The following is a 69,941-nucleotide window of genomic DNA, read 5'->3' as shown; positions in this document are numbered from 1 at the left end:
CCTCTCTTTGGGTTGCTGTAGGTGTAAAGCCAAGCTCAGCTGTTCTGTGTTATTTGGCTGGTGTCAGCCCAAAAGAACAATTATTCTGAAGCGTGGGCTGTCTGGGAGCATGTGAAAGGGAAAAAAAACCAACACAAAATGCATCACTGCAGGTTCTTCTACACACTCCCTCCAGCAGATGTGATTTCAGGACCTATCTACCTTTTTTTTCTTTAAAACCAGACAACTTTTATTTTAAAAAAACCCAACATTAAAAAGAAGTCAGAGCATTTCCCTTAACAATGTTCCAAAGGGAGATGAGTGTCCTGAAGTGAAATATCTTCTTGTGAAAGCATCAGAATTAAACATTTCGGCTCCTTCCAGACACATGTATGGGTGTCCTCAGCCAGACCTGCTTGCCCAGGCTGAACCCCCCTGGTTGTTCCTTCCCTCGGTATCCACCAGTTAATGCTGTTTATTACTGGGATAAGTGACTCTCCCTCATTGACACAAGCGCTTGCACTGATTTAACTGTCACTGGTTAACTTCAAATCATTGCTGCCGATACCTCCTGAATGAGCTGTGCAGGAATAAAAACAAAGCCCATACGACAATGCCTGGCTGTTGGCGAAGGCCAAGATCCAAGGTGTGTGCTCAAAACCCTGCCAATGTGTCCATAGTCAGAGCAAAAATTAACTCCAGATGCTGAGAGACATAAAGGAGCTCCTTACAGCATCCATCAAGCCTTGTGCTCAGTCAGACATTTCCAAGAAAGCAGGGGCATTTTGCTGAAATTTCTCATCTCCTCTCATTTATTTGATAACTGACCTTTACAAAATTTGCCAAATCTCGTACAGCCCGAGTAGCACTCAGCAGTGTTTATTCTCCCTGCTCCTAATGATCAGTCTCTTCACAGCCGTGCTAACCTTTGACAAGGGCACTCACTGCACGAGCCTCACGAGCTGCTGGGAAGTTGTACCACAGCCTGTGAGTAAGTGGAGGGATCGGAATGAGACACCTTGCTGTGAAATAGGGAGTTTGGCACAAGAGCTCTCTGTGGTGGTGGCTCGGATGTGAAGAGTTGGGCTGGAAGAAGCAGGGGAGCGGGGAAGGCGCTGCTGGCCGGTGGCTTTTTGGTGACTCACACAAAAGGGGATAAATGAACCTTAAGCCAGATGCGATCACATCCCCAGCCCCAGTGATGGAGCGCTCAGAGAACCAAGGTTGGTTATGCCACGGGGAACGGAATTCCTCCTTTGCTTGGGTGAGGGGTGAGGACAGCGATGCCCAAGAGGATGGACAGGGATGGTTTTTTCCCCAGGACTATCAGGGTGGTACCTGGGAAACTGTGTGGGGTCATTTTGGGGAGCGATGGTTGTGTGCCTCGCAGCTCACGGGGAGGTTTGCACACCCCATCCATCCTGAATTGCTGCAAGACTGTGCCTCATCCTCAGCTCTGAGCGTGCCTGGGGACCAACCCTCCTTCACCCAGGCTGAGATCCCGGTGAGAGCTGAAAAGCCCACAGAGGCTGGGGGGTGGCCCCAGGTCTGCCAGGGGCTGCAACACCCAGGAGCAGTGGGGTGAAGTCCACAGGCCATGGGGAGACCGCGGGGCTGTCGGGCAAGGGGGGGATCAACCAAACAAGGTGCTGGTCCTGCGTTCAGCAATAATCCCCTGCTGAAAAAGGGGAAAAGGCTGGGATATATAAACACTGCCAGCAGGAGAGCAGAAGGGAAGCCAGACAGCTCCCCACTTTAAAAGAGAGAGAGAGAGAAAATGAGCCTTTGCGATATCCTCACCCATTTACACACATAAAACTTTCTAAATGCTAAGCCAAATAAAGTCGTCTTATCGGTGTATTACCACTTAAGGCTCTTTCAGGCAGATTTAGAATGAATTAGTGCTTTTTTTAACTACAAATAGGAGCAAAGTGAAATTTCTTACTCCATCAGCCCGCATGGCTCGTGCCTTAACCCTTGGAGGGGAGCGTGGCTCCCCAGGGGGCTGAGGGCTCTGCGGGGTCCAGGCTGGGCCAAGGCACCTCCTGGTACCAGCGTCTGCAGCGAAAGCAGATTCAGGGGCGATTCGGGGCCAGGTTTTGCTAAGGTGAATCAGCTCCATACCATCCTGATATCCCCCTTGTCGTGCTGAGTTATGCAGCTTTTTGGAGCACGGGCTTAGGGGTTCCCTGTCCCGCCTTGCCAGCACCAGGAGGCTCACTTCAGTGGTGGGAAAATGCCACTGTGACTCGTTATAGTGGCCAATTAGCCACTTGGTCAGAACAGTGCCAGGTGCTGTGCCCATCCTGCGAGCCCCAGTCCATGCCCAGGGCCAGTGTGGTCTCTCCAGCAGTGTCTCAGGGGGTGACTTGGGGACCCAGAGCAGATCCAGGTCCTGTTGTTCCCCTGCCCCATCCGGGCAGGGGCTGGGACACAGCACGGAGGAGCTGTTAGCATGCAGTTGTTCTGAGCTGCGCATGGAGAGAAGAGCCGTGAGTCACTCAGACGTGGTGCCTCTCTTCTGGTCGCAGCCTGGGCAGGAGGAATGACAGAGCTGGGCAAAGGCAGCAGGGAAGCGATGGGGTGATGCATCCCCTCTCCCCATCCCCTCGCCACAGGAGGTAGTTTGCAGCTCCGTGCACAGGGGCATGCGTGGCTGGGCCGGTGCGTGTTACGGTGCTTTGTGTCCTCTCTGGTCTGGGAGCTCAAGGGCCCAAGTTTGTGTCTGAGCTCCAGAAAGCCAGAGCACATCCGTCGTGCCCGCACAGAACTGATGTGCTCGGGGCTCCTGGGGATTGTTCCCACCCTGCTGAATTCTCAGCTGATCCCTGGGGCAGAGCCAGGGGCTCTCCCAGCCCCGGTTGGGCCAGACCTGCCCCCATACAGGGCAAAAAAACCCTGGGGCTGAATCAGGCCCCCCCAGAGGAGCCACCCAGCCCCATCAGCCAGCAACTTGCCCACCAAACAGCTCTTCCTGCACACAGAGCCCCCATCACCCATCTGAGAAACACTGCTTCTTAGCAATTAGTTGCCTGACTTAATTGCTCTCCAGTCCTCTGGTCTCGGTCAGGCTGTTCTGCTGTTCTAGAGATGCTAATGTTTTACAAAGCTTTTTTTATTTTATTTTTTTTCCCAGGGAGTGGGGGAAACAGCCGTTGGAGGCTTCATGGCTAAAATTATTTATAGAGATTAATGGCTGTGGCTTTTGGTGCCTCCAGGAACAGAGTCACCATATGCTAGCGCTTCTCGGCGAGACACGTGTTCGCCACTCACACACACACCTACGTGCAGCTCTGCTCCTCACTGCTGCTCTGCAGCAAGGCTGCTCGTGGAGGAGGGTTGGAGCAGCCAGCGAGAGCTCAGTGTGGCTGAGCAAGGGGAGGGGGACACACAGTGGCTTCAGAGGGGACCTCACCCCCGGGGAAGCTGCCAGGAGGAGAGGAGTTCCCACTGGGATGCTCCAACATGGTCCAGGCTGGTGGTACCTGCTCTGGGGATGCTCTAGTATCTCACCCTGCCTGCCAGGGCTGGCTTGTAGGATGGATGACTGAGTCCCTGGTGTTGGTCCAGCCGCTCTTCCTGCTCCCCCTGCCACACCAGGCAGTCCTGTGAGCCTTGGGAATGTCCTCCTAAGTGTACTTCAAAAAAACCCATGAATCCCCAAAATCCCGGGCTTGCAGAACTGCCAGTGCTGGAGATACTGTACACATCATCCCTCGGGGTAAGGTTGGGCTTTGTCAGGGCTTTGCTGTCTGTGTGTCCCTCTCCCCAGCTGCCTGAGGGCTGAACCAGCAATATGGGAGCAGGTCACTATGGGGTGGCTTCCCACAACTCCTTCCCTGAATACCTGGGGCTGCAACGAGCTGAGAGCCAAAACTTTGTGAACAGTCTTTTTCACCGCTCCGGGGTGGTTTCTCTTTCCAGTCCTGGACTTGCCAGTGCTGCTTCCACCGAGACCCATCACCCGTGCAGCTCCTGGACAGGTAAATGATTCCCCATCCCAGCTCCTGCCTGTACCGCTTTGCAAGCAAAGGAGCTGCCCAGGGAGAGGAAGGTTCTGTGTGAGCTGGGACATAAACCAAGAGCTCGGGGAAGCGAACAGCCCAGCAGGTTTGCATCCCATGCTCTCTCACAGCAATTGATGTGGAATGGTGGTGGTGAAGGAAAAGACATCAAGGTGTTACTCCTCTTGGAGGTCAGCCTTCTTCAGGCTAGCTCCAGCTTCTGTGGGTTGTTGGCACCCAGTTATACGAGGTCTGGAAAGGCCGGGAAGTGTCACAACCAGTGGCCATTAACTGCTCGCCATTCGGCACACCGTGAATAATGCCACCCAAAACCTCACCACTGGTGGCGGAGGTGGGCTGGGCTGGTTGTGGGGGTGAAAGTCCAAAGCTAAACCCATCCCTGGAAGGTTCACCTTCAAGAAGGGCATCACCGGTGCCCTTCCAGAGTCCTGCTATTAATAAGGAGTCATTAGCAGAGCAGCTGTTGGAAAGGGCCTCCTGGGACCCAGTGTGCAAAAGCCATATGGTGCAGGAGGGATGGGTGGAAGAGCGATGTCAGAAGCCTGTCAGCATCTGCCAAGCTGGGGCGATCTGGGAGGCATCTTCTGCCACATGCCATGTGATAAATGGTGCCAGGAGCAGGGCTGACATCTCTGTTTGCTTCTCTTCATTGTGTAGCTATTGAAATCTTCATGCATTGGGTTGGGGCCGTGAGTCTCTCCCACCTGCATGTGCTCTGGTGTCTCACGGAGCTGGTGGGAAATTTGGGATCTTCAGGTTGGTCTTTTGCACCACGTTCGTCTTTTACACTCCTGAGCAGACTCCAGTTCCCACTTCTGACTGAAAGAAGTTTCCCCTTGGTGAGGAATCGGCTTCTTCCCGATTCCTTTTCTGTACCTGCCAGGATGAGAGTTAAAATCAAAATACGCTAAATCTCCGGCTGGGTATGAAAGACCCTCATTGACCCTTCACAACCCACATTGCAGTCTGTTAACACCAACGCCACTATCTTATTCTCATTGATTTTTGAGAGCTCCTGGGCCATGCTACAAAATTCAGAAGCTGTCCAGGTCTCTTTTTTTAAAAAAATAATTATTTATTTCTTTTACATAGCACTTTCTTCCCAAGGCAAAAGCCAACTCTTCAAGCATGTCCTTTTCATGTAAGGCAAATGGAGCTCACTTTGAAAAAAAACCACAAAGGCAGGAGTGAATCCCACAGCCCCTGGCCCAGCCTTCCTCAACTGCACTGAAGCAAATTAAAAAGCAAGTTGCAAGTCCTTGTTCACAACAGTCCAGTCAGGGGAAAGTACAAGGGCTGAGTTTAGATTCTCTCTCTCCTTGACAGGCGAAGGAAGTGGCACGTGGCTTTGGTTCATCTTCAGCCTCTGCTGAAATGAACAGAGCACTGGACACGAGCTACTGCTGGCTGGCCGAATTCCGTGGAAAAAGGGAAGAATGGATGGAGACCCATCAGGCGCCTTTTTGTGCCCGTTACATGTAGACTGCTGCAGAAACAGCAGGTACCCACCATTGGGATGTCTTAGCATCACTGTCCCTTCCCAGGGCTCCTCCCGGCATCGTGCCCATCTCCCCCACCGGAGAGCAGGAGGCACCCCCCTCCCCGAGCCTTACTGCTGAGCTGGGACACGGCTGTTGTAATCTGCCCCAAAGCACTCAGCCACACAGGAGCTCCGTTTTCTCACAGGGAAAACAAACTCCCAATGCAATTTCATGCAAAACAAGAATCTTTTCCCCCTTCTAATTGCAGCCACAAATTTGGCTTTTATTGGTGAGTTTGAAGAGGCTTTCTGTGGAAAAGGTGTGACTGGAGACCTTTATTTGCCTCCCACTTCCATCCCTATTTTTCTGACTTTAAAAAAAACTTCTGGTCTCCATGAAAACCTCATCCTACCTAGCGACATCACATTGCTGCTAACAAGAGAACTCAGCTATTGTCATTTAGCCCTGGGATGGCTTCCCTGGGCTCAGCAGGACATCGCAGGCGAGGAACAGAGAGGCTCACGGGAAAGAAAAGATGTGTGGAGGATGGAGAGGAGACTAAATAAAGCAAATGTCCAACTCCACTTAGTTGCTCCACAGCAGCTTGGACCATCTGAGGGGTGGCAGTGCCCTCCCGCTGAGACTTCAAGGTGGGGCTGGACATGCCTTCCCAAGAGCTGGTGCTCCAAGGGGCATGCAGTCTCTGAGATATGTCATTAGCCCCATCCCTCAAATGTGCAAACAAAGGGCGTAATTAGGTGCCTCTGTCATTAGGGCAACCTGAAGAGACTCAGGCCCCGGCTGGCTGGCTCCCTCCATAGACATGGGACATGGCTTTGTTCACGTTCCCGAAGAGCCCAAACTCTTGAGGTCACTTAGTGTGTGGGGAATGGAGCTGAATCCCAGATTCTCTGGGTGACCTTGTGCCTTGCCCTAATGCTCCAGACTGTCTGCACCTGGGGTCTACAGTGTCCCGGCTCCCAGTTGCCCTTGAGCTTGCCCAACCATGGCTACCAGCAAAGGTCTCAGCTGCTCTCTGCTCTCCCACCCCAGGCCAGCTCCAGCCCCACCACAGGGAGAGCGTGCTCCAGGGGACTCTCGCCACCCTGCAGTGACCCTTTCTCCATTGATCACCATCACGTTTCCTGCTCCCCTTTTCACCCCTCCCCGGATCTGAGCCATCAGAACAATTTCTCTGCATTTTCTTTGCAGCCCTGCAAGGCAAAATGTGTTAAAAAACATGACTGTACATCTGAACTGTTGTGCTTCTCACTGTTGTTTGAGGGAAAAGGGCTGGAGCTCCTAACTGTGATGAGTAAGTAGCAGTGAAAGAACCGAGTTAATAAATATGACCAAAAAGGGGAACTAAGGGAGGTGATTGATCAAGACTTCTCCATGTCTGACTGCTCACACAAGCTCTCCAACAAGTACTGCGTGCCATGGTATTGCAGGAGATGTGACTTTATCGCCCAAACCTCTGGCAGAGCCAGCCTTTCTTGCAAAAAAAAAAAAAAAAAAAAAAGCCTTTTTGCACAGCTCAGATACAAACGAGTAGATTCACATCAGTCTAACCTACTGCTTTTTTCCCCCATCTCCAGTATATTATTTCTTCTGAAAAGTCATCATTTTTCCACTTGATCCACCGAGCTCTTTGAACAGTATTACGAGGTGATAGTACATCCAAGGCCCATTTACAACGTCACTTCTGACAGTGCAGACACCGGGGCTCCGTGGTGCGGAAGCTTTCCTTAGCTGAAAGCCTGTTCCAGTTGGATGGCTTCTGTTGACAGAGACCAGTTGTCTTGGTCTGTCACAGTCATATCGTCCAAGTCACTTCCAGCAAGTGAATGCCCAAGACCTTTTCCTGGGATGAGGTGATGCACCTCTTTCCTTGGACAAAACCCAAGCCAGGAACTGGCTGACCCTCTGTTTTGCCTGCTCAGGTGGTGTGGCTGAAACAGCAAAGACCTTCCCCACAGCCCAGTGCATGGAGCAGGCTGAATTCTCACTGTGTCTGTCAAGACCAGTCGAGAAGGTTGGACAGGCAGAATTTTGATTTCTGAATCCATATCTCATTGAGTTTTCTCCGTAAAGCACCACTGAAGCTACGAGCAGTAGCCACGCTCCCAGGAGCCAGCCCTCTTTATGGTCAACTGCCCAAACTTAAGTAGAAAGCACCTGTGGCTCCTTTGAATGTTAACCCTAGCGCTAGCATCTCCATGACGTGCTGAGGCAGGACTCTCCCCTTGACATATGAAGACTTTTCCAGGCCAACCTTAATATTATGTCCTCTGCCAAGTCACTCACAACGCCAACATTTTACTTGCTGGGTCCCTTAAATTTGGCTTTTTAGCCAGTTTCTCCGGTTTGACTTGAGCGTGTAATTTTTAGCTCATGGAGCAATGGCATTTGGTACCAGACGCCAATCTGTGCGTGCATGGCTCATGGCCAGCAGCTCTCTTCCTCACCGAGGGTTGCATCTGCATCCAAGGAACCGCACCTCCAGATGACGGCTCAGGATCCTCTTTGCTTCTGGTAGTCTGGCGCCATGTAGGGACTGGTGTAGTGAGAAGAGTCACCCCAGCAGTTGTTCTGGGAGATGTGACCTTCTTTTTGTCTTTGCATTGAGCTTGTAGCTGCAGATGGGCCCAGCTCTGACAGGTGATGGACTCACAGCTCCATACCAGCGCTAACATAAGCCAAATACCCAGCCTTCCTGGACACACCAGAAAGTTTCCCCCTCAATTTTTTTGCCTTCCTAGAGCTGATACAACCCAAGCTGTCTTTCCTGGGTCATCGTATCTTCCCATGGCCCTAATTCTGCATCCTCATGTGACACAGAGGTGACCTCTTCGTCAGTACAGATGACTGAATGCCTGGGAGGCAGATCTGGTGGAAGATCAATGGTTTTCTGGCCAAAAAACTCACCTACCTCATAGTACTTCACAGGAATGAGCCTCAGCGCACCTCCCTGCTGGACTTTCTGGCCGGTGCAATAGCAGAAGACCCCCCTGACCACCAGCAGCCTGGGACCTCAGCTGGGAAGTTGGGGACCAGCTCAGCTGGGGAGGGTTGGCCCTGGACTCCCGTGGCTGCAGTCAGAGCCCTCCTCTGCTTCTGCCCTGTGCGCATCCTTGAGGGGTGCTTTGCTTTTCCCACCCATATCAGGACCAGCAGGAACTGGGTGCCTCAGGCTCGGAGCCGTCACTTGCAGGAGCCCCAGGCAAGGCAGCGAGCCCACCACAGCAGGAGAGGGTGGGAGAAGCGCTCAGGATGCACCTGGCAGAATTCTTCCCTTTTCTTTGCCCTAAACCCCATCACAAGATTTATGAAAGATCCCAGTGATCTCCTCTGGCTTTTCTGGGCCGCAGCTGGGGCTGAGCGGGTGGGTGGTAACTGCAACAGATGCTCTGGAGTCGGGGGTATTTCTGTCTCATCCCGATTGCTTGGAAAGCCCTGCAGAAACCCTTCCTTGATTTATTGCCCTGCTGTCACTGCTTGTCCCCACTCCTCTGGGAAAAGAGCAGAGGCTGAAGCCAGAGACCGTCGGTTCCTCCGTGAGCGGGGCTTCAATTTCCCAGAACCAAGGAGGGCTTCTCCTCTCCCCAAGCCCAGCACAAAGCCAGGACATGCCATAATTTAAAAGGAAAAACAGAAGTCAGTGGTTTAAATCACGGCACTCATAAGGAAAACCGGTCCTTTAAGTGTGAGGCTGGGCTGAGCACCACCTGCAGCCTCCCAGGTGAGGGGCTGGGGCAGGATCAGACCCTTCTGGGCTGGCCTGGAGCTCTCTATAAAAGGGGTCCCTGAGCTCATAGCTGGGCTTTGACTTCTGGGTGGTGGTGAGTATGTTTGGCACTGCAGTAAGAGAAACCTATTTTTGTCAGCCTTCTGGCGCTGTGAAGGGGACAGGCTTGTTTGGGGGATGCTGGTGATACTTTGCTCTCATTTCATACGAAGGGGGGGCTGCCATTTCCATGACTCAGGGTGGTTTAAGGAAAAGTGCAGTGAAAATATGAGGGTGTTGGCTCCCACCTCCTGTCTCTCCTGCTGCCAGAGTTCATACAGTTGTTTCCTTTAGCTCAGAACTTGATGCTAAAAATATTTGTGAAAACCTGGGGGTGCTGGCATCCCAATTTGCCTTATTCCAAGCTTTTTCTGTGCTTTCCCCCCACTTCCCCTTAGTTGCTTTCTCCCTGTGCAGAGTCTGCCAGGTGTTTGCCTGCTCTGTAACGGGGTTTTCCAGCAGCAGGGTTTGGGACCTGCTGTTTGCTCCCCATGGGAGGTATGGAGAGACCGGCCAGAGGAGGAGGAGGATGGGGCTGGTGGGGAGAGCAGCGATGAGCAGAGCCCAGCTGAGTCACAGCCGTGGAAGCGACCCCTGGGAGCAGCCAGATTTACACCAGCCCCAGGCTGTTCTGGGTCCGGCAGAGAAATACTCCTCTTCTCCCACTCACCACCTCCTCTCCGCTGGCTGTGACACTGGAGCCATCCTGCTCTCCAGCCTGGAGCTGCCAAGGAGAGGACGTTTGTCCTGGGCAACTGGAGCATCCCCCATTCTCGTCCTAAAATGTGGATCCTGGGAGGTGGGGAGAGGAGCTAGGAGAGCAGCACAATGCTACTGAGCATGGTCAAAGGCTGAGTTTGTGGAAAGGCTGGATTTTGGGCTGACCTGTTAGGGTGTTTCCCTAGCCTATACGAAGCAATAGGAAGGAGAAGTAGGAATGTGGTGGCTACTCCTCCATGCCAGCCCTGGGGGGAACTGAGGCAGCAGACAGATGCCCTGTTTGGTCATGCACATCAGATATCTCAGTCTCCCAGATCACCACGTGCTGCTCCCTGTTGCTTCCCACCCTGAAAAGAGGGTCCAGGTGGCTGTAATGCAGAGAAAAACTGTGAGGCAATCCCACCCTGCCTGGTGATTTGTTCCTTCTCCCCCCTTCATTCCCCTCCATCCTTGGGGCCATTCCCTGCGGCACAGGGGGGCTCTGAGCCACCCTCGGGCAGCATGCAGCCCCTGTTTCTGCTTTCCAGAGCAGCCCCCATAACTGTGATTGAAATGCTTTCTGGATGCCAAGAGATCCAGGTGCTATCGGACTTCATCTGCAATCACCCTCCGGGATGCCAATCCCCAGCTGAGCAGAGAATTACTCCAAGCAACATTTCCTTTCAGATATTCAATTTTAACTTCCTCTTTCTTAATTTAATTCCATCATTCCTTCATTTCACCCCCCGGGAAGCGATATCACATCCTGATATCCAGAGAGAATTTGCTTTGCTGTCTTTAATTTGGCTCCACTATTAAAAGGCGAGGAAGAGGCAACACTCCAATTTGTCTGATGGGATCTTCATTAGCCTCTCTTGTTTCACCCCTCTTCCGTGCTTCCCAAGGCCCCAGGTCCGTGCTGGTGGCAGGTTCAGGAGCTCTGAATCTCCTCCGTGCTGTGCCAGGAGGGAGCCGGATGCAGCCCCATGCCCTGGTCCCCATCCATCCCACTTGGTCCCTGGTGCAGGGTCAGCCCCTGCATCAGTTAATTCCTTAATGTGCTCTGAAACGCTGCTGCTGCCGCACTCCCATTTCCCAAGTGTTTCTCTTCCCCCCCGAGCTATTTTTATGAGGCCTTTGTTACTTCCTAATTGTCCAAACCACTTTTCCACATTTCTCTTGATAAAGGCAGATTTTTAAAAGCCGTTCAGCATCTCAGCCATTTTAGAGTCATCATCTGCTTCATCCCTTTTATTGTTTAGCAAATGGCCTACTTTCACTCGAACATTTTTATTTCTCCCCCAGAGAGGGTTGATTCCCCCCCTTCCCCCCAACTTCTTTCTTCTACCTCTTAAATAATTCCTCTTACATTGACTCTTTCTGCCTTTATTTTATTATTTTATTCCCACCCATTCCTCTGCTGGGCCAGCCTCTACAGGCTCTGCCTCTCCCAGCACTGGGACTTGGAATTATTTATTTTATTTCATTTTCCTTGCAAACCTCTTGGGTTTGGGGATTTGTTGCATTTATCAAAGAAGGGAAAGCGCCGGTGCTGGGTTTGATCCATGCATGGTGATGTGCCAGGGAGCGTGGGGGTGTGGCATTGCAGCAGCCATACAGGGTTGGGGTTTTTACTTTTCCAGCTTTTTTTGGCCAAAAAAGTGTCACATATATCCAGTGTCCAGGCACAGCTTCAACCCTTCTCTGGTGTTTCCAGAAGAAACCAGTTAGTGGAGGAACATCCCAACAACCCCTTGGTCCCTCACCCCGGTAAAGGGGGAATTTGGCCCCAAACTGGAGCCTTTGTTGCTGCCGGGGGACTGCTGCCAGCTCCAGCAAATTATTTCCTGTTGGAGGCAAGGCAATGGAAAGGCGACAAAATGCGTTGCTGCAAAACAGTGTTGTTTCCAAATATTGAAATAAGGGGCATGAAAGGAATGGGAACTTTTAATCTTGGAGGCAAACAAAACCTTTCCCTCCAGCTGATGCAGGTGAGATTGCAGGAGGGAGGCAGCAGATAGCACAATTTGTTACTGATTTTTTTTAATGCTTTTTAACTCCTTCCGAGCCTGCTGTGCCCTGGGGCAGCATCCTTTAGCTTGTAAGTATACAGAAAGCCAAAAAAGAATCCCTCTGGGGGTTGATGCTGAATCCCTCTGGGGGTTGATGCTGAATCCCTCTGGGGGTTGATGCTGAATCCCTCTGGGGGTTGATGCTGAATCCCACCCTGGTACAACTAAGCCCTGGATCGATGGTTTGTGGGGGACCCACTTCACTATAAACTCAAGAGAAAAAGGAGCTTTTGCATTTGCTGTTTAAGACAATTTTTATGTAAGGGGGGGGGGGAATGTCAGGAAGATTAAAGTTTAGGTTTGAAACAAGTCTTTCTATTAAACCTCCCGAGGATTCAAATTGGTGTTTCCTCAGCTGCAATAGCAGTGTTCAGTTGGATTCTGGGTGTAACAAGTGACATTTTAAGATTAAAGATATGTACAGCGCATCCCTGTGCCTGCGCAGAGCTAAGTGGAGATGGCAGGACGAGCACGTCGGCCCTGCAAGCACGCAGAGACAGCCTCCGTGCTGGGGGAACGTAGGGGAACACATACCGTCATGCCCTGGTGGAGGGTGAGGATGGAGGGAAGGATCCAGCCAGTGAGGTCTGTGCATGCCCGTGGGCTCCTTGTGTCTATACGAAGCTCCTTCTTCCTCCCAGCACCATGAGCATGGGGCAGAAGGTGATGGGTGGGTGGGTGAGAAGGCTGCCAAGCGGCACAACCACGTAGCAGGCACCAGAGAATCCACACAGGAGAGCAATGGTGCGATGTCTCAAATGGGGAAAAGCTTTCCATGCCAGGCTTGCCCCAGCAGACCCCAGAGCACCCGCTGCCAGCTGCGGTTTCCTTACTGGTGTCTTCCCTGCTGGTTAATGCAAACGCTGGCCAAGGCTTTTCCCCAGGGACTGCTCCCCAGGTGCCTGTAGAGTCTCTGATGTCTAGTAAGGAAAACTCTCACAACACTGCCTTTTTCCCCCAGCAGGGCCATTAATTATGTCTCTCACTCCTTTGCCAGTCTACAGATCCTTACTAAGCCTGTCAGAACATAATTCTCTTCAGATTCCTATTATTACTGTCAAATTTAGTTCAAATTGCCTCATAAGGTATAAAATGATGAGGGAAGACACACTGGCTGTCTCTGGCACAGGGAGTGCGATTGCATAAACTTCTTTTCCGTGGGAAACCAGGCTTACAGAAACCAAAATATCATTTTTGTTTGGGTGGGTGGTTTTTTTTTTTCCTCTGGAGCTCAGCACGTTCATCCTGGCATGGCTGAGAGATGGCAGTGTCACAGCTGATGCAGCAGTATCCAGGACTGCTGCCTCGGGGGATGCTGGCCCTTGGTCTGGGAGCGTTGCTGAAAACTCCTCCCAGCAGAAGCCCCATCAAATGAGACCCGTCCTTGAGTCACAGGAAAAAGCTGCTGACCAGACCCAGCCCGGAGTTTTTCACTGAGCTGGAACCACACGGTAAGCATCACAGTGGGAGATGCCCTCTGCTTCGGGAATTCACACTGGGGTGTTAGATAGGTTTTAGTTACAGAGTAATTTCTTCTGGTTTTTTTCCCCAAATAATCTCTGTGGAGGAGTGCAGAGCTCAGTGTTTTGAGGGACTGGGAGCATCTCTATTTGGAGGGCTCACAAACCAGTTAATGGGGCATCTCCATTCCTTCCCTGGGGTGCTCCAGTGTCCCTGCTCATATGCAGTTTGGCACTTGCCGTTTGCAGAAAAAACGGAAGAAAAATTGCTTTATAATATATATATTTATATATATATTGCATTAACTGCAGAGGAATGGTGTCCATCCTTTGTCACCCTCCTGTCTCCATGAGTGAGTGCCAGGGAGGACGGGAGTGGCTGGCCGGGGCTGGAGGAGGGATCCTGAGTAGCCGGATCCATTTCAACTCTGCAACAAACTAGAATAATAGATTGGATGTTTTCTGTCCCTTTTTAAGTGTGCTTTATGCCTTATTTATGACTCTCATTGAAGGCAGGGAGCAAGCGCAGGGACGTGGGCAGAATAATGCTCTGGCTGAAGGTGGGGGAGAGGAATTACAGGTGAGAGGAGCTTCTTGCAGTGAAGCCAGGGCTGCGCTGGGGAGAGCGACGTGGGGACAGGGACCTGTCCTATGGGCGAGCGTCCGGGTTCAGGGCAAAGGCTCAAGAGTTATAATATAAAAGGCTTGAAGAGAAACCAGGGATCTGGTGGTGGGTGAGGGCTGGCAGCTGGGTGTAAACCAGGGATCTGGTGGTGGGTGAGGGCTGGCAGCTGGGTGTAAACCAGGGATCTGGTGGTGGGTGAGGGCTGGCAGCTGGGTGTAAACCAGGGATCTGGTGGTGGGTGAGGGCTGGCAGCTGGGTGTAAACCAGGGATCTGGTGGTGGGTGAGGGCTGGCAGCTGGGTGTAAACCAAGGATCTGGTGGTGGGTGAGGGCTGGCAGCTGGGTGTAAACCAGAGATCTGGTGGTGGATGAGGGCTGGGAGCTGGGTGTAAACCAGGGATCTGGTGGTGGATGAGGGCTGGGAGCAAACCAGGGAATCTGGTGGTGGGTGAGGGCTGGGAGCTGGGTGTGGACTGAGAGCAGGACCCTGGGGGCAGCTGAGCCACCACGACCTTGGTCAGGCTGTGGCTGGGGACAAGAGCATGAGCTGCAGCATTCTGCAGGGTACCAGGGCACCCAGTGGGAAGGTGAAGGAAGAGGACTGATGCGTGCTTACCTGTCTGGGAGGAGTCCTCATGTGGGCTGCTCAGCCCCTGCAGAGGGACTGACAAAGCAACTACAAGGAAAACTCTCTTGAGCACATGGAGGCTTCACTTTCCTCAGCCCATCCTCACTGTCTGGGTTGCAAGGCTGAAGTTCAGTGCATGGAGAAGGGAGACGGTTGGGATGAAGGTGCTGAGCTCCCCTTTGCTGCCTGAGGATCCAGCCCCGAACACGGTGTGCAGCTAATCTACACCCTAGAAGCCATTTCAGGGGAAAAAAAAACAGAAGTATCTCTTCTTTTTGGAGCACTTCACAGCTTGCAGAAGTTCTTTGTGCTCCTTGCCCCCAACACTGGAGACACAAGCCCTCACTTCCTCTGGTGTAAAGCTTTCCTTCCCTGGGAGAAGGAGGTTACAATGACATTAAATCATCCTCCGCAACACCAGAATTCCAAAACCAGTCAGATCCAGCTCAAAAAGAGATCATCAGGGCATTAGGTGGTTTGATATTGCAGCGTGTGTGTGGCTGCACGCGGGGGAAGGCACAGCACGGTAGCTTTGTGTGCGTGAGTATTTGGATTTGCCTGTGCACCCTTGGTAACTGAGGGTGAGTGTTACCATAAACCCATGGTAAGGGACCACTCTTCACTTTAAATGCCAAGAGGTTGGAAATCCAGAAATGCTGGAAATTGGCCTACCAAGGTGCAGTTCATGCTGTTGCTCTGTGCAGAAGCCTTGCGGACCGAGCTCAGCGCCACTGAGCAGATGCTGCTCATCCCATTACACCACCGCTCATCTGCTTCACAGATGCCCCTGCTGACTGAGAAGCTACTTCATACTTTTTCCTCTTGTGCTGTGGGTGATCCCAGGTCTGAGTAATTAAAAAATATTCATGGACTGTGTAGCCCAGCACCAGCCGAAGTGTTTTGCTGTGCCATGCGGCATTGGGCAGCCCCGGTCTAGCGATTGACCAGGAGGTGGGTTTGGGGAGCCCTTTAAAGTTCTTTTTAAACCTGGGATGGAGCAGCAGGGTTGATGCACGTATCTCCCTTACTTTTCCTCCAGCCATCTCCACCTCAGGGCTTTGGATGCTGCAGCCACAAGGTTCATGCACTGTGGTGGAGGATACATGCAGGAGGGGTGGTCTGAGAGTCCCCAGATTCATTGCACACAGGATGCTTTGGTGCCAACAGCTAGTTGTCGTCAGGTGAGGGGCTTGGGAATGGAATGAGCATCCTACCTCTGACATCTCCACTGAGCCACATTATTAGTTTTGGCGATTAAATAGAAACCTGTTTGCAGGTGACAATGCTGTAAAAATAAGTAGGTACCAGAGCCGACATCGTGAAAATAAGGTAGGGGAACAGAGCTCAGGCAGCATACATAATCCGTGGGGAAATAAGTGTGTGAATAATGAATGTGCACTGGAAAAATAAAATACGTTATTGTGGTAAAGATAAGTCTATTAAAGTCTTGCTGCAGAGCCTGTGCTGGGATGCCTGATAGCTTACTGAGTTCTCTGCCTCCGGGTGCAGCTCTCTCCTCTGCTCAGCTGTGTGTCCCCCCTCCCCTGAGCATCCACCCAGCGTGGCCTTGCCAGGTACCCCCAACTCACCTGGGATGGATGCTTTGGACCTTCTTAGCCTCTTTTCCTGCTCCCTATCAAGTGCCCTGTAGCAGCTTGTAGCTGAGTTCAAGGGAATCACCCACCAGGATGGGACTTGGGTGCAGCTGGGAGTGCTGGACCCCAGGCCCCCTCCCCCCAGGGCTGCAGGGCTCAGCCCCTGAGTGTTGGTGGCATTTGTATTTAAGCTCCCTGCAGGCTCTGCTCCCACCCATGCTCAGCCTCCTGCCGTGGGGACAGTGTTTCACCAGGTTTGCTTTTGAAGGGGAAAAGCTTTCTGCTTGCCAAACCCAGAGTTACTGTGCTCAGCTGCAGGAGGCGATGGGACTGCCGAAGCTTGGCCATCACCCCAGCATCTCCGTGAGTGAACACCCTCTTTTTTTCTCTCCTTGTACCAGCCATTGCACCTTCATCCAGGGCTGAACTGCCCTGAGATGCCTGAAGCCCAGCAAAAGGAGGTGGTGAGGGGGTCCTGGGGGGCTTCATCCCTTTATCCCTCTCCTCTGCGCACACCTGGGCAGGGAGTCCCTGGAACAGGCACTCATGTCCTGCGGGATGCCCACAGCCATCTCACGTGCTCCCTTGCGCTGAGCCCTTCTTGCAGAGAGACCCAGGTGTTGCCAACTCTTCCCCTGCCCTACCAGCCCTGTGTGTGCTGGCAAAGGGGCAGTTGTGTCCATCCACCCCTGCACGCACGTGAGGTTTGCTGTCGCTGCTGCTCTGGAGGATAAAGGCAAGCCCCCCCCCCCTCTCGCTGGCTGGGTCCTCCTCGAGCTCCAAAACCTCCCAGCCTGAGCAGGTGGGGTGACATGGGTAGCAAATGCTGTTCCCCAGCTCAATTAACCCCAAAGCAGCAGCAGCCAAGGCCACAGTGTGCCAGGACCTGACGGGCAGGGGGGGTCACACCTCTGGGCAGGGGGGCAGCTGATGTGGCACCAGCCCCAGGCTCAGCCCACAGTGAGCTAAGCCCAGCTATGCAGCCCAGGTGGGCTGTCCTAATTGAAAGTTACTCAAATTAACTGGTATCTTGCTTTTCCATCACAGCCTCTCCGGCTCAGAGAAGAGCCTGTGTTGTTCTGCACTGACCTGACTGATTTGTCAGCGTTCGGTTCAGCTGTGGTGGGGACCGTGTCTGCTCCCATTATGGCTTTCCCTTCTGATCTGAGCTTGCCTTCCTTGGTTTTTTTCCCAAAGAAAAGGGTTTTTCTTCGTGCTGCTTCTTCAGTGGGAGGAAATTTCCAAAGGAGCAGTCACTTTGAATCAAAATGTTTCCCTTCCAAACAGACTGATATGGTTTGGGGAGATGTTGCCTGTTTCTTTTTGAACTTCTCGAGGATGGGACTTGGGCAAAGTGGGGTGAAACGGGGTGTGGGGCCACCCCGGTGCCCTCCCATTGTGGCTGGTGGGGCCCCAGGGCAGCTGGTGGCTCTGGGCTTTAAGGAAGGTGTGTTTTACTGTTTGATATTCAAAGAGCATGAATTGTTGCTTTTTTTTTTTAAATGCAATTTCCTTCTCTAGCCAGCGGAGATCTAAGGATTCATCACCTTGCCTTGTCCAAACCCAGGCAGGACACTAGCGCTGAAGCCACTACAGGGGACACCCAGACCTGGAGCATCACGGTCACTTCAATCTTGGAAAACTATTTCAGATCCCAGTTCACACTGGTGAGCCCAGTCCCCACGTTAGCCCCACAGCTCCGTTGCCCATGGAGAGGAGGGTAGTCACAGCTTCAGAAGGGTTGAGGGGCTGCACTGACCATCAAAACTCCCCAAGTTAAGTTTTCACCGTGTGCATGAGCTGGTGATGAGCGTGTGCTGGCTGGCAATGGAAGCTTTGCTTTTGTAGGCATTGCCTGAAAATGAGGTGGGGGAATAAGTATGAATTATACACGGAGAACTTCACAGGAAAGACACAAAGTATAAGGATTTACTGGGGGAGTGGAAAGGCGTCCTTGATGCCTTCAGCTTTGAAGGTGGAATTGGAAACTTGAAGGTTTGTAGATGGGTTCAGTTTGCTTTGGCTTGGTTTTTCTTGGTGATATGATTTCTTTTTTTTCCTTTCGGTAGGATATTTTTAACCAGCATCCTCTTTTTCCAAGAAGGTGGCAGCTGGGAACATTCTATTTTTTCTTTTAAATCCTTTTGGAGGAGAAGGACAGGAAGACGATGCTTGGGGCTGGGGCAGCTCTGGCATGAAGGATGCCAGATTGGATGGGTGGGTGTTTCTGGACTTCCTGAAGAGCCTGTTGGTGAAAATCTGGGTAACTGGGCTCTTAAAAGCCAGAGATTTGTAAGCAGAAAACCCCATCTGCCTGTTCGTGTAGAGCCATTTATCTAGCCATGCGTTTTCACTTCCGTTTTCTCCTCCACAGGCACTGCGTTAAGCGAAAGTCTATAAATCTGAATGCCTAAAACCCTGAGGCTTTTGGGAAAAAAAGCCAGACCTGGTTGCCTCTCCCACCAGAGCCAGCCAGCTCGCTGCTGCCGGCATCCCTAGCCCAGCTGGCTGGTGCATCGCTCCGCAGGGAGCAAATCAGCATCATGCCCAGGTAGCATCACCACGGTGAGCCCGGCTGGGGGTCGGGGTTGTCCCGGTGTATTTATCCCCTCCAGCCCTTCTCCCCAGCACTGAACTTGCTCCCTACAAGAAATGCAGAGAGTTTTACCGGCGGTTCCTGCTCCTGACAGGAATAGGTGTGAGCCCTCCCAGCAGGAGCCTCCTCCACCACTGCATGATGATGATAACCCATTGCTGAACTCCTGCCTCCTGACAGGGCAAGACAAGTAGCTTCTTTTTTTTCTTTTTGTCCCCCGCACTTCAGCCTGGAGCCATGGCAGCTCGGGCGATGGCTGAGCATTTATTACCGCAAACAGGGCAGCTGGACTTGGGAAGCTCTTTAGGTTCTCAGCTGGGCTTTGATGGGGAGAACTGGGAGGACTGTGGCACCGATGCTCCAGCGAGGAGCTGCAGGGCCGTAGCTAAGCCGTCAATAGATGCATGTGAGAGTGCACTGAGAAGCAGCTCAGGTATATCCTGCCCTTGTGTCAGCTGCATGCTGCTGGGGCCGCTGCACGGGAGGGCTGTCAGCTGGGAGATGCTGCAGAGCACATGTCTGCTTTGATGATGAAAGGTAGGAGTGGAGAAATCTGTGCCATCACAGGAGAGGAAAATCTTTCAAGCTGGCTGTGTAGCTAGCTGCCCGCCCCCAAGAAAAGCACCACGTACCCATCCCTATATATGCTTCCTGGCCTCCTCCAGACAAACATCTGTCCCTCTGCCCATCCAACCACTCTGGGAATGGAGCTGGTGAACAGGGCACAAACCGACACCGAGCAGAGATGGGATCTCAGCCTGATCCTGGGACTGTCACTGTCCCGTAGCCCTTCTTAGTGGGAAACTGCCCCACCATGCTTGGCACTTACTCTGTTGAAAGACAGCAAAAGAGACAGACATCTGCTTTAGGATGGTCATGTCATCTTCAGCAAAGGGTAAGATAGCCCTTACTGGGCATGTGAGCACCGCTGAGCACCATTTCCCTGCTCAGATCTGCATCAAAGCAGCTCAGGGGTGCTGTTTTAAAAGAGTCTGTGTTATCACACCTGATCGCAGCACTGGGCGCTGAGGGAAGCCTGGGTTTGCTCCATCCCAGGGTGATGCTCGCCATCTCCATGGAAGAGCCGCAGCTGGCCCTTCTGCTCCATAAGCTGCTGTCCTCTGGGGAAAGGCGCTGGGAAGGTTTCTGCAGCTGAGGAAGCACCAGCCCTGGGTTGGTGGTTGAAGAATGAGTTTGATGCACATTGTGCGATTTGGGGAATCGCAGAGGGGAGGGTGGTAGAGGAAATGGCAGCTGGGAATATTGGGGGTAAAATAACATCAATAACTAAGAGAGAGCGAGCAGGAAATCAGCCAGGGCTGCCCGTCAGCTTGCTGATTTAAGATTCACTTTGAAAACCTATTCCCCTTCAGGGGAAACACGTGCCTGCCCCATCAGCAGCCGGCCCCGGCACGATGCTTGGCGAGAGGCAGCGTCATGCTCTCTGGGGGAGGCATTTGGGCAAGGAAGTAAATGATTTCAAGAGCTGCCGGTGTGTTTACAGCAAAATGGAGTTTTGCAGTGGCAAATTGCTTGGGGAGAAGAGTTGGACTGGCAATTCCTGCTCCCACAGCCCCATCGCATCTTGACAAGTGGAGTGTGGGGCTGCAGGTCGCACGGGGCTTTGTGCTGGGAGCCAGGAGTGTGGCCAGGGCTTCGGCTCAGGGTGGTCACTGGGAAGGTGCTGCAGCGAGTTCTGGGGAGAGGACCAGCTTCGGTGTGGGAATCCAGGCACATCCCCCTGGGAAGAGCTTTAAAGGCTCTCCCTCCTCAAATACCTTTCCTCTTTATAGCCTCTGCTTTGCATTTTCATTTTTCAAACACCTCATAATCACACTAATTAATACATTCTGGGATAGTTCTTCCTGGCTTCCATCAAATTTAAATCAGCATTTATTAGCATATTGCCGTGTCTGTGTTGTTTGTTAAAGTCCAGCATAACCTCACACTGCGTTATGAACCCAGCAACTATTTCTGAAATGAGCTGCAGTGCTGGAAAGCAGTGAGCTGTGATCAGGATTTCTGCCTTTATTTTCCTCCCACATCGTTAAAGCCCTTTTGGGTACCACAGTAGCATCTTGCTAGCACCATGCCCACATTCAGCTGCAGCCAGCCGATTCATAGTCTGTATTTACCCCCCAGGCATTTCGTCAGAGCTGAATTCGGTGAGGTCAGGGTAGTCTCATGCATCTGGTTGATGCCACCAGCTCTCCCCAGGGCTGCTTCATGCTGCTTCCCCGGAGCGTGCGGGTCATGGCATTATCCCACCCTGGTGCCAGCCAAGGCCAGGCTCCTCTTCCCCAGCTGCTTCCTTCTCCCTGGAAGGTGACACCATGAGGTAAATAGAGACTGGCTAATGCTGTTCGAAATCACCCCTTGCTGCCAAAAGAGGCAATTCTGCCCTTTCCCCTGCTCTCTTCTTGCCTTCCTTTCGCTCATGCCAGCAGGAGTAATGGGGTGAGCTGGGGACGGGACAGGACAGGCAATTGGGCAGCTTTTACTCCCAAACCCATCTATCAGAGCACAAAGCAGCTCAGACACCCTCCTGCCCTGTCCTTATGAAGGCGTGGGGAGAAGGAGGGTGTCGAGGGGGTCAGATTGCAGCAGGCTTTGCCTTGGGGAAGGGCTTTGGTGTGCGAGTCCATCAGATGAGGGGTGTGAGGCTGCATCCCACTCCCTCCTGCCTGCCGTCTCTCACAGCAGGCAAGCGGACGTTTAATCCCTTTGACAGCCAGATTTCTGTGGCTGGGGAGGTGAGAAGGTCTGGAGGCTTTACGACACAAATCACTCAAAATTTTGGCCTTTAGGTTTGGGGTCAGAAGTCCCTCTCCCCCATCTTTTCCATCCTACCCACTGACAGGTGCAGAGAAGGTGCACCAAGGGTAATTGTAGAGGCTCTACGGTCTTTTTTGGCACATTTACTCATGTTCCCCTGGGAAATTCCCACTGCAGAGCAAAGCCAGCCCCCCCTCCCCTCCCCATGCTCTCTCTTCCCTGCTCCCAGCGATAGCAATAGCCTCAGCCGCCGTGATCGATTCTCGGTGTCAGCGCCGGCCCCACGCGCCGGGGCAGGTCAGGCATCCGTGCCCCCAGCGCTGGCCAGGGTGCGGAGTAAAAGTCAGCCAGATAACCGTCACAGCCGTTAATCATAATTAGAGGTGCCAGGGCGGGTCAGAACAAATATACCCGATGTCATCTCAACTGTCGACTCGAGATCCTGTGGGGCTGAGCCCCTCTGCGCTCCAGGTCAGGCTGTTCCACGCAGGCTGGGGGTGTGTGATGTAGCCCCCTGGGAAGGGGCAGAGAGAAGGCAGTGAGGCTGGAAATTAATGAAATTAATGGGAAGAAGGCGTGCAGAAGTCTTTATTTATTTTTTAAAGATAGCATGTATTTGAGCTGTGCCCTGGCTGGAACAGTCGCTGTCTCCCTCTCTCTTTCTGTCCCAACAGCAGCAGCTCCAGGACCACCACCACCACCTTTACCAACGTGATGCAGAAGCCTCCAAAAGGGCCAGAAGACAGCACAGGCTGCAGCTCCACACCAAGGTGAACACTACCCCTATTTTTTTCCAGCAATGGTTGTTTGCACAGAAAAATCTCCGAGACTTTTGCTTCTGGCTAACTTGTTCCCCCCATCACTGCGGTTCTCCTTCTGAAAACATTCCCAGAATGTTTGTGGGGCTTTTTTTCCAGCTGTCTGGCCGGTCAGAAGGGCAAAAAATGATCAAACTCCACCGGTTGCTCAGTGCATGAGCGCTCTGCTGCTGTTGTAGCTGTATCAGCTTGGAAAACGTATCCTTCAATCAGTTTAAGCCCTTAGGCTTGATGTAATTTTACCACTGCTTTCTCTCTAAGGTGCTTTTATGGCTGCTGCCTCTAAGTATTTACAGACAGGGAGAGCAGCAAAGTGGGAAGAGATGTCGCTCTGTCCCTAACATGGGCAGCAGCTCCAGGGTGGGCAGGCAGGGCTTTTCCCCTGGCAATTCAGAGGGACCCGCAGTGGGACCCCTCCTGCTCACCATCATGAACAAGGAGCCTGCTTCAAAACTAGCAAAACCTACAACCTTGGCAGGAACTGCGGCATTTCTGGTCCTTAAATTCTCCCATCCCAGTTCTTCCTTTGGGGTGGGAATTGGATTTGCTGTGGGTGCAGCTCCTCACAAGGATCTCGCTGATCTCCGCTACCCCTTTTGTCCCTCCAGTCCCCTCTTTAAGGTCCAGTATCAGGTTTCTGGGTGGGAAAACCACCCTGGAGATGAAGGAAACTGCAAATCAGGCTGTGATGCTGCACGAGGAGGCACACGCATGCCCACGCTGAGATCTCCACATGCCGCCACCCTGTGAAAACTGCAGAGCTGACGGCTTTCTAATGTCAGTTTATAACTGAGTTAGATTTTGCCTCCATCTCTGTTCATAAAAATTATTCTTGGACAGGTCTCTGAAGCTTAAACTGTCAGCAATGCTATGTTACATTTTTAAATAAATCAGTCAATAAATTGAGTGCAGAATAAACAACAGTTAGGCATATGCTTAGTCTGGAGCCAGTGAGACAAAAGAACCTGCTTAAAGTTAAGCAGCTGCTTAACTGCTCTTCGAGGTGGGCCAAGTTTGCTGAATCCAGCCCTGCAGAGAGCTTTTTAAATAGAGCTAATTGCACATTGTGTGTAATGGGCAAGTTCTTGCCTCCAAAATAACCAACAATTAATTATTAATGTTCATTAGCAGTCACATAATAGACACGGATGGTGCTCTGTGGTGACGCCTGTTCCAGCTGTATTTGCAAAGTCAGTGGCATTTTGCTCGCTATATATAATGGGTGGCCTGTTAAAGCAGAATGGGGGGGGGGGGGGGGATGTTTCGGACACATTCAGAGTGGGGCTGAGCCATCTCCCACTGAGGTGTGTTGGAGTGGGACCCCCACAGCAGCCAGAAACCCGAGGGGGACCAGTGTGAGGGTAGAAGTGATGGGACCCCGTGCCATGAGCATCACTGGCCTGCAGCTCTCCCCGTTTATCCTGCACCTTGCAAACGAGGTGGTTTCTGCACCTTTTCTGCTTCCCTGCTGCTTCTCCCTGCATGCAGTTCATGCACGGGGGGGATCCCTGCTGTCCCTGCTCTGCACACACCCCAGCAGAAGCATCATCATCCCTCTACCTCCATCACTTCTCACACTCTCTTGGGCTACTCGGGTTGATAACTCGTCAGTGCCCTGTGTCTGAGGCAGTGTTTGTTGTCTGGGGATGCTGGGGCAGGAAGGATGTAGAAGAGCCAAAATGTCCCACCTGGGGGCTGCAATGACAGCCTCAGCCTTGACTCTTGGGGCTGTTCATCCCCACTCGCTTTTAACTTGAACCCATCAAGCCCGTGAAACAGCTCATGCCAGAGCCAAGGGTCTTGAACTCCATCCCGCTTCTCTTTCCTTGGGTGAAACCCATCCCAAAGCCACGCCGTGCCCATGCAAGACTGACTCTCTAAATGCTTTTTATAACCTACTTTTTGAAGTTAATTTACTCATACAGCCCCAGAACTACCACGACCTTCTCCAACACCTGTACTTGGGTTTTGAGATGTCGCGTCCCACTCTCCCTCTTCCAGTCACTGTATGGATTGAAATGCTTCGGCTGGCACAGATGGAAATGACCGCAGAGAGCAACAAAAAACTTGTCCTGTGATTTTTGTAGGTCTCCTTTTCTCCCATCCCTGAAAGGCAGGAGGGATGCCCACCAAACTGATGTGTTTTCTGCCAGGTGGGACATAGTGAGCAGCACCACACATAGGAAGAGCCCACCTGCCCGTCCCTCCGGCCATCCCTCCATCCACTGCCGCTCCGTCCGTCTGGCCTGCCCCGAGGACGGGCCACTTCTTGCCTTGGCCATGCAGATGAAGGTATGGCTGTTTACGTAGTAAATGAAATTCATTAATCAAGGGGGAGAGAAAAACCTGAAGGGAAGAGGGTTCATTCATCTACTTCCTGACATGTCTAATGGTGCTTTTGTTTGCCTGCATCTTCATTTTTGTCTTGTCTCGCAGACACACACACAGAAATTTTAGGATCAAGCGGAGCTGGAATTTCCAGCAGAAGAAAGACAAAAATCCCCCATCGCCACCTCCCTTCACATCTCCCAAACTGGGGAGGTTGCTAAGTGACAGCATTTCTGCTCTCACTAACTCACTGCGAGAACCTGAGCACTTAAAAGCAAGAAAATGGCTATTTAAGGACATGATAACTCATGTTCTTTGGTAGCGACCCACAAGCTGTTTCTTCTGAGAGGACTGGGGATATTTTCACCCAGAATTAAATTTGGAGGGGATGAGTAACGGCTTCAGTGGGAACTTGGCTTTGTCTACACCTTGTCTGCAGACACATGCCATGACATAGACTGTGCACGGGGACCTGCACGCACAAGTTGGGGGCTTCTAGCCCAATTTGGGGCCGTGGAGCCCGGTGGACAGAGTCTGAGGAGTCCACGCACCTGTGCCTCAGTTTCCCTGCCCCGTGCAAGGAAGCTCAGGACCTTGCTGTAGGGACATGTCTGGATCCCAGGATCCAGACCCAGGCATGATGCTGAAGAGCTGATCCCAATTTTACTTGGAACACCCAAGACAAAGGAGCAAGAGGAGCTTGCTGGGACCTTTGCAAGCTCGCCCCTCACTTGGCTTTGCCCAGGCAAGTTTCCAAGCGGGTCAGCCAGATGCTGTCTCCTGTATCCCATGCTGGGGGCTCCAGTGCCCGTCACCAGCAGCAGAAACTGAATGCAACCAGCCCGGCCCCTCCGCCTCTCCTTGCTGCAGACCAGCTCCATTTATTTCTTTTGTTCCGCTGTTGTTGGCATTGCTATTCTGTGATCCCATTTAAAATCATTGATTTACCACAGAGTCCTCAATAAGCAATTTGGAGCAATTGAAGCTGTTATCTTGCTATAGATCACATGGTACTGGGAGTAGGGGGAAAGGGGGAAGGAGAGGAAAACTAAGAAAGAGAAATGGCTGGAGCTCCCCGCAGCCAGCCTGGATCCGCTCCGCACTGCATTACGTGACTCAGCCCTGTGGAGGTCAAGTGGTGGTCTGTGTGTCATGGTCCAGGAGGCAGAAGAGGGTCTTTCCTCTCTTTATTAGGATTTAGACCAGATTTACCATTGCAAAGAGCACAAACCTGGACTGGGACCCAAGGGCTTGTATGGGGGGCAGGCATGGCATCCCTGTGGGATGGGGGGAATGCAGGGTGGGTCCTGAGGGTCAGAAATGGGGAAGGAGCTGGGGTTTTCCACCGTTGGTCAGCACCAAGGACAAATACGGACATTGGCACACGTGGAAAGCGTAGCCCAGCCCCCAGGCACCAGCAGTATAAATTCTTTTTCAACTGGGGTTCAAAGGTTTCTCCTCTCTCTGCTGGGGAGGAAGGTCTGTGGCCTGGGATGCCACCTCCCCTCCTGGCTGGCTTTGCCTCCCGTGTATTCTGCCACGCACTTTGGAAAAACACCTTTTTTTGGAAACACTGAGGGTTTTTTGGGGGGGGGGGAAGGAAAAAGAAATCACAACCTGATTACAGGGTAAATTTGCCGTCTCTGCATCAGTGAGCTGTGAAACAAAACATTCCCTGACTACATTAGGCAAATAACAATCCGCAGGGCCAGCGAGGAGCAGGATAAAGCATCCCAGCACCACAGGCTGGGATCTGTTGTTTATATATATCTTGTATGTATATATCTTATAGGTTTCCAGTACCTTCATAACCCCCCAGAAGGGAGCTCAGGTCTTCAGAGTCAGAGGTACTCCAGAGCCAAAAGCACGAGGAGGGCAGGCTTTAGGATACCTGTATCTATTCAACGACAGCCATTAGCTGGGAATCAAATCATAAAAGCCCAGGGAAGCTGCCCTGGAGAGACCGCTCCCGCGCTAAGGGATGGAGAGCTCTCTCCTGATCATAACCCGCAATGCAAAGCTTAAATACAAAATCAGGTAATAGAGAGAGACGATCTGGCAAATGTGTGCGCTGGCAGTGATTTGAAACATATTGTAAACGTTTTGAGTGCAGGGAGAAAATAAACCAGTTATAAAACAGCTACCTGAGAGCCACAATAAAGGTGGCTTTAAAAACACACTAATGAAATGATTCAGCTGCTTTCAAGAGTGTTTGGGAGCTGCTGTATGGGGGCAGAGACGTGCAGGAGGGTGCTTGTGATCCTGGTTGCATTTATAGAGTGCAGAGCCTTCATCTAAGCAAGGCAATGTCGTCAGCTGTGGTGGGACCAGAAATTATGTTTCTTGGTGAAATGACACTGAAATGTTGCTCCACTCCGGGAAAGCTCTGGCTTGTCTCTCTCACACCTCCAATGCTTTCCAAGCCCACAACTTCTGCTTCGCCTAGCTGACATGGAGATGACCTACAACGCTTCTCATGGGGGTTCAAACCTACCCAGGCAAACGCCGCCCGGTCTGTGTGGCTACCCCTGGCAGTGTCCCATGAGATCCCAGCCAGCCGAGAGGGCTGGGGGCCAACCAAACCCCAGCAAAGTACCTGAAGGAAATAGCAAAAATAAGCTTGCAAGAGAGAAGGATCCCCAAGGACCCAGATTTTCGGGGGGGAAGAGGAAGAACTCGACAGAGATGTTGTTACATGATGAGCTGGGGCAAACGGGTTTCCCCATGCTGCAGGACCCGCTGCCTCTCCATCCCTCTGAGCCAGATGGAGAGACCAAATCCTTGAAATCTCCCCCAGATGGGATCATTTCCATGATGAAGCATCTCATTTTGGCTTCAGGGATGCTCCTCCATCCTCCCTCTGCCAAGCACCCTGGGGCCACACTCCTGCACCCCCCCAGCTCCCTCCAACTTTCATGGGAGGCATTTTGGCATCTCTAGCTGTTGGGAGAGATAAGCCAAAGCCAAACCCCCTTGGAGACCCCCACACTATTTCTTTCTCAGCTGTGCCAACAACAGATTTATTTGGGGTTTTTCTTCTTCCTAGTTCTGGAGCAGTTCAGAAAAAAGACGACCAGCTTCCAGAGATATCATCTGTGCTCCTGCTCTGTTCCAGTCAAATTCAAAAGGACTTGGGTTGATTTCCAGCTTTTCAAGACAAAAAAAAAAAATAAATGCAATCAAAGGACGTGTCAAGGGGAAGAAACTTCAGATCAAAAGATCGAAGCACCTTATTGCAAGCCAAGAAAACATGTCAAAAGGAAATATTTCTATTTTTGAATGTGTTTTTTCTGTCCTTTTTTCTCCTGGAGTGTCTTGGTGCTTCAGCCATGAGCGATCAGGTGAAGCAGGGACAAATATGAGGGACTTGGAGCAAACTCTTGGGATGCAACACGCCCAGTGCTCCCGAAACAGCCAAGGCAATGCTTTCGCCCGTCCCCAGCATCATCCCTGCCACTGGGCAGTCCTACCTAATTTATCTAATGCTACAAGCTGTGTCCTATGAAGCTGAAATCACACAGCAGGCTGGGAGCACTAACAAAAAGCCTCAGTGGAGAGGGTGGTTTGGCTGGGACAGGCTCAGCCTCAAGCCCCTGCATTCAGCCTAGGACACCCAGGGTGACACCACCATGGTCCTCAATGGCCCCTGGCCCCTCTCCCCCTCTGGGGAACATTCACTTGGGCAGCTTTTGGCTGCTCACACCTCCAGACCAGTTTTGTGCATCACTGTTTGGAAGGACCCTTTGGGGTCTGAATGTCACCAAGGTGGGCAGTACCCAGCGATCAGTCCGGAGTGGCGAGGAACCCTGTCCTAGCAGCTGGGACCGAGGACCCTGCTGGGACAGGCATCTCTCCCACTGTCACCTCCGCCTTCACCTACATTTTGAGGGGGGTTGTCCTTGTGTGGTTTTGTCCTGGTCAGTACCCAGAGTGGCTGGGATGAGTTAGCATCAGCAATCTGGAGGGGAATGGGTGGGCACATGGAGAAGAGGCACAACCCTTAGTAGCCACTAGAGAATCCATAGTGGGACACAGACCCGCTCATGGACCTTGCAGAGATGATGATGGGTGCAGATGAGCTGAGGCAACTTCTCGCTGGGTGCTTCTCCGTGCCTCCCAGCTCATGTCCCCTCTCCTGAGCTCCCCAGAGGACCCCAGCTCCATAAACCAGGGGTTGGATTACACCAGCCTAGAAACAGCATTTTTTCCCCTTCCACTACAGATAAAATGCAGAGTATCCTCCTCATTTGCTAAGTAATCCCAGGACCATTTGATAGCAGCCAGCAGCATGACGTGAGCAGCAATTATTCCTCATTTTGTCGAACCGTGCGTGTGGCAGAGCCAGGAGAGGCGTTGTCTCCACATACCCCCTCCCCAGACGTAAACTGGGGGGGTGTTTATTAACCTGCACGGCGGGGTCCTGCCAGGCAAAATGTATCTCGCTGTCGAAACAGAAAGCGATAGGCTCCCAAGAACAAGCAATATTATTTACACGGCATTGATCAGTGCAGAGGTGTTGCTGGCTCAGCAGTTTGAACCCTTGGTTTTCATCAGCGGAGTGCTTAACCCTCGGCTAATTGGATTTGCCATCGTTAGTGTGATCTATGCTGCCTCCAATTACTCTTTGCCCTGCCCTGGCTGGGCACCCACTGCTTTGGACAGGGACAGGAAGCCAAAAGACCTGAACCCCTGCAGGGTGGGGGTGGGGCAGAAGGGTCCTGGTCTGTTGGTGCATCAGCTCCCTGGAAAACGACGACGACGCTGGCAAAGCTGGAGCTGGGAGTCGGGGCCAGGAAGGGTTTTATTTGCCTTAAGGTGGGTGTAGTTTTAACTGTCCTAACCGGCACCTTGCAAAGGACAGAGTTAGACCCTGTAAATCCAGGGAGGGGGACAGAGAGGGTGTGAAAATCAGCTGTGATTAATTACTTCACAGTGAATTATTTCATTAAATAGGCTGCATCTGAAACTGCAGCCCTGAGCTTATATAGCCACAGGCTTCCCAGCGGGGTAAGGACATAGTAGTGTCAAGGTAAACTGAGGCATGGATGGATGAAGCCGTTTTGCAGGGCCGCCCAGGGGAGCTTTGTGGAACCGGTGCTGTACGTCCTGTCCCTGTCGTGTGGGATCGTAATGGAGATGCTGTTTCCATCCCCAGTCTGGTCTTCCCAGTTGCATCCCAGTTTAAGCCATTTTTCCCTCAAGGCTGAGGTGGTTTCTCCCACCACAGAGATTCCCCACCCTGCAGAGCAGTTCCTTCTTTGCAGTCCCAATGAAAAAACAGAGTGACTATAAAAAAAAAAGCCATAAACCAGCTAATTTGCAAGGAAGGAGGATCCATGATTTTTTCCTGCATGGCCAAAAGGCTTCGTTTCCCCTGGACTGGCACCAAAACCCACTCAGTGTTTGGGTGCCAGAAGTGTGGAGACCCTAGGTGCCCGGCTGTCCCTCAAAAGCCAAAAATTTGGTGCTTTCTCCCGCAGCAGGCAGCCCCCCACGGGGACAACGAAGGGGCCCAGCCACCCGCAGACCCCCACCGCTTTGTGTCCCATCACAGCCCAGGGAAACCCTGTAAAGGGACGTAGTGCGGAGCGGGTCGTTGGGTGCCACTCGTCGAGCTGTGTCACAGCAGGTCAGACAAGATGCTCTTTCGTGACCTTTAAATCCATGAATTAACGGATTTGGGGCCTTTCTTTGGCCACACTGCTGTGACCACCAGCAGCACCTGCAGCCTGCCCTGCCTGGCTCTGCCGTGTGGGCTGGGGCCAGCCAGGAATAGCTGTGTTTAGCAAACCATCAGCTGGGTGCTTTGCTGCACCCCTCTGCGGGGGCGATCCGGCTCCGCTGTGGGTGAGCACTCATCCACCCCAGCGCAAGTGCCCATGGCTTTATCCAGAGCTGGACCCCCCCTGAGGACACCTGGGTCACCCCACTGGTGCAGCCCCATGCCAGGCATGATCCCATCAGTGCAGTGGGAGTGAACTGCGGGAAATGATTCCCCGGGTGCTGAGTCGGTGAAATGAAAATGAGCATTTTGCCTTACAGGAAGCAGTGATGCTTATTTAAAATGTAATGGTGGTTAAAGGGGATCTGCCTCTCCATGCCATCACCCGGATAACAGCCCTACCGAAGCACTTGAATGAAAGCCCAGAGCAGGTTTGGGGGAGCAGGAGCTGGCAGCCTGGTGCTGTAGGACACGGCTGTGGTGGAGCACCCCACGGCTGCCCCTGCCGCTCCATCTGTGAGCTGCCTCCTCCCACCACCCAAGGGTGCTTTGTTTTTATTCACGGGGAATTTCTGGGCGTGCAGCTATTGCATGGGGCCAGCTGAGGCAGAGCACCCCACGGCTGCTCGCCGATAGCCTGCAAGAGGCAGCCGGTGCCTTGGGGTCACGGGCAGCTGGGGAAACTGGGGCACTCCTGGAAAATCAGACCCTCTTTCCCTCTTTCCTGTGGCCTGGGTGTTGTGGTGCTTCAAAGCTTTACTGAACTAGCTATTGATTTGCTGAAGCTGTTACCCAAGGTGTGCAGCCAAGGGTTTGGAAACTGACTCTGGATCTGGGAATTTATGAGAAGCCCATGGAAATTCCTGGGAAAGGCAGAGAAACCCTGGAAAGGCTCTGGAGTTCCCAGCAAGCTGAGGGGAGCCCTGGAGAGCAGCAGAAGTTCCCAGCAAGTCCTGAATACCTCCTAGATGGGCTCCAGTCCCACTGTCCTTGGAAAGTGCTAGGAAATTCCTGGAAAAGAGGGGGAAATTCAGAGCAGGGCCCTTGTGGAGACTCGCTGGTGCTCCCGAGTGTTTCAGGGATCTGCAGCCTGCTCCCCACCAAGGGCTGCTGGCTGGGGGGTCAGACCCAGCTCCAGCTCCTCTCCCCACACAGCCAGCCCTTGCCTGCGGGAATTATTTGGCATCACAGAAAGACCCACAGCGGGCAGGAGGGAACAGCTTCCCAGCGCAGAGGAGGAGCCCCAAAAATTTGGGACCTGATGGCCTTTCCTATTGCTGCTCCCTGGAACCGCTCAGGAAGCCCATCCTCAGCTCCGGCTGATCTGGAGAAGAGACCATCCCTCCTCGTTCCCCAGGGAGATATCTTCACTGAGCCAGGCAAAAACACAGTCAAGAGCCCCCAGAAATAATAGTGCAATTACCAAAGTAATTATCCTGGCTGCTGTGCAAATCCTGCCCAGTTAATGTCAACAGCAAGGCGGGGGGCGGTGCGCAGGTCCTGGCTTAATTAAACTTCCCTCGGCCAGTTGAAGGAGATGACTGTGGAGAGGCTCTTGTTATCGCTTGTATTCCTGGAAAATAAATCCCTGCCGCTGTTGCGAATATCCCTCCATCCCCTGTGGTGTGGGGCAGCTCCACGTGCAGGACCACGGTGGTGGAAGCAGTATCATGGGGCGAGAGCTCGAATGGAGAAGCAGCCGGGTCCTCCACAGCCTCTTGGGTTTTGCAAGTCCCTGTCCCTGTCTGAAATGTCCCATCACGGAGGGGACACAACTAGAGGCATCTCGAGGGGAGCACGACATGGATGTGCTGGGGTGGGACTGGGAAGAGGGGCCCTGGTAGCTCTGGCTGGTAGAGAGAAAACCCAAGGCAGAAGAAGATGATGGGGGTGGGTGGAGGAGAGGTGGGGGGGGGCTGGGGCCATGGCTGGGGCTGCCCTCAGCAGAAGAAAAATTTTCACCCTCCTTTGCTCCCTGCTCCCTGTTGCATGGAGGCTGGATGCTTTATGAACTGTTGATTTTTTCCAAGAGCGTAACGTGTTTTTTTTAAGGAATTTATCCAGCAGGATCGGGGGGACCAAGTGTCCCTCTGGGAGGCATGGGGGTGTCTGTCCCCAGCTCTGCCTCCTCCTCACAGGTGGTTTGTGCAGCCTCACATCGCCGCATTAAAATGCAAATTTGTCCCTGCCTGCTGGGAGCAGATAGTAAAACGCTAAACAGGAAAGAAGCAGCGGAGAATAAACAGAGGGCAGCGTGCGAGGGGGGCTGGAATAGAGGCTTCTTTTTAATTATTTTTCCTCTTTCTTTTTCCTTCAGCGAGATTTGGCTGTCTGATGGGGGTTTAGTTAATGGGATCCGAAGCAGTAAGGGGGGGAAGGTGCTGGTTTTGAACTAGCTGGGTGCTGCGGCGCTGGTGGCTTGTGCCGGCGGGTGCCCCCCAGCCCCCAGCATGAGGGTGGGCTGCAGCCTAAATCGCACCAACTGCTCTCTTGGCTCTTTTTTTTTTTTTTTTTTAATTCCTTGTCCCAGCTGATCATTGCAAAAAATAAAAAAATAAAAAAATAAAAAATTGCAGTAGTAGGAGTGAAGAGGACCCACTGGAAGGGACCGGGCACTGTCGGACCCTACGAGAGCCTTCACGGTGTTCCCATTTCTCATGGGCTTGTCCCCAGCGTTTTGCCTGTTGCCTCCTGGTGTATTTGCTGCCAGGCTTCAGGGGGCATCAGGAGCCCAAATAAATTGTTGGTGAGCTGCTTCCCTGGTGCTCCTAACAGCCAGGGGGGCTGTCTGAGGGCTGGGATGCTCAGGGGTAGGTGTGTGCACACATGCGTGTGTATTTCTAGGTGCCTGTGTGTGCATACGAACACCCTTGCACCTGAGCAAAGCCCTGGGTAGCAACCCATACAGGGACTGCACACATACACCCTTTACCTATATATATTTATTTTTATATATATGTATATAAAAATAAATATATATATGCACACATACAATATATCAGCATATATATACATATGTATAAATCATAAATATATACATATGTATGAAGTATAAATATATACATCTTTCTATGTCAATAAATAGCTAGCTATATAGAACTTTTTGCTCTCTTCATTCAAAAGTGAAGCCACCCCAAGCAGGTCTCTCTCCCTCCCCGCTGCCCCCCGCCCGGCACCGCACCGTCCCCACCAGCTGCGGGGAGGCAGCGATGCTGGCAGGGGCGAAGCACCTGGATGCAGCTGCCTGGGTGCCAAGACCTGCTGCATCACCAACCCCTGCCAACAGCCTGGGCTCCTCTGCTCTATGGGTGCTGCCTTCCCAAGGGCTCCGGGAGACCTGAACTGGATCCATCAGCTGAAACGGGAAGTGATGGGCGGGAAACAGCTGCTGATGCTCAGTGTCAGACCCTGGGCCCAGCTACAGCCACCGAGCGCCAGGAGAAGGTGGTAGGCAAGCAGCCAGCGCTGCTCAGGGGGGCTGGTGGAAGGCAGCCAGAAGAAGGGGGCCTAAACCTGGCAGGGGACACCCCACGCTGAGCCCTGACAAGCTACTTCGTCCCTGACCCCTGCAGGTCTGTGTCCCCACCATCACCTTCCACCTCCACAGCTCCCAGGACACGCTCACGGACCAGGAGTCAGGCGCTGCTGTATCTTACTACAATTATAAAATTTCATTAGACACTTTTCTTACCTTTCCCCCCTCCTTTTCTTCCTTTTCTTTTTTTTTTTTTAACAAATATTCATATATGTTAATGTAACAAGGAGGTTTGGCAGTTCCAAGCAGGGAAGTCATCTGTATTAATTTTACTGCTCAGAGCCGCTATCAGCTCAGCGGCTCGTTCAGCCAGACCTGGGTCCTTTAGATAACGGGACACAGTAAAACCTAACTAACTGCATCATCCACCTGGCCTTTGAGCACATCTCAATTCCCCCGTATATATATGTATATGTATATATAAAATCAGCACAGAGCTATCAGGTAAGTTTTAAGGCCACTCAGGGGAGAAATTTTCATAGCCCAAAATTGATAAACTCTTTAAAGAGGCTTTCAAAACACCGCACACCACCATGGACTGCTGCTCGCCCACCAGGGAAACTGAGGCACAGGGGCCAGTGAGGCTGGGGCTGCAGCATTGCCTGCTCCCTGACCACCAGCCATTGACCAGGCTGCACAAGAGGGGAGGATTTTGGAGGGGGGAGCCCCAAATCCACAGCTTTGACCCCGAAGTGCTCAGAGTTTAGGTGGGGGTCAAAGCTGAGCCATGGCCCCAGGACCCTGCAAGCGTGTTGTCCCACACCCAGCGGTCCCCCACCTGCTGGGGCTGCCCCCCAGCCCACTGGGAGCACCCACCCCAGGCACGACGGCGGTAGATACGGCCCATCAAAGTGCTGCAATGCCTTTTGGTTTTGGCTTTTTGTTCCATTGTTTTTTTCTTTTCTGGTCTTTTATTTAAGAAAAAAAAAAAAAAAGGAAAAAAAAAAAAAAAAAAAAAAAGAAGAGACACAGTGGTGGGTAACTTCCGATCCAGAAATAATCCGCTGCCAACCTCCTCCCTCCATCAGGTGATGCCGGGGGCTCTCCACCCCCCCGCGCTTGGTGCCCACAGGTATGAATGCACAGCCCAGGACCTCCAGCCCTGGCACCCCGTTGTCCCCGCAGAGGTGACCTGGCTGAGGATGCTCTGTGCTGGGCTGGGACATGGGGGGCCCTGGGCTGGGGGGGTCCCTTGGGTGAGCCAGAGGGGCTGGGAGCTGCCGCCAGCGCAGGGTGACCAGGGAGGTGTTGGGTTATGGCATCAGAAGGCACCACAGAGGCTGAGCCTGGCTCTGGGCATCCCTGATGGGCTGGCACTGGGAGACACAGGCCAGGTACTGTTGTGGGTGTTCCCACCCAGGCTTGGCCCCCAGGGTGGTGTGAAGCCCCCACACCACCTCCCAGTTCCAGAGCCACATCCCAGCACTGGGGGGGGGGTTGGCAGAAACCCCCTGGAGGTCCCAGCAGGGCTGTTGGACAGAGGGGGCCAGCACTGGCTCCACAGCTAGGAACAGAGGCAGGGGCAGGCAAGGTCACAGCTTGCTGGGCACCCCCAAACTGCCCCTGCCTGGGGGCCCCAGGGGATGCTCCTGTGGCAGACATTACTGTCACCGTGCCCCAGGGCCCACGCCACAGGGAGCAGGGCGAGCCCAGCATTTGGGGCTGGGATGTAGCAAGCAATGGGGACAGCAGTGCCCTGGACCTGTGGCCATGAGGTTCCAGCCCCCCCAGCTGCTGCCCTCCCCTCCCGCCTCACCCAGCATCACCCACAGTGTGGGGCAGTAGGCTCTGGGTGGGGAACCCGCCCCCCCAACACCCCAACAGCCCTGGAGTGGCAAATCCCTGAACCAGCACTCACCTCCAAAATTGTGCAACCGAGTGCAGCAAAGACAGGGGGGTTGCCTTTGGGAAGCCCCTGCCTGCCACCTCCCTGCTGGGCTCCTGGGGGGGACGGGGCATCTCCCCATTTCCACCCCCTGCACAGCAGGACCCACAGCACCATCCTGCCCTGTTCGCCACTGGACACGCGCACACACGTTGAGGTTTTGACCCCATCCGTCTCTTCCCCCTGGCTTGACCCCCTTGCTGCCCCTTCACTGCGGGCTGGCGGTCAGGGGGACCACGTGTGTGCTGATGCCTCCCCTGGGAAAACCAGACGGTAAAGGGCAAGAAAAGAAAAAGGCCCCCGGGGGTGCCTTCCGACAGGGTGGACGTGAGATGTGCAGAAGAGGGAACACACAAGAGAGCGCCAGATGCGGGTCTCCAGCCCCGGGGAAGCAGCCGGCATGGTGTGGCATGGTGTGGCGTGGCACGGCGTGGCAAGGTGTGGCACAGCGTGGCAGCCCCCTCCCTCCCACCCCCTCCCCTCTGCCCCTGCGTTAAGCGATCTCTTTGATTCTGCGGATGTAGTTGTGAAGCTCTTCAGGGTCTTGCAGCCCCATGTCCTGGCAGACCCACTCCAAGTCCTCCTCATCAGCGATGGGGATGGAGTTGTAGGCCAGCTCGTCGGAGGGCAGCGTGGCGAAGGTGGTGAACTTCACCCGCTTCCGTTTGGAGGTGGGCGAGTTGAGCGGGTCCTCGCTCTGGTCCCGTGTGGAGCCCCCTGAGGAACCATCCCCACGGCCATGGACCTGGCTCTGCACGCTGGTCTGCGAGCTCCCACTGCTGTGGTGGTCCCCGTGGCAGCAGGTCTGGACATTTTCCAGCGGGTTCCCAGGGCTCTCGGGCTGAGGGGAGAGGTCACTGTGAGCCCGCAAGGGCTGCCCGTTGCCCAGGAAGACCCAGTGGTGGGAATGGTCCATGTTGGTCTGGCCTTCAGGAGGGATGCGTTTGTGCCGGTATTTCAGCACAAAGACAATGCAGTTAATGAGGAAGACCAAGATGGCCAGGCAGAAGACACCCAGGAGGGCGTACATGCCTATCTCCAGGTCCGTCAGCCCCCTGGTCACCTGGACAAAGCCAGTGGGGATGGTAGGGAAGTCCTCGGTGGGATGAGATGCACTGGACATCCTACTGTCCTCGCTCGGCTCCGCTTTCCTCTCCACCTCTGCCCGCAGGGTGGTGCTCGCCCCTGTCTCCACCAGCCCTGGCTTGCTGGGCACGTGGTCGTAGTCATAGGTGGGGTCCTCCTCAGACCCAAAGTGGACCCGCACGCTGGCCAAGGCTGTGAAGAGCACGCTCTTGCGCTTGGTCTTCTGGCAGCTCTCACAGATGACCAGCTCAGCCCGCAGCAGCTCCCCTGCACCCTCGCTCTCCGCCACCACCAAGGGGAATGCCCGGTCCTGGGTCACCGAGACCACCTTCTCATCCAGGCTGCTCACCACCAGGTTGTAGTCCTTGGGGTCATAGAGGGAGAGGGGGGCCGTGGTGCCGTCGCTGTAGGAAATCCACAGGCTCAGCAGCGCTTCCTGCAGGACCAATACAGGCACCGGTTGCCCAGCACGATGCCAGTCCCACCTGCACCTGTTTGTCCATCCCTCCATCCATCCATCTCTCCTTCTTTGCATCCTCTTCCCCATCCAACTCACCCTTTATCCCTCCATCATCCATCCAACCATCACCTAGTTTTCCCCTTTTGCCTGTTCTCCCCTCAGTGTTCCCCATGCTTGCCCAGGCTCACCCCAAATCTCCTCCCCAGAGGTGCCAGATGTGGCTACCAGCACTGGGCTGGGAACCGTACAGGATTTCCTCCAGACCCCTTTGTCCTCATGGTTGTCCCCTGACCCTGGGCTGGGCAGGGTTGGTTCATAGTTCTGCGTGAAAGTTTCTGGGGTGCTTTGGGGTCACCAGGGTGTCTGGAGGACAGCGGGTGCTGTGGGGGCCTGGGACAACTGTGGGCAGGATCTGGGGGGGGGGGGGGGGGGGCGTTGCAGATGGAGCCCTCACCCCACCCCAACTTTCCCACTGGACCCCCAAGCCTGAATGCAGCCTCCTGGCCTCACCTGCTTGAAGAAGCTGAGGGTCTGCTGCACGGACGTTCGGGCAATGATGGTGTGGCTATTGCCAGGGCTGGGGTGGAGGGACAGCGAGAGGCTGGAGACCACCTGGGCCTTCAGGTCCGTGATGCTGACCTTCTCCTCTGCCACCGTCACCAGCGTCTCGCCCAGCACCGCCTCCACGAGTGGGGACACAACCTGCAGGGGATGAGGGTACCCATCACCGCCTGCCCCCCCCAGCCAAGCTGGCAGAGGTGGGGAAAGGTGGCTGGGGGGTACCTTGAAGAGTGTGGTGCCCGGCTCCCTCCCGGCCAGTGTGAAGCTGTCCACCATGTGGGCCACCCGTGGGTCATCCACACGCATGAAATCGCTGACCAGGTCGGTGACCTCCACCAGCCAGTCGGGCCCTAGCATGGTGACCACCTGCCCCATGCCCTCCGCTGCCGTGGTGTGGAACTGGGTGAAGACCTGCAGTGTGGCATGTTGGTACTGCAGGGCACAGCCCCGGCTCTGCTTCCGCTCCTCTTCATCCTCCTCGTGTTCGCTGTCCCGCACCGACCTGCGGGATGGGGCAGTGGGTGGGCAGTGCTACCAAGCTCCCCGCTGCCATGGCTCTTCAGCCCCCACAGGAAAGGAGAGGGGTGGCCGGGCAGGGAGAAATGCAAGATCACCAAAAAAAAATGATAGCTCCTGGCCACAAGATGCCTCGTTGCCCATGAGGTCTCTGAGGGCTTTAGCAGCACGTGGTAACAGGGTCGCCAGCATCTCTGCCACCTAACCAGCTGAGAGGACAAGATATCTCAGGTTGGGATGGACAGCTGGAGGTCTCTAGACCTCAAAACAGGGCTAACTTTGGATTTTGGCCACTCCTGGCCTCATCCAGGGAAGTTCTGACCATTGCCAAGGATGGATGTTCCCCACCAGCTCCAGCATTTAACCAACCTCATTGTGAAGTTTTCCTCCTTCCATACAAACGTGCAACCTGCATCCGTGTTTGCTTTTCACTGAGGACCCCTGAGATGACTCTGGCTCCATCATCTTTAAAACCCCCTCATTATGTAGCTGAACAAGCTGAACAATTAGACCACTACCACCCACCTTCACCTTGCCTTCTCAAGGCTGGACAGACCCCAAGCACGGTGGCTCTGCAGCACCCACCTCCTGTCCGGCAGGATGGGCACCCTCCAGCCCTTCACTTGGCTCAACCGGGCGTCTGAGAGCTCGATGTGCAGTGGCAGTTTGGGCACCCACACCGTCATCTCCAGCGGGGCAGAGAGGTGCTCATAGGTGAAGGTGACCCGGGCGCTCATGGAGCCCCGTGACTCCTTCCCACTGACGAAAACGTAGTCGCAGCTGCTGGAGACCTGGGGGAGAAGTGAGGGTGGGGGGTTGCAACGGTCCCACAGACACACCAGAGATGCTGGCAGGAGGCTGCCTGGAGAATGGCAAGTGCTGGAGGAGCAGATTTTCACCCGACATGTACACGGTTAAAGGTGGCCCCGGGAACAGGGATGCCCTCTCCTCCATGAGATGATGCTCAGAGGCGTGGACCTGCACACACCACCTCCATAATGCGAAATTCCCCCCAGCCCAGGTCCCCTTGCCAGCCCTCGCCCACTCCCACCTGCACCAGGTACCTTCACTTGGTGCCTCAGTTTCTCTTTGGCCTCTGTACTGAATTGTACCTCTTCTCTGTGCTCGAGCTAGAGGCACCCATGGGTGCTCCACAGAGGCTGCAAGTTACTCATCCTGCCCCAAAATCTCCTCCACCCATGCCCAGGAGACAGCGAGCACAGAGCAGCCGTGTGCCTGTGTGCCCGTACCCACTGGTGCCTTGTCCCCGTCCCTCCTGCTAACCCCAGAAAAAGCTTCCTAGAGTCCGTCTGAATCCTCATGTTCATCTTCTCACTCTCTTTCTCATTTAATTTCCGTTTATGCAAATGCTATTAGTTAAATTTGCTATAAAACAAATATATCCTGTGGGGGCCACTTATTACCGACCGAGCCGAGCCAATTAAGGAGCTAAGAGGATGCCACTGCAGCATCGCCTGAGCTTTGGCCGAGGCCACCAGAGTCAGCAGCTCCTTCCCAGGAAGGGTGGCAGGTGACAACCTGGCCGAGGGGACACCAAGCCCCCACCCGGTGCGGCCCCCTGGCCCAACCTGCCCACACCATCAGGGATTGCGTCTAGGTTGTTTGCTGCTGGGGAAAAGTAAAACCCATTTGCTCAGCTCATTTGTACAGTCGCTCTCAGATGCACTGAGCATCTCAACAGCATAGAAGGGTTTATCTCCAACAAGCCACGTGGATTCGCTGATAGCTGATAAGGGGTTGAGTCCATGCTTCGTGGTAGCTGACAGCAGAGGTGATGGCATCACTGTGGGCTCTTCCCACCCTATGTTTGGGTACCTGTGGTCATTCAGCTGCAGGAACTTTGCATTTCCAAGCCCATGAGCAGGGCCTGACTTCTACAAGAGCTCCATGTTTCGACTGCAGGAGCATGCCACAAGGTGCCCGTGGTCCCTGGGACCGGTGGAGGAGGCAGAGCTCAGGACCCGGGCTCCTCGGGAAGTCCCCAAGGCATGGAAGTGCGATGCAGGAGGGTTTGTTCCTTGTTTTCCTATCAGAGATACCAGCTCAGCACATCTGAAAAGACAATCTCATCTCTGGTGGGGCAGCATGTGAATAAAGATGAGCTCCTGGGCAAACCCTCCAGCAAAGGAGCGCTCTGGATATCGTGCCATTTATCACTATAAATATGATGGGCTGCTGATTCCATTACCTTAGCTAATAACCCCCCACCCCCAGAATTTTCTTCTTGGGACCACTTGCTTTGCAATCGGGGGGTTTGAAACTATGACAACAAAGAAATCCCGGCACATCAGGCCTGTCCTGATGATGGAGTGACTGCAGATTAGCTTTTAAATGAAGTGCACGCTTGTTCAGAGAAACTTCCCGGATTTGCAGCAAGGCATCGGGAAGCAAGAGGCTGAGGTCTGCCTGGGCTGTGAGCCAAGGCACTGCTGGCTCCGCTTCTGTGGCCAGGAGCTCCCCTCTTGGCACGGTCTCAAGCATGGGATCAAAAGGACACATCTTCTCCAAGGCCCTCTCAGGAGTGGGGAAGAACCTCCACAGCTCGTGGCACCACCCCATGTTGGCCAGCCAGGGGTCCTGGCAGTGGCTGTGGGTGACCAAGGTCCCTGAGGCTCAGTCCCACTGAGCTGACTCGCTTCTGGTGGGTCCTCGAGTGGGTGCGGATGGTGAGCTCCTACGAAAGGTTCACATGGGCAAGTGAGGTTGAGCATGTCCCATTGAGCATCGCTGGCAGCAGAGGTGGCCCTTCCACTCCCTGCATGTCCCTCAACACATACGCAGCCCCCAGTGCCACCACACAGCAGGCAAGGGGGATTATTTCTATGCCACCTTGAGTGATGAGGTCCCCCCCCTCTGGGTCAGCACAGGCAGGCACCCTGTATCACCACAGAAGGGGATGAGGATGACAACCCCCACCTGTGCTCTCCCACCACCCTTCACAGGTGGCTCTGACACCTTCAACAGCCATGTCTGCACCAGGTCTAGGGCACGTTCCCTCCACATTACACACGAGAGCAACCACCACCAAGCCACAAGCAGCGTGGGGAAAAGCAGCTCCCCAGCCCTCCTTCGTGTTAAATTATTTACAGTAACAGATAGCACATCCCACTATGTAAGCTTTGATTTATGTAACAGGTTTATAGCCCTGACACCGTAATCATACTCCCCAATCTCAGCAGGTAACTGAGAGCTCCCTCAGAAATGAAGCTCCAGCACAAACACAAAATAACTCAGCAAGAAATTGCACGGGGCTCCAAGCAGCAAGCAGGAGGCAAGCCGGGGCCGGAGGGCTGCTCCATGCATTATTCATCCCAGCTTGTGTGCGTGTGTCTGCTCCCCCCCAGGTCTGGGGACAGTGTGTAAATAGATTTATGAGTAGAAAGGCAGCACATTAAACAGTTTAAGTGTCTTGGAGTCCATCCTGAAGTGTATTATTGCTCCAGTGTTTTACCACGCTGCGGAGGACCGGTCTCCATAAATTAGACCCAGTGCTGTAAATCGCACGGATCGGAGCTTTAGTCAAGAACTTGGGTAAACAGTTTGTGACTGTCACTGACTGTCACCCACCCATGGACCACTGGGGAGAGCAAGTCCCAACGGGGCTGGAGCTCTGCCCATCACCCTGGCTCGGCTGGGAGAGCAGCTGGTGGCTTCTGGCAAAGATGGGGAGAAGGGGATACATCCCCCAGCCTGAGGGACAAGGGGGAGCCCCCCAGCATGGCTCCTTGCCTCTGCCCGACACACCAGGGACGTGGAGAGGGTGGGCTGGCTGGGTGCATGCAGGGAGAGGGGTGGGAGGTGTTTGGGAGAAGGTAACAGTGTCTAGGGGTGGGTGGATGGATGGAAATGGTGATAGGATAATACAGGCAGGTGGATAGATGGATACATACGCTAGGTTAACAGTTGGACTGGATGATCTTAAAAGTCTTTTCCAACCTAAATGATTCTGATTCTGTGATACAGGGATAGAAAAATGCATATGGATGAATGGGTCTGGTGATGGAAAAATCATGGCTGGATTTGAGGACCGACTGCTGCCTCGATGGCTGGGGCAGATGCGAGGGCTATCGCAGCTGCTGCAACAATGAGCCTTTTGCATTCATCTAATCAGCATCTCTCCCATGCAACCCATCTTGCCCCTCTCCCTCAGCCCCTCTCTTCCCTCCGTGGTCCCCAAATGCCCAGGTCACCCCCCCACCCCTCACTGGGGCCAGCCCGCAGCCCCAGCCCGAGCTCACCCTGGCATCCGATCCAAATGGGAGATCAACGTCACCCAGAGGCACGAGTGAAGCCACTGATGGAAACGTGCAGCTCACATCGCAAGGTGACAGTATTTCACCTTATCAGTCCCAAGTGCTGCAATCATCCATAGTTATCGCTGCTGCCTGGTGCCAGCCTGCACAGTGCCGAAGCATCCCATGGCATCTCCAGGGACAGTGACAAAGTCTCTTGTCCTTCTCCCAGCAGATCCCAAGGAGAGGCAGACATGGACTGAAGCCACTAAGGGGACGATGCTTGGGATGGGGTGGGCTTGTGCAGCACAAGCCACTAGCCAGCTAGTCAGCTAGTCAGCCACTAGCCCCAGCTCATCGAGCTCCAGCCTGCACCACTATTGGGGTCAGCACCCCTGGGAGAAGCTCAGCCACTCACAAAGGTCACAAAAGCCCCCTCCCCACACCCACCTTGATGATGTCTTCATTGTTGGACTTGCACTCAACCATAGCCGAGACATCCACAATGACGCCACTCAGCTCAATGGCGATGACCTTCACCGGAATGGCCACCGTCCGCCCCGTCAGGATGGCCGTGTTGATGATTTCTGTGTCCTGAGGATGGGGTGCAAAGAGGATCGTCACATTAGAGGGCAGCCTGTCTCTCCAGGGTTAGATCCTGGTTGGTCCATCTCCTGCTGCAGCCCTGGCGTAAAGGAGGACCTGTGGGTGGGTGGGTGGGTGGGATGTATGGATGTATAGGCGTTATGAAGCAGACGGGCTGGTGGGAAATGGCTCAGGGAGACCCAATCCATCACCAACATCAAAGCAGATAAGCTAAGCAGAGGGCAGAGGAACTCGCTTACCATGGCCAGGGGCACGATGGCCCTGATGTCCCTCTGGATGACCGTCAACTCTGTCACCACCTTCTCCAGATCAGGCGGGGGGTTGCGGCCCCGGTAGTCGATGTGCCACATGATGCGGCGTGTCACCGACTGGCTGGTGAAGTTCTCCATCTCAAAATCTAGCTGCATGATCTCAGAGGAGGAGTCTCCGTCCCTGGGCAGGGGGACAGGAGGGGACGCAGTGAGCTGGATGCCCTGGCTCCCACAGATGCCCTGGGATCAGTGCCAGGCGGCCCCCTCTAGGGATGCAGAGCATCCCCAGCGAGTTTCTTCTCGGTGTCCCTATGCCTGCCAAGGGGACCGCGCTGTAGGTGCCACCACGATGCTTGCTGCCAATCACAGCAGCTGATCCCCTGCTCTGCCACCAGCGGCTGCTCCAGTGGGAGCCTGCAGATTCCCATGGGAATCTTCCCAGTGGGAGAGAGAAATGTATTTCACTGCCTCTCCCCAGGAGGAGAAAAACCTCGGCGACTCAAGCCGGCACTCTCCCAAGGCTGCCGGGTGATATCACAGGGTGAGCATGTGGCCATGGTCCCTGGGGACAGTGGGTGGCTGCAGGCGCTGCCCTCTGCTCCCTGGCTCTGTCTTCCCGGCAGTGTGGCTGGATTTACTGCCCTGGGCTGCTCCCACCTGCCCACTCATCTCCAGCGGGTCAAACCCCAAGTGTGGAGGGCAGCATGCTCAGGGATGGCAAGTAAGTCCCTATACAAGAGCTCAGTCCAAGCCGCTGACTTTGCAGCCCCTTCCAAAGGGGAACACGGAGGGAAACTGAGGCACAGGAAAAGAGGTTCAACCACAGACAGCAGATGGGACAACACTGAATTGTGACTCAGAGCAGGGCTGCCCCCCAGCCTGCATGGGCAGCCATGGGGGTGCAGGGGGTGGATGGCCAGGGTATGGGGGAGGTAGACAAGACCAGCTGGAGATAACAGCTCTGAGACCACCAGCTCATCAAAACCCCACGCATTTATTGCTGCTGCTGCTGAGGACAGCGGGACCAGGAGCTAATGGTCAGGGAGCAAACTCTGGGGCATCCCCGAGGCAGGATGGGATGGAGAGGCTGCGCGCTGCCAAAGCTGGCACATAGTGCTAGTCTAAGGGGATGAGGGGACTTGGCAGCTGGTGTCCCTTGTCCTCTGCATCACAGCTTGGACACAGCCTGACAGCAACGGCATATATCACTCTTACACCCCATCCCTAGGAGCAAACCTCCCCAGGTGCCATCCTGCCTTCCTATTTCTGCATCCAACCTGCAAATCCCTTGGGGGGACTCAGGGTTCAACCCTCCTCCCCCCAAGTCAACTTTCTCCATTGCTTCCTAAAATCAGAGCATCCCCAGGGGACACCTCAGAGCCCTTACGAACAGCAGAACCAGCAAAAGACCGGGAGGTGAGGAAAGGTGAAATCCCTGCAGCAAGGGAAGCCGGGACCGGCTCTGCTGTCATCTCGCAGCTATTGAGAAGGTCCCATCGATGTGGGGGTGCTGGATACAGTGGGTTTCTCTCTGACACATGTCTAATGAGTGAAAGGGAGCAGAGAAAGAGGAGAACAAGAAGCTGGGGCTGCTCCAGGCCATGGCAAGCCCTGCTCCCACAGCAGGGACAACGGGCTTGGCAGTGGAGCTGCTGCGCAAGGGCTGGCGGGGTCCTGCTGGGACTTTGCACCCCCAAGGCGGCTACAGGGGTGCAAGGGAAATCGCCAAAGGCCACCCAATCTGAAGAAGGGGATTTGGCTGCTCCCTGCCTCTTCCAATGCAGAATTATCAGATACAGCTGGGAAAAGCCAGGTTCAAAGGCGAGCCAGAGCTGCGGCTTCATGCCAGAGGTGGTTCGGCACTGGGACTCCTTGTCACAGGGTGTCCCCAGGCATCCCAGGAGCCTCACCAGGGGACAGCCACCATCTTCTGCCCTCCCCAAGCATCATCTGCTCTCAGCCACGGCAGACACAAGAGCTGGGCTGCTTAGATTGGGGGAATAACTTAGGATGCAGCTGCTGGGGTGCAAAACATCCAAAATTAGCTATTTCACACCAAAGCTCAGAGCCCTCACCCCCTCCCCGCCCAGCTGGCACTGCCAAAAGCCCCCAGAGCCCTGGCAAGGCAAATTTCTCCGGCTGCACCGCCTGGAGGGCAACACGGCTTTGAGTCATTCATACTTTCCATTCCGTTAATATTTGATGGAGTTGTTTGTCTAAAAGGTGATTGTAATCACTTTAAATTCATCCGCCGTCTCTAACCTTTCCAGGCTGATTTGAAGCGGCGGTGGCAGACAGGAGAGGGGGAAGGGGGAGAGGAGGGGATCTCGCTGCCGGCTGGCCTGGCAGCCACGTGCAGGGGCACTGGGGTGGCCATGAGGAGGATGAGGGGACTCGTGGCCCCTGGGGACACCCCAATGTCAGCCACAGGGCTGTGGGCTTAGGTGCTGCAGTTGCATTGTATATCTGGAAGCAATGGTGTGGGGTAAAGGAAAATCCACCCTCCAAGTAAGCCATTTGTAGGGGTTTTCTGCAGATAACTTTTGAGCTCATGTTCAAAGCAGAGCTGAGGAACTCCATGAGTTTGTCCCCAGCTTTGCTCGGTTTTGGGGTGAAGGGCAGAGATATGAGGAGATTTCCAACACAGAGGGCAGAAACAGCTCAAGTGCATCAACTCATTTTAACCTGGCTCCTGAAGACACTCATCTCCCTTTTCCCAGAGACAGAGTGAGATATCACAGCCTGGGAACAACTGCTTTCCAGTACTGAAGTGTTTTTCCTGTACTGGACCCCGTGCCCATCCCCTGCCCTTGCTCGCCAGGTCCTGCCCAGGTATCCCCATCCTTGCAGCCTCCATGCGCTCACAAGCCAGAGTCCCACATCTCCCCTTCTCCAGGCTGAGCAGCCTCTGGGTTTTCAGCTTGGCTTTGTGGGTCTTCACTCCTTCAGAACATTCTCATTTCTGTCCCCTGGACTCTCCTCAACCAACCCGAGTCTTTCTCAGAGCCACAGGAACTGGCACTGTCCTCATGTTGAGCAGGGCAGAACCATCGCTGCCCGTCTCGGGTGCTACCTTGGTTCATGCTCCCCACCCACCACTCATCCATCACCTCATGGTCCAGACAGGACCTTGCCTGGGGACTGCTCTCTACTTCCACCCCAAACTGGGGGATCCTCTGTGGCTTCACAATTCAGCCCCAAAATCCACCAAAGATGCCCACCAGCATCTGACACGGCCAGGCGATCCCAGCTCAGGGATGCAGCTGCTAACTGGTACCGATAACTCACGAGCTCATTGCTTGACCCCAGCTTGGTCGCCTGTGCTGGCCACAGAGCAGATCCCACCTGAAGGCATCACATCACACAGCCCCGGGGCAGCTGCCTGCCTGCCCACCAACCTGCCCACCTCGGGCCACGAAACCCACCTTCACCTGCCCTTTTCACAAGCACAGTGCCGGCAGAGGTGAAAAACCACACGCAAAACCAAGCCCCTTCCCCCATCAGCGTAGGACCTACCCCAACCTCAGCTGGGCTGAGGGTTTGACCCCCAAATCGCTCATCTCCCTTCAGTGCCTCCATATCTCCCAGTCCAGGCTGCGCACTGCCGTGCCTCAGTTTCCCCTGCCAGCACCCACACGGCGCCGCAGCCAACCCAGGGTGGGGGCAACGGGAAACCAACCCAGGCCAAACCCAGCAACCTGCCCAACCCCACCAGTGCTGGGGGGCAGGCAAGAGGGGGGCCCTTACCTGGGCCCAGCACCGTCCACCCTGGCCACATCGACGGTGGCGGTGGAGTGCTTGCCACCCGTCAGCAGCTCCGAGCTCACCAGCCACTGCCCGCTCCTCGACTTGGTGCTGAGCAGGTTGACACCCTTCTTGGCCTTCACCCTGTGGAGAGTGACAGTCAGGGCTGGACCCTCACACCTCGGCACCCCTGGACCCCCCCGGGCACCCTGCAGGGTGGGATTTTTTGCCCCTGATCCCTCCTGGCTGTCAGAAACATCACCCAAGTTGTCAGCAACAACCATGGGGCTGGGCCCACCCCAGCCTCCCTTTTTCATAAAATGTTGTCCCTCCATCACCCCTCCAGCAGGATTTTGGTCCCCCAGCCCCAGTGCTGCCCCCCAGAACAGTAGCACCCCTGTGGGGCTGAGCATCCTTGAGGTGAAGGGCAGGAAAGCCTGGAGTGTGGTGTCCCCTGTGCCAGGGGCTCACTGCTGGCCCGGTAGCCACAGGGGCACTTGTAAATGTCCTTTGAAGAGATGTGGCCGGGGCTTGTCCCTCCATCCTTAGGGACACACAGCAAGGGGGTCCCCCACACACCTCCCTGTACTGGGGTGCTCAGCACCTCCTGCCCACTGCCCCATTCTGCTCCCACCCTGGCTCTGAGGCAGGATGGGGGGCACACTGGGAGACCCTGCTCACTCCGCATAAGCCCCATGGCCATAACACACTTTGTCCCCAAAGTGGCTGGGAACAAACCCACATCTGCTGGTGGAGCCCTAATCCCAGTGCAACTGGGAGAGCACAGGGAGGGCAAAGGCAGCAGTCCATACTGGCAATGCAGAGATGGAAATCCTGGATGGACAGCCCTTCTCTTCCCTCCGAGAAGCTCCCACTGCAAAGCCTCCAACCAGCTGCTCCTCTGCCCTCCCTCACCTTCCCAAAGCCCTGCCAGACCCGGTCTAGCCCCTGGCAGGTCCCTTAAATACAATACGCCCTCCTCATCCTCTCCCTCCTGCCCACGGCTGCCTTTGCACAGCCCAGGCAAAACGACCACCCCCTCAAAAGGTGGCTGCTCCCAGAGGGGGGGCAGCCCCAGGACCTTACCTAAGCGTGAAGTGCTCCACCGTGGAATTGGACATCAGGTAGAGGAGGATGCTCAGCACCTCACCCGGCTTGAGGGGCTTGTCGGGCAGGCGGATGAAGACATTGCCGTCCAGCCGATGCTCCTGCATGGGCTGCCCGGGGGGGGGCTGCAGGAGGCTGACGCTGCCGATGCGCAGCAGCGGGTGCTGTGTAGGACCCTCGGTCCTGGCCCCCCCGGCCCCGCGGCGGGGGACCATCTCCCCAAGGCACTGGCCAGCCCCGTCGGGGGCATGCAGGGTGTAGTACAGCTCGGCTTGCTGGCTCTCGCCCGGCACCTCCAGGCTCTCAGGGCTTTTCCGCCTGCCCAGCGGCACGGCCGGGGGGCCGAACCAGGCGTGGGGCAGCTCTGCCTGCACCAGGCACATGGCCAGGCTGCCCCGCAGGCGGCAGGAGCTCTTGATCTCACGGGCGTCGCGGAAGGCATGGAGCCGCACGCAGGGCAGCCGGTCGGTGACGTCGAAGTCATCCCAATCCCGGCCTGCTACGTAGAAGAGCACTTGGACCACGGGCTGGTTGGCCACCAGCCGGGGCTGGATGATGAAGGCGCGCACCTTCCAGTTGACGGTGAGGCGGTCGGGGACCTCCAGGGTGCTGGAGGGCTGCAGCTGCTCCTTGGGCAGCACCAACCCCGTGCTGAAGGGCCCCAGAGTGACGTTGAGGATGGGCAGCTCCTTGGTCTGGAAGACGACGAAAGGCTCGGCACGTTGCAGCGGGGCACTGCCATTGCCCACCGGGCTGGCTCCCACCTCCTTGAGGAAGAAGGCCAAGCGGGTGTTGGACAGGCGGTAGCTCACAGGCAGCATGATGGCACCAGGGGGCTCGGCGGGCTCGGGGCTGGGGGCTGGCCCCTTGGCGTGGGCTGTGAAGGGGATGGAAAGTGCAGGTTAGCACAGGGTGTCCCCTCCAGAGCATCTCCCGAGCCCCAGAGCAGAGAGAACAGACCCAGGTGGGAGCAGTCCAGCCCCACAGCAAGGAGGAGCTGGTGCTTCAGCCCCCAGGCCCCTTGCAAGGGCAGCAAGAGCATGGCTGGGATTCTCTCCTGTAAACCAAAAATGCAGACCACCTTCCCAGGACCTCAGGCATCACTATGCATCCCAGCAGCCAGCTCCAGTCTCACCAAACCCACCTTCGGCATGGGATGCGGTGTCCAGCAAGGATGGACTTTCAGGAGCTGCCCAAGGCTGGGCCAGGGCGTGTTGAAGCCACGTCCAACCTCAGCATTGCCCCTGGGGAGCCCAAAGCGCTGGTCACCCAGCCAGCACCCATGCCACGACAGGGGCCAAAACACCACAGACCCACTCATAGAAACAGGGAATAACTGGCCACATCCCTGCTTCCAAATGCGTGGAGAAAGGGAAGCCGAGTTTCTCCAGAGGCTTGATCCCCCAGATCCCCCAGGTATCTATGATCAAGATTGTCCTCCTGCTTTTAGCTCCCAGATCACAGGGGGAAGGTGGCTAAACTGACTCCTCCACCCCAGACCTGCTTCGTCCCCATGGGCTGCCTGTGAGGGTGGTATCACAGCTGGTCCATCACCCACCACCCACCTAGGGGTGCCACCCACACAGTGCTGTCCCTATGCACCAAAGCTGGCCCAGCCCTGATATTTCCAGGCATGGACATGGCCTGGTGGAAAAGTGATGAAGATGATGTTGGTGCCATTTTCTGCAAACCCCAGCAGCACCCAGACCTGCTAACCCTTAGGAAATCCCTTTGGTCCTTCATTTTGACCATTTTGCTTTACAAAAAATGAATGCACACCAGGCAGGCATGGCACAGGCAGCATGCAGTGACTGCTGGCCATATGTCCCGAGAGCCACCGCTGCTCAAGCCCCTCGAAGGACCCGGCCACCCCTCTGCTGCAGCCAGCGGAGAGAAAACCCCTCAAAATCTTTCTACTAAAGCAGATGCTGCAAAAGGCGGTTGGTGCGGAGCCGGGCCGGTGGCACGCGCTGTGCCTGCAGCTGCGGGAGCCTGGAAGACATCTCAAGGTCTTTGCATCCGCCAGCGGCTGTCAGCAATTCCCAGGAGGCCTGGGTCCCCCCCCCCCAGCCCCCTTCAGCTCTCTGCCAGCCCCCTGCACCCCCTGTTCCTGGCACTGATTGCAACCGCTCCCAAGGGGCTGCCAAGCAGGAGAGCCCAAATTACTGTGTCAAACGACGGCGAAAGGTGTGGATGTGATGGCTCGGCTCCCAGGAATGGCTCAGCCTTATCCCCAACGGGGGCTTTGGAGCATGCCAGGACCCCAGGGCTTTCCCCACCTGGGAGCATCACCTTGGGCGGTGCTGAAGGGGAAGTGGGACCCTGCAGCCCACCCGGGGAACTCTCTTCTGCAGGGCGTGGGGGAGTTAAGCAGCTTAGAGGGCTCATAAAAGGATTAGTACTCGATACAGGGACGATACAGGGACGGGCAGCATCCACAGCTACGCTGCCTGGGATGAAACCTGTCCACAAGCCAGGCAGAGAATTCCCTAGGGCTGGGTGGATGCCGGGGACACGCTGCCGGCATCACTGGCGTGGCCACCGTGCTGGCACTGCTGTGGGCACAGCTCCAGTGCCCGCCACACTAACCCTGCTCATTCCCAGCTGCTGAGCCCGTCCCACTTGCCATTTTCCCACCTCCTGGAGAGCCAGGAGCTGCAGGAGAGGTGCCAAGCCCCAGAAAGCACCCATAGGTGCCTCTCTACTCAGAAATGATGACCAGTAAGGGGCTTTCTGCTCCTCCAGATCATGGAGATTGCTTTCTGCTGCAAAACGTGAAGGTTTGCATCCTCCCTGTATCCCGGTTAACCTACTCACAGCTGCTCCTGCCATCCCCAGCAATTAGAAAAGGGGATTTTTTTCCAAGGCGTGAGATTATTTGCAGATAAGGATCCACCAGCTGGAGCAACACCAGCCTGGCTGCTTGGGTGAGGGACTGGCAGGACCAAAGGAGGCATGGGCAGCCAAGGAAAGCGGCTATGGTTAGCTGACTCATTGAAATAGCATCAGCCTTTATCCCTTAAAAACCTCCGGGGTTTGGGGAAGGATCACGTCATTTCATGAAAAAAACCCACCCCAAAACCACCCAACTCTATGCCCAGCATGGCCCTGCGCAAAACCCACCCTTGGGATGGTGCGAAACGCCTGGTGTCACCCCCTGTCCCTTGGGTGGGGAGACGGCAGAGCCTCTGTGCTGCCCCAGCGAGGACCCAGCCCACACCCACCAGCGAGGGGCACCCACTGCTACCCACCACACGGGGAAGGCAAAAGCAGACAGTTTTTAGTCTGTAATTTGGTCCCCAGCCCCAGCTCATGGCAGAGACCACCAGCAACCAGCCCCTTCCTCCTTGCCCTGGGGATTCTCCGAGAGCAAATAATGGTTGCGCACGAGGGGCGGTGGGAAAAGCCCCTCTCCCCTCTGCAGCCGGACAGGGCTCTCAGACGTGCGCTGGGGACGCTGCCTGACTCCGATAAGGCACCGTGGTCCCCAGCCCTGCTACAGTGGGGACACTTGCGGTGGCCCCAGCACTGAGCCCACACGCAGACCTGCACCCCGGCCATGCCAGATGAGGGAAGGGAGTGGGGACAAGCTGGGAGGGAGATGAATGCGACGGTCACGATTAGTTCAGCGCAGGCGGACTGCCGGCACCCAGAGAAGCTATTTCCTTCCACAGACAAAATGCATTTAAATGATGCTATAATCTGTCGCCGGGAGGGGGACGGGACCGGCGCCTCTGTTCCTTGGTCATAAACTAATCCTGGCAGGAGAGGGTCTAACCCAGCCGCATCCAGCCTGAAGTGGGTGCCAGGAGGGTGGATCACAGCCCAGCCCGAGCCCCTGTGCTGCAGAGGGATGGAGCGTGGGGAGGGAAGGAGAAGGGAGGAAGGAGATGCACGGATGTACGGATGCATGGCTGCTGGCTAAGTAGCAAGGAAGAAAGGATGGATAAGGATAGATGAACCGGCAGAGAGAATGGATGGATGGAAGGAGATAGGCAGGTCAGAAGTGGCTGGACAGCAAGAGAATAGCTGCAGGAAGAGGGAAAAGAGGTGCTGGATGGAAGGAAGGATGGACAGCACAATGGCTCAGGAGATGGGAGGAAGGGAGGCAGGACAGACAGCACAACAGTTCAGGAGATGAAAGATGGATGGAAGGATGGACAGACAAGCAAAATAGCTCAGGAGACTCTAGTCCCCACACCACTGTCCCCAGCTCCTGTCCTGGTTTCTCGCAGCCTCCAGGAGGAAAGGATGGCTGTCATGCCCCCACATGGGGGGACAGAAGGGTTAAACCCTGGTCACTGGCTCTGCTCTGCAGCCCGCTGTAGCTAATGGGATTTGTAGCCCCTGACCTGCATTCCCAGCTTTATTAGGCTGGCGCAGAGGGGACCATATGGTCCTTCCACCCTCCCAGCTCAGCACCGCAAGCAAAAAAAGCAGATCTCTGTGTCTGGCCAGGCTCTGACCAGCCCGGGGGCTGTCTGGACCACCCCAGGCTGAGGAGCCACGCCAGCCCCACAGTGGGATGGGATGGGATTCCCAAGTATCCCCTCCTTCCCACCCCCCAGTAGCCTGTGGGGAGCCGGGGTGACCTGCAACCCATGGTGGGGAAAGGGGGGAAGAGAGGGAGATGGAAACACACAACTGCCAGCAACCTCCTCACCAAGCCCCCACATCTGCCCAGCCAGATGTGCCCCACACCGGCTGCAGTGGCACGGCCAGATGGACTGAGCTGCTCCCACCGCCCGCGAGGACACATGGGGACAGCCCCAGCACCCTCCAGCCCTGCCTTAAAATCAAGACGACCCTCCCCAGGCCAAGGGGTCTTGCTGTTGCAAAAAGGAGCACAAAAAGCACCTGCCCATCCCCACTTCAGCAAGGACCCCATGATGGGGTTTTGGTCACCACCAGCCTGCTCCGTCCATCCGTCCCCCCACACTTAGGGATGCTGGGGTCAGACAGACTGATGGACACACGGGAAAAGAGGCTGACAGCCAGACTGGACGGAGCTATGGCCAGCAGGGGACACCGGCTCATTCGCCTTCCTTCCTTGCCCTGAATCCCCAGCAAATGGGGCACGGGGGGAGCACAGCTCAGCCCCTCCATCCTGCCTCCACTGCAGCCCCGCCAGCCCTGTCCCTGCTCCTACCCGCCATCCTGAGGCTGAAGAAACTACTCCTCCTCCTCCTCCTCTTCCCCTTATCCGGCACCGATAGCCAGCGCTGAGCTCCAGCTTAGCTTCAGCTGTCTGCTGTAGGGGAGCTTTAGCCACGCTCCAGGGGGGATCTTTATCCTGGCTTATCCCATAGGACGTGGTGGGGGGCTCCCAGCACATATATCCCCACTTAGCAGGGGGAAAGCATATAGGAAAAGCACTGGAGAAGGAGGGGAGGTTTGAGGTCGTGCCAGGAGGGTTAAAACCTCTTGCAGCGTTAACAGACGGCTCTGGGGGCTCGGTGCATCAATGGAGTGCACACAGCTCCACACCAGCTATGTGAGACACTGGCCTCAGCTCCCCCAGCTCCTACCAGGCCACCACCACTCACCGTGGCCGTAGCCCACACCAGCCCATCGCAGCTGGGCTCCCATGGTGGTCCCGCTTTGGAGCAAGCTGGGAAAGTTGCCCATAAAGCAATGACTTGAGCTGACGTGATGATAAATACACGGGAAGGGCTGTGGAGAGGGATGGCGGAGGGTGGCAGGGAGCTGTGTTACTATCCCTAGCAGAGGGCTTCACACTGGCTTCAAACCCAGCTCAGGAATCCTTTGGAGGGGTTTTGGTGGTCACCGGGATTCCTGGCCATGGGATGAAAAGGCCAGTGGGATTTTATCAGTGGTCCAAGACACCCACTACAGGCCCTGGGATCCTGCAAACCACAGCAGCCCAAGGCACAGAGAACATCTCCGGTTCTCTGCACCTGCAAGAAGGGGATGATGCTTCTCCTGGACACAGGGCTGCCAGCGCTGCCAGCAATGGCAGTACCGCCAGTGCTCCTATTCTGCCCAGATCCAGCCACATATCAGAGTGGCAAGTTGATGATACTACCCCTGAATCAGGGAGATGGTGGCAGGACATGCTGCTGCCTCAGTTTCTCCAAAATGGGACAGCACCCAGATGAGAAAATGGGGTGACGGATCTGCCTGAAATGCCAAAAGCCAGGGGACCACAGCAAAACCCTGCAGCCCCCAAGGAGGAAGCCCAGCCCAGCTGTTCCCCGCCAGGCCCCCAGCACAAATGTCCCAACTGCTGTTCCATTACAAGGCAGCCTGAAGCCACCCCGCTCCGCCGAGCATCCTGCAGGTCCCTGGCTGAGGCTTCAGAGCCCCAAAACCTGGTGATCCAGTTTTGCCCCCACAGCCCTCAGGGCCAAGCACAAAGGGGAAACGTGGGCAGCAATGGCTCCAAATGCCAGAGATGTGCCACATCTGGAACTCCCAGGGATGTCCCCCACCTGAAGCTCCCACATCTGGATGTCGCAACAGCTGGAGGCTCCAGCTAGAGGCAGCCCCAGCTCCCAGGGAAGGGCCAGGCTCACACACCATCTCTCCACCCATCCTGGAAACCGGCATTGCACCTATCCCTTTCCCTCCCCGCCCCGCAGCACCGATCCCCACCTCGTTACCCTCCCAGACAAGTGGGGTCAGCACCTCTGAACACCCTAAATACCAACAGAAAGCAAAAACTGAGGCCACCACCTCCACTCAAAACTCAGCCAGCCCCAACACAAGCCCCGCTCTGCTCTGCACTTCCACGCAGCCAGGGGAAAAAAACCAGCCAGTAATAAAACACAAGCTGAAATTAGAAAATACAGGCAGGCCCCTCATGGAAACCTCAGAAATGTCTCCCAGCAGCCAGAGCCTTGGAAATTGTTTTCAGTGACATAAAAGACAACAAGCTCTCCCTTCCCTCCGACACGCCAAGAGCCTCCATATCCAGTCCCAGCTAATTGGAACTCAATTAAGTGAGTAATTGTTACAAATGTAAAATTACCTTCCCCCAGCACGCAGCGGTGAGATGCCCCAGCTGTGGCCACCAGGAGGAGAGGGACATGGGGACTGTCCTGGCCCCCAGCCCTGCCCACATCTGCAGCAGTGATGGGGGCAAAAAGGGGCTGGGAAGCCCCATGGTACCAGGACACAGCACTCAGCCCAGGAGGTTAAACTGATCCAGGCTTCCCAAAACCAGCCTGGGACAGGAATCGAGTGGGTGCTGGCGAGGAAAAGCATATCAAGTCTTCCTGTGAGCTGCCGTGTTGCCTCAAGAGTGGATTCTCTAGTGTCTAATACAGGGTTGTGCTTCTGCCTGACAGGCACTGCTAGATTCTCCTTTCATTTAGGTCCTTAAGACTTCTCCCCCTGCAAAAGGTCCAGCCTGGCTTCACAGGCAGAAGCAATAAATAAGAATGGCTGGTGGGACTCAGCCCCGGGCCAGCACACTGCCTGTATTTCAGGACCAGCAGCACTAAGCAAAAGGGAACCATCCCAGCGCCGCAACAGGCTGCAAGTGCTGAGGTCTGCATTTCCCCCAGGAAATTATTAAACGGGGGGAAGCAAGGAACCTAGAGGAATAAATAAATATGACCTAAATGGGATGTGCTGTGCAGAAGCACAGCCTGCCATAAATTCCTGGAGCCGGCAAGGCTTTTACGCGGCAGCTACTTTAGAGCAATTTCCACAAATCATGGCAAGGGACAGGCTGGGGGACGGGGAGGAGAAGGCCTTTACAGAGAAGGAAGAAAAATGAAAAAATTAATTAAAAGGGGGGGGAAAAAAAAAAAGACAAGGAATTGCCTGACTATGAATGTCCACAGGGATGCCCAGGGGCTCCAAAAGGCTGCAGGAGGTGGGGGGAAGCTGCCCTGGGATAAAGCCAGCAGCCCCTGAGCTCCCAGCATGTGTTGTGGTGGGTCCTGGGCTGGGCCCCCAGACACACCAGGTTCCCCCCATGCCGGGAGCTGGGAGCAGCCCCTCAGCAGCAGGCAGGCACAGATGGCTTCCCCAAATAACCCCTCTGGGGAGCCAGAAGTGGGAGGACAGGCAGCAGGAGAGAGCCCTGAAGGGTGGCCTGGGGAAGCAGGGACAGGGACAGCACCTCCCGAGGGAGAGGCCCCCAGCACCACGGTGTTGGGGTGGAGGCGACGCGATGACCCCCCCAAAGCCATGTGTCCTGCTTGGATCCCCCTTGTCCCCTCCCACCACAGCCAGGAGCAGGAACATCCTCCCACCACACTCCAAATCCAAACGTCCAAACACCAAATACGCTCCCCGCCCCCCCACTGCCAGCCCAGGCTGTTTCAGACTGATTAGACGCCGATTAATTTTCACCCCTGATGACGTGTGTCAGGCTGCGTTCAGAATCAGAGCAGGATTTAATTCCAGAGGCACTTAAGGAGCATGAGGAGCCACAGATCAACCCAGACCCCAGCAACTGGGGCTGGGGTCCAGCATCAGCCCCAGCCCCCACCCAGCAGCCCCAAAAGCAGGGTTGGGGACAAGCCCTAGGCCAGGGATGTCACCAGCTCAGGACTTTGCCACCCAGCAAAGCAGCCACACCATCGAACATGCATGGCTTGAATCTATCCCCTTCCTTTTTTTAATTTAGCTGATACCTGGAGAGGAGCACATCCAGCAGCTGCACCGAGCTGGCAGCAGCGGGGTCTTGCATTTTTCAGTCTATTATCTCAAGAGGGAAAGCATAGCTTTTCCTTAAAGAAAATAAATTAAAATTAATTCATTCTCAACTTTTTCCGGGCCTGGGGAAGAGCCCAGCCTGCCCAAGCCCATTTAATCAAGGCAAAACCCGCCGTGTTAACTCTTGCAGGGGCTGAGAGGTGACAGCAGCTGCAAGCGAGGGAAAAGCCACCCCAGCATCACCCACTTGGGCTTTTAGCAGAGCTATTGAAAAATCAAGGACAGCAAATATGGTCCAAGTGATAGGAAAATGCTCGCTGGCAGGAGATGGCAGCTTCATCAGAAGATTGCGAATCGCCTTGATTATGGTGCCCTCCTGGGAGGCCAGACCAGCGAGCGAGGGGCAAAGGGCTCAGCACCCAGCTGGCAGGAGGGATGGGTGCCCAGCTGGGAGCAGCAGCAGGTCAGGCAACAGCTTAAGAAAAAGGAAGGGACTAGTCCCCAGGAAAGCTTCTGCATCCTAAACTTGGGATGTTTATGTGAGAGGTGATAGCCCATAAATCCCCCAGCCTGGCTTGTGTCCCCCTCCCAGGTGAGGAGCCACATCACATGTGGCTGGAGGACCCTGTTTCTCCCAATTTTCAGAGAAACAGGGAACTCCGGCTGCCTCTCCCCTTGGCAAGGAGCACCAGGACCTGCCTTACTTCGCACCATTGAACCACATCTCCTGCTGGCATCGCATGCAAACAAACTCCCCAGGCAGGACCCTGTCCCCAAAGGCACCAGCGGTCTCCCAGGCCCCCCTGTCACAGCACATCCCACCCCAGAAGCAGCCACCTCCCTCCCTCCCCGGGGGGCTGCTCGTTAGCAGAGCCATGTATGTAATAATAAAAGAGTCTGATTAGATTAGCAAGAGTGACCTTTTCCAGATGGATGGGATGCTCGTACAGCGGCAGCGACAGGCGCCGCGCAGGAGGGGAACACACCGGCAGCTTGCCGATTCCTCCACACACTCATCACGGGCTATTTTGGCCAGATAATTGCAGGAGCCAAAAAAAAAAGCAGATTATGGCATGTAAGCACCCCTTCCCTCACACATCATCTCCCCACATCTTCTGGGACAGGCCACCCTGCTGCCCATCCTGCTAAAGCCTAGAGGTCTACAGGAGGGGATGGAGCTGGGATGTGCAGTTCAGTGTTGGGGATGCTCTGCAGGGACCCCCAGCTGGGTTGGTTTTTTCCTTTCCTCCTCTTTTCTAGGATGCAGATAAGCTGGGCGAGGAGGGACTCTGCAGCAGGTCACAGTGGTATGAATTAAAATAGCAGAACTTAAAATACCCGAAAGCCAGGTTTCCACAAAACTGCTGAGCAATCCCCAACCAGGGGGTTGCTGCCACCCGAGGACCCTGCCTCGGTTTCCCCAGCAATGCAGGGGCGTGAGCCTTGGAATGCAGCATCCTACACCAACATGCACACACAAAAGGATAGTTCTGGCCAAGGGTACCAAGGCACCTAATGCATCTTGAAATCCCCAGGGCCAAATCCTGCAACTGATGCTTACCAAAACAATCACTCAGAGGATTTCCATCACGCTGCCAATAGCATCCCTCAGCCTTTTCTCTTTCCTTAGCAACACCAAGAGGACAAAAAAGGTAGAAGAAAAGGCAATTTCCCAGTGGGGTGTCCACTTTCACACCCCCAGGTCCTAGTGCAAGCATCCTGCTGGGATTTACAGTATCAGGGTTGGGGGGAGATGAAGTGGGCCCTGGGGTCACACAAGGACAGCCTGGAGCCGAAGCCTTTTGGCCTCAGGGTACCCTTGTGTGACCCCCTTTCTGCAGTACCAAGGTAAACTTGTGCTAGGTTTAACCCAGCTCAGAGGTGGATCCTGTCCTCCCACCTGCCGCCACGGCCAGGAAAGTCCTGGTTGCCCCCACTCTGCTCCTAGCTGGAGCTCAGGATGCTCAGCTGCTCTGGCCCCATCAGCATGGCCGGGATGGGGGCTGTTAATGAGCAAACACCCGGTGTACATCCCTCCTTCAGGCTTGGTGTAGTTCCCGGTTCGGCAGCGAGTTATTGCACATCTCCACCTGCTGGTCTGAAAATCCCTGAGCCGGGAGATGCTCTGAGCTGAAAAGAGGGATGGGGGGTGGTCCATATCCTCCCCCACAAGGGTTGGGGTGTGCTGGATGGAGCCCCCCCACCAGGGATGGAGCCATGGGCCACAGAATCATCCTTCACCCCCAGCCCCACACCTGGGGCTTGCCTGTGGAGGGAACAAGCTGTGGGAGTTACGGGGAGAACAGCGTGGCCCCGTCCCCACCGGCAGCAGGATGGAGGTGCTGGGGCTGTAGGATCCCAAGCCCGCCTTGCGTGCTGGGGCAGGTGCTGAACAACCCTAGCACCCCTGGACCAAGGCATCTGGGTGAGTGCTGCCTCCGGGAAAGGGGAAACTGAGGCACACTGCAGGGACAAGGCTCAGCAGAGAGAAGACACAGGAGTCCAGGCTCAACGCCACGGACAGCAGAAGTTGTTTTGCAAACCGGTGGGTAAATCCTCGTCGTGCCGCATCCCAACAGGCAGCACGACCGCACCGAGCACACCCCACTGGCACCCGCAGCACGCCACAGCCTCGGGGTCATCCATCTGTCCCTCCCACAAGCCCTGAGGCCACCCTGGGGCCATTCCACCCCAGAGGGGCCAAAAAAATCCTTTCTGGAAGCAGCTGATGTGGGGCCAGCGGCCAAGTGGCTCCTGCAGCTCCCAGTGCTGGCAGGGAAGCGCAGCGGGGCATAGGTTGGCACTGAGGGTTGCTCCTAAAGAAAAACAAGGGAAAACCAGAATAAATACCCCAGGCAGGAGAGCAGGGCGCTGCTTCACAGCCGGCTGACCCCCGCTGCCAGCCTGAGCAATTTGTAAGAAAGGCTGGGAGAATTAGGAGCTCTCAGTCTCTTTTTCCGGCTCCCTCCAAGACCTTTATTTGTCCGGGAAAGGCCAAAGCGGCAGCGAGGGCAGCTGCACATCCTGAAAAGAGCCTTAAAAACTCCTGGCAGAGGCTCCTCTCTCCACCGGCACAGGCATTCCTCCTGGCAGCGCCAGGCGAAGCCCCAGCACCACAGCCAAGCACAAAACCCACCCTCGCCAGCTTCATTGCTGTACGGCATCACCGGCAGGGACCCCCCTCCCATCGCATCCCCCAGCCCAGGGGCCACATTCTGTCCCGGTGTAAACCTGAGGCCTGACACACCAGCTTGTGGTGTCCCAGCAGGCAACAGAGGAGCTTAGAATGCCCGGAAGGGGAATGGGAGTGGGGGGCTGCATTCCAGACCCTGACTAGCGGGTGATTCCTGATGGATTGCTTGCAGGGATATTTCCCATCGTCTGCCAGCAAAGCCAGCAGCCGCCTTCAGCAGCGCACCCGTGGGGAAGCACCGACCCAGACGGCTGAATCTCATCCAGGCAAACTGAGGAGCGGAAGGAGATCCCGCTTCCCTGCTGGCTGCCAGACCCCTGCCCGCAAACCCCCTGACCTAGTGGTCCCAAAGAGGAGAGCTCTGCCAGCAAACCTTGCCCAGGCAGCACCCCAGGAAACACCCAGGCTCGGGGGGCAGCATCTCCCACCCCAAAGGATGCTACGTAAAGTTGCAGTGCTTGCCAGCCTGGAGTATCTCTGTTCCAGCTTCTCCATTGGGGTCAGAGGGTTTTTTTTAAAGGGTGGAAACACACTGCCAGCTCCCCACAATGCTCCCAGCATCCCCCCTCCTCCTTATTTCACCACTGTGGGAGAGCAGCTCCTCAGAGAAGCTCCGGGAGCTGCAGATGCGGGAGAAAGCCCTGTCTGAGCCCCAGAAGTGCCTTGGCCACTGGCTGCCGGTGCAAAATGGAGCTGGGCACAGTCCAGGGATCCCCTCCAGCTCCTGGGGGAGGGTCTCATTTGAGCTGGGCAGAACAGCCCCCAGCCCCTGGGACATTCCAAGCCCGCAGCTCAGAGGCAGGCTAGCAGGAAGGCTCCAGGTGCCCGCCCTTCCCCCCTGCCCAAACTGCAAGCAGCCCCTTGCTTTCGGCCCAGCCAAGCTGGCTGCCAGGGAAAGCTGCTTTGGCCAGGGCATCTGCGGGGCTTGGGTTTACATAGAAGCCATCCAAAAAAAACATCCACGGAAACCAGCCCTGTGTGTCCCCGGGGTGCATGACCCCTTTTTGGCCTTCACCAATAAAAGCCCCCAGCAGCAGGTGCCAGCATCCCCAGGGCTGCCACTGGGGCAGGCCAGGATGTCACCACACGGCACAGCAGCGATACGGATGCGACTCAGGGCAAGTCAGCGCAGACAGCTGGGGCCCCCCTGCCCAGGCAGCAGGCAAGAGCAGCACCGCCAGCCCCAAAAGCCATGGAAGGGGGGGTCAGAAAGAACCAGAGGGATGGCAGAGGCTGCACCCCCATCCCCACACCCCAGAATGATGCCACCTGGGCAGCACTTGCCCTGTAACTCAGCGCAGACCAGGAAAGTGCCTGGGTGCGGGGAGGGGGGGAGGGGGGGCGGCAGGATAAGCGAGTGGATAATAGCAGATAAAGCCCCTGATCCTCCTGCTAAAGCAGCTCTACATTAAGGAGACATGGGGCAGGGGGGGTTAGAGGGGACCAAAGCCCCCTCGTCCCATGTCCCCCCCTGCCAACCTGCTCCCTGCCCAGGGAAACAGCCTGCTGCAAGCGCTTGCAAGCACAAGCTGTCATTTTATTAAGACAGGAATAAACTCTAATCTTTACCCATTTGGGGGGGGCACACAGGACCAGGGGAAAGTGGCAGCTGCCGGGGGGGGTGTTGGATTTTCGTATGTCCCAGCTGGGCACAGAGAGGCAGGCGCTGCCTCCTGGGAGGGGGCAGGACGGGGCTGGAGGGGGAGATGGGTGCAAATACCACGCACACACCCCCTATTGCAGACACACACATAATATATATATATTGCCCCCCCCACCGCCGCCGCCCCCGCCCGTGCAAGCGGCCACTTACCGGGGAGCAGCAGGGAGCAGAGGCAGCAGAGCAGGGGGGCCGGCCCGGGGAGCATCTTCTCCGGAGAGGCCATTGCAAGGTGGGGGGCAGCCAGAAAGGCGGGGGGAGGGGGGGCCCGAGCCACACCCGTGGCAAAAAAAAATAATAATAAAAGGAATCCAAACCAAGCACCAAAAAAACCGCAGAAATCCCCTAAATCCAACCACGTGCGAGCCGGCAGCAGCAGCCAAGAGCGGAATTGGGGGGGGGGGGGGGGCGGGGGGGCGACTCTGGTTGGGGGGGGGGCGGCTTTGCCCGCCCCAGCTCAGCGAGCAGAGCACCCCATCTCCGGCCCCCCACCCCTCCCCACCCCAAACCTGCCGCAACCCCCCCGCCTCCCCAGTGCCTGCAGGGCGACCGGGGGAGCGCCCAGCCGACGGGGACGGGTCCCCCTCCTCTTCCTCCTCGGGAGCCGGGGCGGGGGGAGCACGTGTAACCCCCTCCCGCAAAAAAAAAAAAAAAAAAAAGAAAAAAAGATGTGCTGATGAAGGATGATGCTGCAGGGCTAGCAGGTCGCCAGCCCCCCCATGCACAAGAATAAAAATAAGATTTCCAAGCGCGGTTCTTCAAAAATAAAAGCTGAATTAAAGCCCTCCCCCCCCCCAGGAAAAAAAAACTCAACCGTAACAAAAAAACACAACCCGAAAGAAGCGGGTGAATAATTAATCCCAAGCAGATGCAATTAATCAGCGGCAGGAGCGGCTCGGCGGCGGAGTCCCCGCATCCAAAGGCAAAGTTTGGGGGGGGAGCGGGACCGGGGAGCGGGGACCCCGGTGAGTCCCTGCAGTCGGGGGGGGCCCGGGGCTCACCCGCTGCCCCCCTGCGGGGGCTGCAAGCAGGGGGACCCGGCCATGAGCATGCAAAGGAGGGGGGTCCCCGCCTCCTCTGCCCCCCTCCCCCGGATTAAAGAGGGGGGATGCACCCCCTCCCGCCCGCAGCTAAAATTAAAGAGGGGGTGCAGGAGCCTTGGGGAAAGAGGCAAGTTTGGGGGCTTCTGCCCCTTGCCCCCCTCCAGGCCCCCCCCCCCGCCTGCAGCCGGGGCCGGCCGCGCCGTGCCCGCCGCCGGGGGGGCCCCGCCGCTGGCCGCTCCCGTGGCCGCTCGCCCGGCCGGAGCCGCATCGGGCTCCGGTGGGTGCCAGCGAGGGAGGGCAGCAGGGGGAGGCGCCCTTCCTCCTCCCCCTCCCTCTCCCCCTCCCCCTCCCTCTCCCCCCCCCTCCCCCCCCTCCCCCTCCCTCTCCCCCCCCCTCCTCCCCCCCCCCCTCCCCCCTCCCTCTCCCCCCCCTCCTCCCCCCCTCTCCCCCACCTCCTCCCCGGGCGAGGCGGTGGATGCCGAGCGGAGCCCCGCTCCCCGCCGGTGCAGAGCGATGCGATTTGGTACCGGGGGATGCGATGCCGTGCAGCCCCCACCCCCCGCTTCCCGGCACCCCCAGACAGGTTCTCAGCCGACCCCAGCACCCTGGGGTGCGGTGCCGGCGGGGCTGCACGGCCGGCTTTGCCCTCCCCTGCGTGCCATGCACAGCCACCTCTGCAATGCCGGGGGGTACTAAAAAATGGGATTTGAGACCCCCCCTCAGGGCGGGGAGCAAAAAGGTGCGGAGCACACGTCATCACCCCAGGGATGGAGAGGGCCGGCTGGGTTTTGTCGCTTCTCACCACCCGGGGGGGGGGGTGGGGGGGGTTGGGTCCTTTCCCCATCCCTGCTGTGGCCTCAATGTCCCCTGCTTCCCCAGCCCCCCCCCCCCCCCTTGTGCCACCCAAGAGGGGCTCAGCCTTGTCACCTCGCTCCCTGTGCATGCAGGCAGGGCCTGGCTGCAGCCCCCACACGTGGCCGCAGGTGGCTGGGGACCCCCTGTGCCTCACAGCCTCACCCTGTCCCTTGTGGGTTGCCTGGTCTGCTCCACACCACGCACCCACGGACCCCCTCCCACAGGGCTCGGAGGTGCTTGCAGCATGGCTGGGGAGAGATTCCCCTTGTCCCAGTTTGCCATTACCAGTATGGAGCACGGGAGAGATGGGTTTTCAGGGAGCATCACTGATTCACACCCTGGGAATGCCATGCTCCCCTCAACCACACAGTGCCCAGTGGGGATGCAAGTGACTGGGGACCAAGTCCCCATTGCAGCCGTTCCCTCCATGGCTCATGCGTGTCACCCCCGCGAGCCTGTACCACCCACCCCAGCCCAAGGGTGGGTTTTCCTGCCGTGAACACCCCGGATGCCTTTGCCCTCCCTGCTCTGCTGCCGTATATTTCCCCACCTCTCCTCACCAGGAAATATTGGCCAGCACGTTCATCCTGGCAGCCTCATTTACAGTGGAAGTGCATAAGACATCTCCATTAATGCCAAAATAATTCACAGCAATTAATGGGATTGACCTTGAGCAGTGACAGAAGCTGAAGACGTCCCCAAGAAGCGGCAGCCTGGCACTGCCGAGGGGGGAGGGCAGACCCCGAGCTGAGCCCTCCTGCACCCCTGGCACCTTTAGGTGCTGCTTGGAGGTCTTCTCAAGTGATGCTGGGGGGTGGCAGAGGGACCGGAGCAAAGAAGAGGGGGGAGATGGGGTCTGCCTCCAAAACCCACCACCCAGAGCCCTGCAGGAAGGGCAGAGCATCATTTCTGGTGACCGAAAAAGGCCTGGCTGCTGCGGCGAGCGGCCCCACGCCACTGCCCAGGCGACTGCTGCTTGTTTTCATAAAAATCCTATGATTTATAAGCCAATCTCCCGATTGCTTTGGGGAGGGGAGGGCTGACTCACGGGCCTGAATCCCCAGGGACGGCGAAGCAGCAGACAGAGCGAAGCAGTGGCCGGGCCATGATTCATCCCTCCCCAGCCCGCCCGGACAGTGATGGGGCAGATCCTCAGTTTCCCCACTCCAAAATGGGCCTCTGGGTCAGGAAATTAGGGATGATGATGGGACCATGCCGCATCCTTCCCCATCATGGGAGCCTTTTCCTGCTGATGGATGAGGGCTTTTAAAGCAGTGTGTTTGGGTGCCATCCCTCCCGTCTTCCTGCGGCGCCTCTGGCAGGTTCTTGGCACCACCGCTGGGATATTTTTCAACTGTTACAGAAATAAGTATTTTTATCCCAGTTGGATTTTATTTATGGCTCTGGCTTTGGCAGGCAGAGGGGCTGGGGTGGGCAAGAGCAGGCAGCTGTGATCTCTCTTTCCCAAGCAAGGACTGAAGCCAGGGTTGCCCCATGTACTGGGGTGATGCTGGAGATAAATCCTGTTATTTTAGCAGAGGCCAGGGCAGGGAAGGTCCAAATGTGACTCCAGTGCAGGTTCCCATGCATCTTCATGGGGAACCACCTGAGCACCTCCTTCTCTTTCAGACACATGATGCACTGGATAAACCCAAGGAGTTACCCCAAAATACCTTGAGGGATGTCCAGCCAGGGCGGGGTCTGGCTTCCCACATCACTCTCACGCAGCTTGGGGATACTGGCTGGCACCGGTGACCTCCCACCATGTGTTCTGCCTAGCTCCAGTGTCATTAGCTTCACTCCCAATGGCATTGCATCTGCCCTGATCGCAACAGCCCCTTGAGCCCCTGCACAGGGAAGGGTTTTGGGGTGCAAACCTTGGAGCTACCTAGCTCCCTGTGGATAAATCCTGGCTATGGGAGCAAGAGCATTTGTGCTGGGTCGGGCAGAAAGGGTCCGTAGTGCCGGGACAGCCTGGCCTCTCCCCGGTAATCCCTGGCCTGCATTTCACCTGCCTGTAATCCCAGGGTAGCACTAATCACTGGGATAACGGTGCCCAGGAGTTGCTAATCACCAAATCCAGCCCTAATCCCTGTGGGAGTCTCTGTGGAGGTGTCACGGCAGAGCTGAGTCACTGAGGCAGGCAGGCAGTGGGCACAGGGGCCACTGCAAAGGGCCCCCAGGTGATAGGAAGGGGTCCAGGGGGGACCCCCCTTTCCCTTTGCCTGGGGAAGCTGAGGCACACACAGGGACAACGCCCACCAAGGCACATCGGAGCTTTCTCCAGCTCTGCTGCATGTCTCCAAGGGTAATGCAAGGAGCTTGCTGGGATGATAAGATGGAGGTGCGAAGTTCAGGGACATCTTGTGGGGTGCAACCCCCCCCCTCTGAGTGCATTGGCATGGGGAAACGCAGCACCGAACCCCACATTTTGGGGGGCTTTAAACAAAAAGCCAGGAGCCAGGGCTGGGGTTGTGCACCTGGGGGCACACCCTGGGCTGTTATTTTTCATGCCTTGACCCCAAGGACCCTCAGAGAAGGTCACCTATAATAAATCAGAAAGAATTAAAACAAAAAAGCCCTGGAAACACCCCAGGACGGTGAAGCCCGCAGCCTAAGCCTCCGTTTTTCCTATTATTTTCCAATAAAGATTAATGCAGGCAGGAAAGTTCCTCACCTGCAAGCAGCTTTCTCCAACAGTGGCTGCCTTGTTAGCGGCTGGAGTGCTTGCACCCCGGCCCGACAGCTAATTCTGCGTGGGAGTTGAATGGCTGATCCTGGAATGTGATTAAAAATATATATCAATTCCCTCCCCTTCAAAGCAGTGCCCGAAATACATTTATATCATCCGCCTTTCCTTATATAGTTCTGATAATGACATAAATATAGAAATCCCGTAATTGCCATAAATTAATTTTATATTATTATTTCTAAGGCAAGGGAAGGAAAAAAAAAAGCCTTTTATTGTAATTAATTGTCCAGCTGGTTTCCTCACAGGGTTCATGGCTTGTTACGTGGGTCCATGGCTCTGTCCTGCTCTTCCCCCGCCTCTGCCCACTTGGGCACTGTCCCTGTCACCCGTCCCCAGGGCCACCCCATGGGTCTCCTGCCTCTCAGGGTGATGCTGGCAGAGGAAAAAGGGTGGGAGAAGCAAGAAGTGGGCTGAGGGTTCATCACCGAGATGCTGCGGGTCCTAAGCACACCCCATGGTACTGGCGGCCAGCAAATTGTTTTGACTTTCGGGTGCCCCAAACAGTGTAACGGCACATTAGGTATTGAATGCAATATTTATAATATTAAAATGAATATTTTAATAGCATATAAAAGTAACGGAAGGGTGAATCAAAGCAGTAGTGCCAAGCCCTTTCCTTCTTGTGAGATAAAAATGTTTCATTTCAATTTTACTGTTTGGATTCGTCTTTGCCTCGACTTTTACGTTCTATTAAAATATTAATTTCAGGCTATATCATAGGCCTTTAATATTTTATCTGATATAACAAGTCAACATTATAAAAGTTGTTTGGGCTCAGCACAGGGCAATGGGGGAATCAAATGGCCCCATGAGCCAGAAACCTTGTGGACTCAGCAGTTCAGAGGGGAACATCTCATAGACCAGCGGGGATCTTTTTCCCCTTTCCTTCCAAAAATTTTTACCCCATGGTGAATTTTCTCCATTTTTATTTTTTGCTGTATTTCCAAGGAAAAAAAAAAAAAAAGAGGCAAACACCAAAACTTGGTCTTCCCTCACAGAGCAGGACCAACGGTGTAAATCCTTGTGGCTGGGTGCCGAGCTGTGCTTCGTGTCCATGTGAGAGCATCCGCTGCACACCGAAACACCCCGTATCAAAACAGAGCATCCCAGCATCCTCACAGAAAATTGATGAACACCACGTTTCTCCAGCACTGGGAATTCAAAGCACCTAATTACAGCAGCTTGTTAGGAGGGGGCGGTTATCTTGGCAGCCAGGGAGGCCAGCAATAGCATTTCTTTTCTTGCTTTGCTGTTTGCTTTTTTTTTTTTTTTCTGCCCCAAAAATAATAAAAAAAAAAACCGTGGAGATTCGGGGGAGGATTTAGCCACTTGGATGAGTTCAAAAGCAGCTCCTCTGAAACTGGCAGTGGGCTGATGGCAGCAGCACTGAGGCCACAAGCACCTGGTGCTGGGTGCTGTTAGATGCAGAGAGCAGGACAGTGAGGACCAGCCCATCATCTTGTTGTTATTTTGGAGGGGTCGAGGAGATTTGCAGCACCTAAATCAAATACCAAACACCCCTGGGGCCAGTGAGGCATTTGCAGATGCTGGGAAACCAAAGGCAACAGGTTCTGCATTAAGCAAAAGCACGTTTTGCATCCTGACCTTGGGATTTCAGTGACGGCCAGCTCCTGACCTGCCAGTTGCCAAAGCCCCCACGGTGCCTGGGGGTCCAGGAGAGCTGACAGGAAAATTCAGAGCACCAGTGGATTCGATGCCCAGGACACAGACCCTACAGCCCCTATGGATATACATCCCTGAGCCGAGGGTGAGCCTTGCCCTGGCCCTGCTCCCTCCCACAAAGCTCATCAGGGTTTGCAGCTGGGTTCTCCTCTGAGCCCGAAGGGAGGGTTGGGTTCTCCTGGGGGCAAGGAGAGATCTTCATCATCTCCAAACAGTTCTGAAGCTACAGCCATTTACTTCTAGACCTGGAGTGGGCTGGAGGGCAGCGAGGACGCGGGGAGGAGGAGGGTGGGTGTCTGCAAGCCCCTGCCTGCAAAGGGACCCCGCTCTTGGAGGAGTTATTGCCACCCTCCATCCAGGCTTCACCAACACCTATACATACGTAAAAACATAAAAAACCACAGAATCCCTTTTTTTCCAGCCTCGCTCCATGTACTGTGCTGTTTGGGACCTTGCAGGGGTGCAGGCGAGTGCGTGGTGACCATGTCCCCAGGATGGGTCCCCATCTCTCCCAGGGACACCCGACCACCCCGACTCACCTTGCCATCCCCATCTCTGCCCCCTTCCCTGCCTCTCCGGCCAAGACAGAAAGACAGACAGGGAAAAGCACTTAAGATGAGGAGAAAAGCCCATTTGCTCTGGTTTCCCAGTCGTCCCCTCGCTTGGCTCGGCTCAGGCAGTTTGATTTTCCGGAGGCTTTCAGGCCTCCCCAGTCCCTAATCAGATAAGGGGCAGTGGGTGGGGGGGAGGATCCTGGGCTGTGCAGCCCTTAATGGTGCTGCAGGATGAGCTCACTGCCGGGCACAGCGTTCCTGCAGCCCCGGCATGGCCCTGGTGTCTCCTCCATCACACCAAATCCCTCCTGGACAAGCCCCATCCAGTGCATGCTGCATGGGGCAGGGTCCGAGCCGCTTTCTCCCCCCACCTCCATCTCCCCAGCCGGGATGCTCTGGGCTTGAGCCAATCCTGGCCAGTTTGGGGGCAATAGGGGGGCTGGGCTGGAGCCAGGTTGATTTGCAGGGTGAAGGGTAAGGTACAAGAACATCCCAGGTGGTCCCAAATCAGGCAAGATGTGTTCAGTGGTGCATACTGACCTGCAGGTCCTGCTGTCCTCCAAGGGCAGAGGGACCTGCCTGCCGGGGGGTGGGGGGCTGTCCCCCGAGCATGGGCTTGGTAAGAGCCAGACTCACCGCTGGCACGAGGCTGAGAACTGGCAGTGGCCAAGCATGGTGAGATCCCACCAGTTCTCTGAGGCTGGGGTGCTTACCAGGGGGGCATGAACATGGCCAGTTAGATGAGAGCAAAGGTGGATCTAACTGGATCTGGTCGCTGGGACGGTCAGTGGCTATCTGTCCAGCAGCCATCCCTCTGTGTATATGCTCTCCCTGTCCCTCCACCTATCTATCCATCCCTGCATCCATCCCTCTGTGACCTCTCTCTGTTCACCCATGCCTCTACACCCTCTCCCTGCCCATTCACCCCCATCCCTCCATTCCCCACGTATCCCTCTATCCCTCCAACCCTCATCCCT

At 55.4% G+C, this 69,941-nt stretch overlaps 1 protein-coding gene across 2 annotated transcripts; it reads right to left on the bottom strand.

The window, feature by feature from the left end:
• Nucleotides 1–35,095: 35,095 nt before the first annotated feature.
• Nucleotides 35,096–62,697, bottom strand: TMEM132E (transmembrane protein 132E). Of its 2 annotated transcripts, none has more exons than XM_037374979.1 (9): nucleotides 62,231–62,697; nucleotides 48,573–49,470; nucleotides 47,490–47,630; nucleotides 43,731–43,923; nucleotides 43,336–43,479; nucleotides 39,218–39,423; nucleotides 38,339–38,618; nucleotides 38,066–38,257; nucleotides 35,096–37,531 (listed from the first exon to the last, which is right to left on the bottom strand). In XM_037374979.1, the coding sequence occupies exons 1-9, from the start codon at nucleotides 62,301–62,303 to the stop codon at nucleotides 36,503–36,505; spliced, it is 3,156 nt and encodes a 1,051-aa protein (XP_037230876.1). In that variant the 5' UTR covers nucleotides 62,304–62,697; the 3' UTR covers nucleotides 35,096–36,502. The 2 variants fall into 2 exon arrangements, with proteins under 2 accessions (XP_037230876.1, XP_037230877.1); XM_037374980.1 differs by lacking the exon at nucleotides 62,231–62,697 and adding an exon at nucleotides 58,145–58,240.
• Nucleotides 62,698–69,941: the final 7,244 nt, after the last annotated feature.

The sequence above is a fragment of the Falco rusticolus genome, chromosome 1 (assembly GCF_015220075.1).
Source record: "Falco rusticolus isolate bFalRus1 chromosome 1, bFalRus1.pri, whole genome shotgun sequence".
NCBI lineage: Eukaryota > Metazoa > Chordata > Aves > Falconiformes > Falconidae > Falco > Falco rusticolus.
The sequence above is the reverse complement of the archived record's forward strand: the minus strand, read 5'-3'. Positions and strand labels throughout refer to the sequence as shown.

Coding starts and splice junctions, on each gene's coding strand:
- TMEM132E (XM_037374979.1), bottom strand. CDS start 62,303: ATGGCCTCTCCGGAGAAGATGCTCCCCGGGCCGGCCCCCCTGCTCTGC. Junction 39,424..43,335: donor ACAATGAAGACATCATCAAG/GTGGGTGTGGGG, acceptor CTTCTCCCCCAG/GTCTCCAGCAGCTGCGACTA. Junction 38,258..38,338: donor CGGGCACCACACTCTTCAAG/GTACCCCCCAGC, acceptor CATCCCCTGCAG/GTTGTGTCCCCACTCGTGGA.